This window comes from Triticum aestivum, chromosome 1A (assembly GCF_018294505.1).
Source record: "Triticum aestivum cultivar Chinese Spring chromosome 1A, IWGSC CS RefSeq v2.1, whole genome shotgun sequence".
Taxonomy (NCBI): Eukaryota; Viridiplantae; Streptophyta; class Magnoliopsida; order Poales; family Poaceae; genus Triticum; species Triticum aestivum.
This window is the reverse complement of record NC_057794.1, coordinates 156,727,250-156,799,338: the sequence shown is the minus strand read 5'-3', so window position 1 is coordinate 156,799,338 and position 72,089 is coordinate 156,727,250. Positions and strand designations below refer to the sequence as shown.

Sequence of the window (72,089 nt, the reverse complement as noted above, 5' to 3'; positions counted from 1 at the left end):
CTTCATCAAGAGCGAGAAGTAAAATGAAAGATTATGCATTATAGAAGTGGGAGTCGACCCTGAACCTTTGTGTTCATGCCCACGAACACAGTGTGGAACTTATCATGAAAGCTTCTTGCAAGGATATTTAATCATTTGAATATTCTTCCGGTATCGTAAATTGGATCCCTTGCCGTTATGGTCCTGACCATATTTCCAACTTGATCCCATTTATTGGGTAAGTTAAATTACTTATCCTCTATAGCTCATTTCCCCCGTCCAACCTCTACTCGGATTTACCTTCTGGCATTGCACCTAGTACTTGATACTGGGAAGCTTTATGCCCCATCACATCATTCCTAGCCTGATCGGCTATATTTTTATCTTGTCAACTTTTTAACTGTGCTACCTGGTCCTTATGCCCGGAGCAACTTCCGACGATGAGCTAAGCTTACGTCGATCTTCCTCATCTTATCATTTCACCTCGAACAACAAGCTTGTCTTTGAGCTTGTGTCGAATCTGTGGTTCTCATAGCCTTTTACTTCATCCTTCCTTTTCTACTCGATGGCATCTTCATAGAGTCTCTCAACAAAATTTGTCTTGATCACCGTCAACACTTTGGCTTCTTCAGAGATGTCAATTGAATTCATGGCTAGCAATACCATCCTTGCCTCTCGATGATTTGTGTCAGCATCAACAACATTCTTGTCTTCCCCCCAGCAGAAACTTGATCATATTAATTTTGGAATTACATCCTTTTTGGCATGTCGATGGAGTGCTGCTGAGACCGTCGGCCACACCCTCATCTTTTCCCTGCTAAAATTGTATGACTTATTTTTCTAATTTGTTTCCGATGGATACTTGGTGTATCCAAAGTTTGACCTTTGCTTGAAACCATGTCAGTGCTATCTCAAAGCCTGTCTGTGGTAATCCGATCTCCAATAAGAACATTTGAAGCACGATACTAAATTTTCTTTCTCAATTATCCAAACACCATTGTATGGGTAATGTCATGAAATTGCATTCCCCTTTACCTAATTGGTTATCTACTTACTATCCTGTCATGGATATCATCCTCTGCTTGTCCTTGGGAAGGATATACTCCTGATAATTGTGTTTAAACACATTTTCCTTCCCATTGTTCTGATTAATATAGTGATCATATTTTTTCCTTTCCATTCTTTTGTTTAACTTTCCGGTAAACTAACTTATCTCAATAGAGATAATTTCCTGCTTAGGTAAGCACCTCAATGTACAACTCTGTCAGTAAAGACCCTGTTACTAGTGTTGATGACATCCCAATAGCCACCGATGGATGAGAACTTAGCCTAATGGCCCACCTCGTCCAATGAGCAGGAAAATGGTTCTCTTCGTCCCTCACCCTTGGTATCGATGTTGTTGCGGACATAACTAACAGGCTACCCTCTGACATGGCTTGCTATCATGACCGTGCAAGATGTCATCGCTCCTTCTATTTTAACCCACATGATGGGCCCATAACCCACAGTTCCACAGGATCGGAACCTGACCCTCCTGTATATCATTTACTCTGAAGTATCATTTGCTCTTATCTTTGTGTGTTCTCATGAGCCACCGCCCGAGAGATGATCTAATCCTGGTGCTCTGAACCCCTTCTCACATTCTGTTCAGTTGCCGACTGTTTGCCCATTCTCTTGAAACTTCTTATTGTACCTTCATATTTTGCTCTCGAAGTTTTCTTAAGTTTCAACTCGAGAGATACTTCTGCCACATTCCCTACATTGTTTACTAGACAATTAACCCTATAAGGGTCAGTTCACCCAAAGTTACTCTTTTCTTCCCCTCTTAAATCTCGGGATGAGATTTCTTGTAGTGGAGGAGATTTGTAACATCCCCAGCATCACACTACAGTAATCTCCCCCTAATGAAGGTCATGTCATCATGATCATCATCCCAAAATGCCACTTGTCCAAAATAGGCTTCAAATTCAAATTTCATGTCAAATATTTTCTTCTTCTTTCATGCAAATAAAATAGTTCATCCTATGGACAATAATCCCTAGATATTTTTCATGTTGAAACCAACATTTTTGGAATTCCCAAATTGCCCCTGGGAATTTATTATCTGGTCCAGCAGTAATTAAGATGTCATTTTCAATTTATAAAATTGATTAGACAACTCCTTTTGACCCCAAACTTTCTGCTCCATCTCAAGGTATTGTGTTAGTTTTATGTGCCAAGTTTTGTTCAAAACAAAACTCATTTGGTACTAAAAGAAAAATGCAAACACGGCAAATAACAGAAAAGAAAAAGAAAAAGGGGAAAAGGAAAAGAGAGGCCCCCTACCCACTGGGCTTTAGCCCACCCCAGCAAGTCGGCCCACCTCCCCCCGGTCGCCTCCCGCCTCTCTGTTCCCCCGACCGAGCCACTACAGGGGCTCGTCCCCGCCGGATCACTTCGCCGGCGACGCCCCGAGGGGATAAGGATACCCCGCCGCCTCGGTCCTCCCCCCCCCCCCGCGCGCTCTCCACTGTCGCCCGCTCCGCCTCTCCCTCTCCCACTCGCCCCTCCCAGATCCACTCTCCCCTCTCCCTCGCTCGCGCTCGCCCTTTCTCCCCACTGCCCGAGCGCGCCCGCCGCCGTCCTTCGTCGCCGCAGCGGCCACCGTCGTCCCCGAGCTTAGCCTGCACGTCCACGAGCTCCGCCATCCTCCACTCCTTCGACCTCGACCTCGAGCGGGAGCTGAGGGGCTCTGTAGAGGCCGCTCTCCTCTGCCCCTTTCTTCCTGCCGCCGGCGATCTTCTCCGTCTTCGGCGACATCTGCTGCTCCTAAATTGTCGCCGGCATTTTGTTGCCGCTCGGTGAGCCTCCGTGTTGCTACCTTCTCTCTCTTTCACGCTCTAGCGCGCTCGTCCACCATCCACGCGAAACTTAGCTCGTCGCCGCCGCGACTACCGCTGCCGCAGCCCGCGCCCGACATCACCATCGTGCTCCTGGTGCTCCCAGGAGCACAACGCACACACGCACACCTCCCTCATGTACCCCTAGTGCCGCCCCGATAAGTCCCGATGCCGGCCGCCACTCGCGAGCTCGCCGTCGTCGCCATAGTGCCCCTCAGTGGTCGTCACCACCACCAGTCGTCGCTGCTCGGCTTGCGTGTCCGAACACACCATCACACGCATTCTCGGGCGCCTCGTAGCGCAACCCCGACGAGGTCCCGAACGTCGCCTCCGCCCATGCTCGCCACCGTAATCAATTCCGTCCTCCCCTTCTCGCGCAACGACCGCCACCCGACGCGCGCTGTCGCGGGCGTTCGAACGCACCTGGCCGGATGTCAAACGGAGCCGTGCTCGTTTTCCGGCCGTCTCCGACGAAGAGCCACCGCGGGAGGGACTCGCCGGAGCCCTCTCCGGTGCCACACCGACATGGCCAGTCTGACCCCCCCCCCATGGGTCGTTGACGGGTGGCCCCCGCTGGCCCTTTGACAAGTTGACCGAGGTCAACTCTGATTGGGTAGCCCCAGTCACTAACAGGTGGGCCCCTTCCTAATTCTAATTTAATTAGTAAATTTAGTTAGTTTAGTTAATCTAATCTAACTGGTCACTAACAGGTGGGCCTAGAGTTAATTAACTAGGTTTAGATTAGTTTTAACTCTGTTTATACCAACTGTCTATGACAGGTGGGTCCCCCATGTCAGTTTGACCTGGTCAGCCGTCCTGTTGACTGCTGACATCACAGTGATGTCATGTTGATGTAGTAATTCCTTTCTGTTAATAATAAATCCATAAAATGCTTTAATCTTTGAAATTCATAGAAAATAAAGCATAACACCGATGAAAATGTTTTCTATATGGAAGTTGCTCAGAAAAATCCAATGAATCCGAATGCGCTGCCCTTTCACCTATCACATGCTCCTAGCATGCTGAACATGGAATCGTCCCCTCTCTTTCTTTTGTCCGGAAAATGCCAGACGCCGGGAAAACCCCTCCGGATGTTTTCCCTTTCCGTCTGCAATGTGTAGTACTGCGTTAGAGCACTCCTAGCGTAGCTTACTGTCATGTAGTGCTTTCTGTTGCATTTGTATGCTTGCTATTTATTGTTTCTTCCCCCTCTTCTATCTGGTAGACCCCGAGAACGATGCTGATGCCCTTGTGATCGACTACGTCGATGACGACACTTCCTCCTTTTCAACAGAGCTTCCAGGCAAGCAAACCCCCCTTGAGCATTCCGATATCGCCCATTTCTTTCCCTCTCATGCTTGCATTAGAACTGCTACTGCTTTATGTATGATTCTACTTTGATGCATAGCCTGTTTTTGTTACCTGCTTTCATACATTACCTGCTTATCCTAAACTGCTTAGTATAGGTTGGTTAGAGATCCATCAGTGACCCCCACCTTGTCCCAGTTGCCTCGCTTTATGTTCGATGACTCGATCAACGTGATCGACGTCCAGGCCCCGACACCGCACATCACCCCCCTAGTTGTATGACTCTGCAGAGTTAGCATCGAGTGCCGAGGGTGGAACCTCTTACATCTCTCCTGATGAGATCTCTGTAGTGTAGCTATACGGTCGAGGTCATCGAGGGTGATTTCCTCCTTAACCACTTCCGTTACGGCTCTGTCGTGCAAGCCATCAAACGTGAACCTCGAGGGTGGATCCTCTTACGTTCACCTTGATGACAACATCGAGTGGAATTCACCGGGGGTGATTCCTCGGGTTTTCCCCTTGGTGTTAGACAGACAGTTACTATGGTTACTATGACTTTGCACTGTGCCATGTTACTAAAGACGGGTCGGCCCTGAGGGGTACCCGCGCGAGCTTAATAGCGAGTGATGTGGAGTCGGGTTGACCTAGAAGGTGCCCGCGAGATACTTACGAGGCGTAGCCGGGCATTCTTAGCCCTTGCCGCAAGTACTCGAGACGGGGCGACGGGGTCACATCGATCGTGAGTCTCTGCTCATTACCGCGTGCTCCTAATCCACTACGATTTGGATATTTGATCCGAGGGGCCTCTGTCCTGATATCACTAACCATCACGTGGGCATAGTATGGGCGTTCTACGTCGTATACATCAGCCGAAGCTTAATAGACGTCAGCGACTGAGCGGCGCGCGCCGGGTTGGACTGCGTAAGCACCTGTCTTTTTGAAGGAGGTAGCTAGGTCTGCTCACCGGCCGCCCACGCAACGTGCAGGAGTTCCCGGGGCAATGGCCCATGACCCCTGGGGGCATAGGTTTAGTCCGGCGTGCTGGCCTCTCTATTAAGCCTAGGTCGGGTTGCAGCGTATTGTTTTGCCGAGGCCGGGTGTAACACCTCGGATATGATTTACCTAATATGTAATCGAACTCTTACCGTTTCCGGTGTTAGGTTATTTTATTTTCTCGGGTTCGGGTTTTTGTCTCCGTGTGTTGTTGTCGTTGTCATGCATCTCATATCATGTCATCATGTGCATTGCATTTGCATACGTGTTCGTCTCATGCATCCGAGCATTTTCCCCATTGTCCGTTTTGCATTCTGGCGCTCCGTTCTCCTCTGGTGGTCATTTCTACCTTTCTTTCATGTGTGGGGATTAAACATTTCCGGATTGGACCGAGACTTGCCAAGCAGCCTTGGTTTACTACCGGTAGACCGCCTGTCAAGTTTCGTACCATTTAGACTTCGTTTGATGCTCCAACGGTTAACCGAGGGACCGAGAAGGCCTCGTGTGTGTTGCAGCCCAAAACCCTTCCAATTTGGCCCAAAACCCACCAAAACCCTCTCCATCATCTAGAGCATTCGATCACGATCGCGTGGCCAAAAATCGCACCTCATTTGGACACTCCTAGCTCCCTCTCTGCCTATAAATAGGTCCCCTCCAAAATTCTTGTTTTCCTCTCCCCGAAACCCTAAATCCCTCTCTCCGCGCCGGACATGTCCGTCCGCCACCGGATATGCCGCCTGCGTCCATTGACAGAGCGCCACGTGGCACCCCGCACAGTCCGCGCCGCCGCGGCCCGGAGTGCCTGGATCGGCCTCCCCTGGCCCGTAGCTCCCCGCGCGCCCCGTGCCTTCTTCCCCGCGGCCGAGCCCACTCTCGGCGGCCGGTGCCGCCGCGCCACCGCGGCCGCCTTCGACGCTGACCCGACGCCGGCGCCTCGCTCCGGCGCCGCCCCGCCGCGCCTCTCCCGCCGGCCACGCCGCGGCGCTCCGTCTGGCGCCCGTCCGCCGACCCGACCGGCTCCCTTCCCATGGCAAAGTACGAACTCCCGGCATCTCCTACAACTCCAGCGAGCTCGGAGCTCCAAGTCCAGTGAACCTCGTTTTCGTGCAGCCGGATCTGAATCTGAGATTGAAATCTCGGGGTTGACTTTCGTCCGTAACCCAATTATTATTGCCATGTTTCACGGCCGTAAGCTTTGCATCCGTTGATCCGTTTGGCATATGGCAATCAAAATGTTCGCGCTCAGAGAGCACATCATTTCATCTCATGGCATAATTTTCATTTGAGCTCATCTTGGATGCCCGAATATGCTGTTTGGAAGAAGTGCTATTTGAGATAATTGTCAGATCTGCTGCTCCAAATAGCTATTTTGTCTATTTTTTCCATGATTATTGTGTGCCATGACCTATGCCCCTGTGCTCTACATATGTTTTGTTATATGCTTTGTCATCTTTCCAGAGGTGCCATCCATGTATTTTTGTGATGTGTGTGGTGACTAGCACAAGCTTGCAAAGTGGTGCATTCGTTAATGCTGATTTCAGGGACTTAGCAATTCCACTAAGTCCTTGGACTGTTTTTATCAATATGCCATATGTTCATGTTGTTTCCTAGTGATCCGTGCCTCTTTTGAGGATGATCAGTAAGGATGATTTGTTAATCTTGTAGTGCTCTATCCATCCATGTCTTTGTTTGCAATTATGGAGCACCCTAGCTTGAGTCAATCGAGCTCTACTTTTGCTATTTCGTGAATCTGGGCAGATTGTCTACTTGTTAGCGATTTTGCCGAGGATGTTGTAGTTGATCGTGCATGCTATGTTATTGTTCTTGCCATGTCTAGCTTGTATAATGTGTATTCTTGATGGGTGTATGCTTAGATTGTCATGCCTTGCTCTGTAGTGAGTGCATCGAGCTGGTAAACATGCCTACTTGATATCTGATTTGCATGCTCCAGTTTTTCACTAAGTCTGTGATCTGTTTATGTTTTTGCCATGTTCACATGCTTGCAATTGTATTTTCTGATCCCTTTTGGCTCAAGGTCACTAAGGGACTTTTGTTAAGCTCTTTGAGTAGCTCCATGCCATGCTTTACTTTGCCATGTTAGTTCCTGTAGCATATAGTTTTCTTGCTCCAAAGTGTGCTATCTGATCTGAAATTCCAGACAAGTGTTAATTTCACTAAGTCTGAAATCTGTTTACCAATTGCACTTTTGCCATGCTTGTTTGAACCTGTTAATGGATGAATTGGCCGTAGCTTAGTGTTCATCTTTTGTTAAGATTCATGAATGGATCCCTGCCATGTATTTTGTTGCCATGTTTGGGTGCTGTAGCATGTTTAGCTTGTTGCATTTAGATGGCTACTTGCTGTATATCGCAGACCGGTGCCATATTTGAATTGCTTGCCATTTCCAAACCGTGTCTCCGATTCCGGTGTTCTTTATATCGTTTCAAGCGAAATCACCTCACCTTTCCAGTGGCACACTTGGATTTCCAAGTTGAGGCCAGGTTCATTCATTCCTTGTCAAATCTTGCATATGCATCACATATCGCATCCCGCATAGCATACCATGTTTGCATCATGTTGTTTGAGCTTTGCACGTGGTTGATTGTGTCCTTTTTGCTTGTTTGTCTTGTTTGGGTAGAGCCGGGAGACGAGTTCGCTAACGAGGAGCCCGTTGAGTTTGCTTTCGAGGATCCAGTCAACTCTGACAACTTTGCAGGCAAGATGATCATACCCTCGAAATCACTTCTATCTTTGCTTTGCTAGATGCTCGCTCTTTTGCTATGCCTATGCTACGATGCCTACCACTTGCTTATCATGCCTCCCAAATTGCCATGTCAAACCTCTAACCCACCATGTCCTAGCAAACCGTTGATTGGCTATGTTACCGCTTTGCTCAGCCCCTCTTATAGCGTTGCTAGTTGCAGGTGAAGATCGGAGACCGTTCCTTGTTGGAACATTATTTTCTTGTTGGGATATCATTATATTATCTTGTTATCTTAATGCATCTATATACTTGGTAAAGGGTGGAAGGCTCGGCCTCTCGCCTAGTGTTTTGTTCCACTCTTGCCGCCCTAGTTTCCGTCATATCGGTGTTATGTTCCCGGATTTTGCGTTCCTTACGCGGTTGGGTGATAATGGGAACCCCTTGACAGTTCGCCTTGAATAAAGCTCCTCCAGCAATGCCCAACCTTGGTTTTACCATTTGCCACCTAGCCTCTTTTTCCCTTGGGTTTCCGGAGCCCGAGGGTCATCTTATTTAAACCCCCCGGGCCAGTGCTCCTCTGAGTGTTGGTCCAACCTAGAGCCCCTTGCAGCGCCACCTCGGGGAAACTCGAGGGCTGGTTTTAGTTGTACGGATTGCTTATCCGATTGTGCCCTGAGAACGAGATATGTGCAGCTCCTATCGGGATTTGTCGGCACATTCGGGCGGTGTTGCTGGATTTGTTTTAACTTGTCGAAGTGTCTTGTAGAACCGGGATACCGAGTCTGATCGGAATGTCTCGGGAGAAGGTATATCCTTCGTTGACCGTGAGAGCTTGTCATGGGCTAAGTTGGGACTCCCCTGCAGGGATTTGAACTTTCGAAAGCCGTGCCCGCGGTTATGGGCAGATGGGAATTTGTTAATGTCCGGTTGTAGATAACTTGAACCTTAACTTAATTAAAATGAATCAACTGTGTGTGTTACCGTGATGGTCTCTTCTCGGCGGAGCCCGGGAAGTGAACACGGTGTTGGAGTAATGCTTGTCGCAGGTTGTTCTCTAGTTCTTCGTTCGCGCTTTGCCTTCTCTTCTCGCTCTCTTTTGCGAACAGGTTAGCCACCATATATGCTAGTCACTTGCTGCAACTCCACATATTTACCTTGCCTTACCTATAAGCTTAAATAGTCTTGATCGCGAGGGTGCGACATTGCTGAGTCCCTGTGTCTCACAGATTACTTCCAAACCAGATGCAGGGCCTGATGACTCCGTTCCAGATGACGCGCTTGAGCTTAAGTGGGAGTTCGACGAGGACTCACGCCGTTACTATGTGTCTTTCCCTGATGATCAGTAGTGGTGCCCGGTTGGGGCGATCGGGACTGTGTCGCATGTTGGGTTGATCTTTTATTTTGGCACCATAGTCGGGCCCTGAGTGATTGAATGATGTAATGCTATTTATGTACTTTGTTTGACGTGGCGAGTGTAAGCCAACTATGTTCCTTCCCCTTTTATTATTTATATTACATGGGATGTTGTGAAGATTGCCTAACTTGCGACATTGCTTTCAATGCGGTTATGCCTCTAAGTCGTGCTTCGACACGTAGGAGATATAGCCGCATCGAGGGCGTTACAAGTTGGTAATCAGAGCCTTCCCCGACCTTAGGAGCCCCCACTGCTTGATCGTTTTTAGCAGCCGTGTTGAGTCTAGAAAAATGTTTTGAGTCATTTAGGAATTATATATCGGAGAGTTTAGGAATTCTTTTTACTCCCCAGTCCCTTCATCGCTCTGGTAAGGCATCCTGACGTAGAGTTTTGACTCTTCTCTTCTCAAATTTCACTAAAAAAATTTAGGATCACGCGGGTATCTTGGAATCGTTCCGATGGATTTGTGACGAGAACATTGTTCTTGGTGCCTCCTGTCATTTAGGGGTTGTGGCAGTGTCCCGGGGAGTTGAGCTCCGAGGTGTTGTCGTCACAATTTTATCGTTGCAGTTCTGGAATACCTGAGTTTAGTACGCCGACATCGAAAATCTCTTTTATGCAGTTGTTGGTGAGATAACCTCGACGCCACCCAGTACTGGGGCGGGAGTTCGGGAGTATTGCCATAACTTGTATAACGGATGCTTTTCGAAGGTTGAGGTAGATGGTTTCCGAAGTTTTTCTCGGTTATGTGTTGAAGGATGGATACAGCTGGATGTAGGATTTGCTAGATTTGGGTGAGATATTATGCTTCCCCTGTATCCCCAACACCTGATTGCATAACCGGAAAGGTTCGGGAGTTTCATAGGTGGGAATTCTTGTAGCTCTAGTTCTTCTTCCACGGATATTTGGTTTGAGATTGGGATTTCTTACCGAGTATTTGTTCTTGATTCGTACCTTGTTGATTTATTCCTCTACCTAAATTCTAAGTGGCTTCTCAATTTATGGATATGTGACCATTTCAAGTGGAATGCATTCGTTCATTATGTTCGGATGTGAAGACTATATGTTGCAATTTCAACCCGCTTGATTCAGCTTCATTTTATCTGTCAATGTGCTAACGGATGTCACCCTCTTCAGGATGGCTCCCGCTAAGAGCAGCAATCAGAATCAGAATCAGGATCCGCCACCACCTCCCCCTCCTCCGGAGGCATGGCAAGCTGTGATGGCTGCTACCAATGCAAACACACAGTTTATCATGCAAATTCTTCAAGAGCGCAATCAAGCGAACCAAGGCAACCAAGGCAACAATCAGAATCACTTTGCTACACTCAACCAGTTCCTTGCTAACAGGCCAAAGACCTTCAGCAATTGTGTTGAGGCAACTGATGCTGACGATTGGCTCGTGGACTTATGCAAGCATTTCGAGTGCAGTAACGTCAGGCCTGAGGACTTTGTCAAGTTCGCTTCCTTCCAACTCAAAGACCAAGCTGCAGAATGGTTCCAGCAGTACAAGGATTCCAGAGGTGGCCGTGTGATTACCTGGGATGAATTCCGTCAAGACTTCAAAGCTCATCATATTCCTCAGAGCGTGGTTGAAAGCAAGCGTGAGGAATTCCGCAACCTGAAGCAAGGCTCTTTGTCTGTCTATGACTACAACAAGTTGTTTCAGAAGCTCGCCCGCTTTGCTAAGCAGGACGTCCCTGACGAGAAGAGCATGATATACCAGTTCAGGGGTGGTCTCAGAGAAGAAATCCAGCTAGCTCTTGTTCTCTTTGAGCCCTTGAGGTACGATGAGTTCTACAACATGGCATTGAAGCAAGAGGCTGCTCAACTGAGGTGTGATGCTTCCAAGAAGCGAGTCAGAGATGCTACTCCTTCTTCCTCTACTCAAGTGGCCAAGCAGCAGAAGTATTGGCTTCCTCCTCCTCCGTTCCGTCAGCCGTATCAGAAGAGCAAAGGTGGCAGTGGATCTTCCCACCCACCCAACCCTGGCTTTCAGAACAAGACTTCGTCTCAAGCTCCAAGATCGAGTGCTCCGTATCACCGTCCGCTTTCAGAGGTCACGTGCAACAAGTGCCAACAGAAGGGTCACTATGCCAACAAGTGCTTCAACCAGAGGCGTCTCCCTCCTCCTCCTCCTGTGAGATTGGCAAGTACAGTTGTGGTCAAGCATAACCCCAAGTACGCCAAGGTCAACATGGTGAATGCAGCTCAGGCAGAGGACTCGTCAGATGTCATCATGGGTAACCTTCCTGTTAACGATATTCCTGCAAGAGTTCTTTTTGACACTGGTGCATCGCATTGTTTCATCTCGAGACCTTTTGCATCTAAGCATGATTTTGTTACTCAAGTGTTGCCGAAACCGTTGGCTATTGTCTCTTCGGCCCGTCAAATGAAATCTCGAGTATGCGTTCCGGATGTTACAATCACTTTGGGTGACTATAAGTTCTTGTCTTCTCCAAATGTTCTTGGTGACTCGGATATTGATCTTATTCTCGGAATGGATTGGCTTTCTAAGCACAAGGCTCAGCTTGATTGTGCAGCCAGGCAGATTTAATTGACTCATTCGTCTGAGGATGTAATTGTCTTTGCCGCTCGTGATGATACCATCCGTCTATTTTCTCTCAATGAGAAGGGTGATCTGGATGCCATCTCGCAAATTCCAGTCGTTTGCGAATATCAAGACGTCTTTCCAGAAGAGCTTCCAAGAATGCCTCCGCACCGGCCAGTTGAATTCGTCATCGATCTTGAGCCTGGCACGGAACCAGTGTGCAAGCGTCCTTACAAGCTCGGAACTGAAGAGTTGAAGGAGCTAAAGAAGCAACTCGATATTCAAGAACGAATGGGTCTCATCCGACCTAGTTCTTCTCTGTGGGGTTGTGGAGTTCTTTTTGTGAAGAAGAAGGATGGAACGGACCAACTTTGTGTTGACTACCGTCCATTGAACAAGAAGACTATCAAGAACAAATACCCACTTCCCAACATCAACGAGCTGTTCGAACAACTCAAAGGTGCCCAAGTATTCTCCAAGCTTGATCTCCGTATGGGTTATCACCAGATTCGAATCCGTGAGCAAGATATTCCCAAGACGGCTTTCAGGACAAGCTATGGTTCATATGAATACACTGTCATGTCTTTTGGCCTCGTCAACGCTCCTCCGACTTTCTCTCGCATGATGAACTTCATCTTCAACGCCTACACCAATGACTTCGTTTTGGTCTATCTCGACGACATTCTGGTCTTTTCGAAGAACAAGGAAGATCATGCCAAGCACTTGCATTTGGTACTCGATAAGCTCAGGGAACACCAGTTCTATGCCAAGTTCTCAAAGTGCGAATTTTGGCTCGATGAGGTTCTTTATCTTGGGCATATCATCTCTGCCAAGGGCATTGCGGTGAATCCTGAGAAGGTGTCTGCAATTGTGAATTGGGAACCACCTCAGAACATGAAGCAACTCCGTAGCTTCCTCGGTCTCGCAAGCTACTGTCGAAGGTTTGTTGAGAACTTTTCAAAGATCGCGAAGCCTCTCTCAAATCTTCTCCAGAAGCACGTCAAGTACGTTTGGTCTCCGGAGTGTGACTTTGCTTTCAACACTTTGAAAGAGAAATTGGTCACCGCTCCAGTTCTGACTACTCCCGATGAATCCAAACCATTCGAGGTCTTCTGCGATGCCTCTCTCCAAGGTCTTGGTGCAGTGTTGATGCAAGAGAAGAAAGTTGTGGCCTATACCTCTCGCCAGTTGAAGCCTGACGAGAAGAACTACCCCACTCATGACCTCGAGTTGGCGGCAGTTGTGCATGCTCTTTTGACTTGGAGACATCTCTTATTGGGAAGAAAAGTGGACATCTTCACTGACCACAAGAGTCTCAAGTACATCTTCACTCAGCCTAATCTCAACCTCAGGCAGACTCGATGGGTCGAAATGATTCAAGAGTATAATCCGAGTATCGAGTATACTCCAGGCAAGGCCAATGTGATTGCTGACGCATTGAGCAGGAAGGCTTATTGCAACAGTCTGATTCTCAAGCCTTATCAACCCGAGCTTTGTGAAGCTTTCCGCAAACTCAATCTGCAAGTTGTTCCTCAAGGTTTCCTCGCCAACCTTCAAGTCTCTCCTACCTTGGAAGACCAGATTCGCCAAGCTCAACTTCTTGATGCTATGGTGAAGAAGGTGAAGATTGGGATTGCCAAGAGTCAACCCAAGTACAAGTGCTACCGCCTTGATGACAAGGATACTCTCTTCTTCGAGGATCGTATTGTTGTGCCCAAAGGTGACCTTCGTAAAGTGATCATGAACGAGGCTCACAATTCACTCCTCTCCATCCACCCTGGGAGCACGAAGATGTATCAGGACCTCAAGCAGGCTTATTGGTGGACTCGAATGAAGCGCGAAATTGCTCAGTTCGTGAATGAGTGTGATGCCTGCAGAAGAGTGAAGGCAGAACACCAAAGGCCAGCTGGTCTCCTCCAACCTCTTGCCATTCCAGAATGGAAGTTTGACCACATTGAGATGGACTTCGTGACTGGGTTTCCAAAGTCCAAGCGTGGCAATGATGCTATATTCGTTGTCATCGACAAACTCACTAAAGTGGCTCACTTTCTGCCTATCAAAGAGTCTATCACTGCAGCTCAATTGGCGGAGCTGTATACCTCTCGAATTGTCTCGCTGCACGGAATTCCTCAGGTGATCTCTTCAGACTGTGGCAGCATCTTTACCTCCAAGTTTTGGGAGTCTTTTCAGAAGGCCATGGGCACCAACATCCGCTTCAGCACAGCTTTCCATCCTCAAACTAGCGGTCAAGTCGAGCGTGTCAACCAGATTCTTGAAGATATGCTCAGGGCTTGTGTGATCTCCTTCGGCATGAAGTGGGAGGATTGTCTTCCATATGCTGAATTCTCCTACAACAACAGTTTTCAAGCAAGTTCGGGCAAGGCCCCATTCGAAATTCTGTATGGCAGGAAGTGTCGTACCCCTCTCAACTGGTCTGAAACCGGTGAACGTCAACTTCTGGGAAATGACTTAATCACAGAGGCAGAGGAAATGTGCAAAGTCATTCGAGATAACCTCAAAGCAGCGCAATCGCGCCAGAAGAGCTACTATGATAGTAAGCACCATGATTTGGCTTTCGAGATCGGAGATCATGTTTACCTCCGCGTCTCTCCAATGAAAGGTACTCGTCGCTTCGGTATCAAAGGGAAGCTTGCCCCTAGATACGTGGGACCTTTCAAGATCGTCAGCAAGAGAGGCAATCTCGCCTATCAACTCGAGCTTCCTTCAAACTTTGCAAATGTGCATGACGTGTTCCATGTCTCTCAGCTCCGCAAGTGCTTCAAGACTCCTGACCGCACCGTCAACTTCGAAGACATTGATCTCCAAGAAGATCTCTCTTATCGTGAGCACCCCGTTGCTATTCTTGAAGAGATCGAACGCAAGACTCGCAATAAGTCAATCAAATTCCTCAAAGTCAAGTGGTCACACCATTCCGACCGTGAAGCCACCTGGGAATGCAAGGATCACCTCCGTTCTGAGTACCCGGCATTCTTCCAGTCCTAGATCTCGGGATGAGATCCTTTCATAGTGGTGGAGTGTTGTAACACCCCGGATATGATTTACCTAATATGTAATCCAACTCTTGCCGTTTCCGGTGTTAAGTTATTTTATTTTCTCGAGTTCAGGTTTTTGTCTCCGTGTGTTGTTGTCGTTGTCATGCATCTCATATCATGTCATCATGTGCATTGCATTTGCATACGTGTTCGTCTCATGCATCCGAGCATTTTCCTCGTTGTCTGTTTTGCATTCTAGTGCTCCGTTCTCCTCCGGTGGTCATTTCTACCTTTCTTTCGTGTGTGGGGATTAAACATTTCCGGATTGCACCGAGACTTGCCAAGCAGCCTTGGTTTACTACCGGTAGACCGCCTGTCAAGTTTCGTACCATTTGGACTTCGTTTGATGCTCCAACGGTTAACCGAGGGACCGAGAAGGCCTCGTGTGTGTTGCAGCCCAACACCCTTCCAATTTGGCCCAAAACCTACCAAAACCCTCTCCATCATCTAGAGCGCTCGATCACGATCGCGTGGCTGACAACCGCACCTCATTTGGACACTCCTAGCTCCCTCTATGCCTATAAATAGGTCCCCTCCGAAATTCTCGTTTTCCTCTCCCCGAAACCCTAAATCCCCTTTCTCCGCGCCGGACATGTCCGTCTGCCGCCGGACACGTCGTGCCGCCGCCCGCGTCCATTGACAGAGCACCACGTGGCACCCCGCACAGTCTGCGCCGCCGCGGCCCGGACAGCCCGGATCGGGCCCTCCCCGGCCCGTAGCTCCCCGCGTGCCCCGCGCCTTCTTCCCCACGGCTGAGCCCGCTCTCGCCGGCCGGCGCCGCCACGCCGCCGTGGCCGCCTTCGACGCCAACGTCGGCGCCTCGCTCCGGCGCCGCCCCACCGCGCCGCTCCCGCCGGCCGACGCCGCGGCGCTCCGTCTGCGCCCGTCCGCGACCCCACCGGCTCCCTTCCCCACGGCAAGTACAACTCTGGCGTCTCCTACAACTCCGGCGAGCTCGAGCTCCAAGTCCGGCGAACCTCGTTTTCCGCGCAGCCCAGATCTAGATCTGAGATCCGAAATCTCGGGGTTGACTTTTCGTCCCTAACCCTAATTATATTGCCATGTTCATCGTGTCGTAACTTTGCATCCGTAGATCCGTTTTGGGCATATAGCATATCAAAATGTTCGTCTCATAGATCACATCATTTCATCTCATTGCATAATTTTCATTTGAGCTCATCTTGATGCCTGAAATGCTGTTGGAAGAGTGCTATTTGAGATAATTGTCAGATCTGCTGCTCCAAATAGCTATTTGTCATTTTTTTCCATGATTATTGTGTGCATGATATGCCCCTGAGCTCTACATATGTTTTGTTATATGCTTTGTCATATTTCCAGAGGTGCCATCCATGTATTTTTGTGATGTGTGCGGTGACTAGCACAAGCTTGCAAAGTGGTGCATTCGTTAATGCTGATTTCAGGGACTTAGCAATTCCACTAAGTCCTTGGACTGTTTTTATCAATATGCCATATGTTCTTGTTGTTTCCTAGTGATCCGTGCCTCTTTTGAGGATGATCAGTAAGGATGTTTTGTTAATCTTGTAGTGCTCTATCCATCCATGTCTTTGTTTGCAATTATGGAGCACCCTAGCTTGAGTCAATCGAGCTCTACTTTTGCTATTTCGTGAATCTGGGCAGATTGTCTACTTGTTGGCGATTTTGCCGAGGATGTTGTAGTTGATCCGTGCATGCTATGTTATTGTTCTTGCCATGTCTAGCTTGCCTAATGTGTATTCTTAATGGGTGTATGCTTAGATTGTCATGCCTTGCTCTGTAGTGAGTGCATCGAGCTCGTAAACATGCCTACTTGATATCTGATTTGCATGCTCCAGTTTTTCTCTAAGTCTGTGATCTGTTTATGTTTTTGCCATGTTCACATGCTTGCAAATGTATTTTCTGATCCCTTTTGGCTCAAGGTCACTATGGGACTTTTGTTAAGCTCTTTGAGTAGCTCCATTACATGCTTTACTTTGCCATGTTAAGTTCCTGTAGCATATAGTTTTCTTGCTCCAAAATGTGCTACCTGATCTGAAATTCCAGACAAGTGTTAATTTCACGAAGTCTAAAATCTGTTTACCAATTGCATTTTTTCCATGCTTGTTTGAACCTGTTAATGGATGAATTGGCCGTAGCTCGGTGTTCATCTTTTGTTAAGCATTATGAGTGGATCCATGCCATGTATTTTGTTGCCATATTTGGGTGTTGTAGCATGTTTGTCTTGTTGCATTTAGATGGTTACTTGCTGTATATCGCAGCCGGTGCCATATTTGAATTCCTTGCCATTTCCAAACCGTGTCTCCGATTCCGGTGTTCTTTATATCGATTTCAACCGAAATCACCTCACCTTTCCAGTGGCACACTTGGATTTCCAAGTTGAGGCCAGGTTCATTCATCTCTTGTCAAATCTTGCATATGCATCACATATCGCATCCCGCATAGCATCCCATGTTTGCATCATGTTGTTTGAGCTTTGCACATGGTTGATTGTGTCCTTTTTGCTTGTTTGTCTTGTTTGGGTAGAGCCGGGAGACGAGTTCTCTAATGAGGAGCCCGTTGAGTTTGCTTTCGAGGATCCAGTCAACTATGACAACTTTGTAGGCAAGATGATCATATCCTCGAAATCACTTCTATCTTTGCTTTGCTAGATGCTCGCTCTTTTGCTATGCCTATTCTACAATGCCTACCACTTGCTTATCATGCCTCCCAAATTGCCATGTCAAACCTCTAACCCACCATGTCCTAGCAAACCGTTGATTGGCTATGTTACCGCTTTGCTCAGCCCCTCTTATAGCGTTGCTAGTTGCAGGTGAAGATCGGAGACCGTTCCTTGTTGGAACATTATTTTCTTGTTGGGATATCATTATATTATCTTGTTATCTTAATGTATCTATATACTTGGTAAAGGGTGGAAGGCTCGGCCTCTCGCCTAGTGTTTTGTTCCACTCTTGCCACCCTAGTTTCCGTCATATCGGTGTTATGTTCCCGGATTTTGCGTTCCTTACGCGGTTGGGTGATAATGGGAACCCCTTGACAGTTCGCCTTGAATAAAGCTCTTCCAGCAATGCCCAACCTTGGTTTTACCATTTGCCACCTAGCCTCTTTTTCCCTTGGGTTTCCGGAGCCCAAGGGTCATCTTATTTAACCCCCCCCCCCCCCGGGCCAGTGCTCCTCTGAGTGTTGGTCCAACCTAGAGCCCCTTGTAGCGCCACCTTGGGGAAACTCGAGGGCTGGTTTTAGTTGTACGGATTGCTTATCCGATTGTGACCTGAGAACGAGATATGTGCAGCTCCTATCGGGATTTGTCAGCACATTCGGGCGGTGTTGCTGCATTTGTTTTAACCTGTCGAAATGTCTTGTAACCAGGATTCCGAGTCTGATCGGGTCTTCCCGCTAGAAGGTATATCCTTCGTTGACCGTGAGAGCTTGTCGTGGGCTAAGTTGGGACTCCCCTGCAGGGATTTGAACTTTCGAAAGCCATGCCCATGGTTATGGGCAAATGGGAATTTGTTAATATCTGGTTGTAGATAACTTGAACCTTAACTTAATTAAAATGAATCAACCGTGTGTGTTACCGTGATGGTCTCTTCTCAGCTGAGTCTGGCAAGTGAACACGGTGTTGGAGTAATGCTTGTCGCAGGATGTTTTCTAGTTCTTCGTTCGCGCTTTGCCTTCTCTTCTCGCTCTCTTTTGCGAACAGGTTAGCCACCATATATGCTAGTCGCTTGCTGCAGCTCCACATATTTACCTTGCCTTACCTATAAGCTTAAATAGTCTTGATCGCGAGGGTGCGAGATTGCTGAGTCCCTGTGGCTCACAGATTACTTCCAAACCAGATGCAGGGCCTGATGACTTTGTTCCAGATGACGCGCTTGACCTCAAGTGGGAGTTCGACGAGGACTCACGCCGTTACTATGTGTCTTTCCCTGATGATCAGTAGTGGTGCCTAGTTGGGGCGATCGGGACCGTGTCGCATGTTGGGTTGATCTTTTATTTTGGCACCATAGTCGAGCCCTGAGTGATTGAATGATGTCATGCTATTTATGTACTTTGTTTGACGTGGCGAGTGTAAGCCAACTATGTTCCTTCCCCTTTTATTATTTATATTACATGGGATGTTGTGAAGATTGCCTAACTTGCGACATTGCTTTCAATGCGGTTATGCCTCTAAGTCGTGCTTCGACACGTAGGAGATATAGCCACATCGAGGGCGTTACACCGGGCATGACCCAGGAAAGTGTGTCCGGCCGGAGTTAATCGAGCGTGGTGGGTAAGTTGGTGCACCCTTGCAGGGAAGAAAACATCTATCGATAGCCTATCCTACGGTTACGGACACTTGGAGTTGTATCCCAATCGATACAACTAGAACTGGATACTTGAGATGAGAAATGGATATGAAAAATGGATATGAAAAAAATGGATAGTATGGCTCTGGGATTGCTTTCTCACAGGGAGTCGAGAAAGGATCTCTGGCCGAGGTTGATAACACTAACTACTTTACATTATGTTGACATCTACTCTTCTATATCCTGCAAGATGCTTGAAGATGCTAGTCTTCGATAGGCTAGGCTTTCCCCTTCTCTTCTGGCATTCTGTAGTTTAGTCCACAGATACAGCCCATTTCCTTTGATACAGATGCATACTTAGTTTAGATCTGATGTAAGTCTTGCGGGTACTTTGGATGAGTACTCACGGCTGCTTTGCTACCTCTTTTCCCCCATACCCGATTGTTGCGACCAGATGGTGGAGCCCAGGATCCAGACGACACCACCGACGACTCCTACTACCCCGAGGGTGCCTACTACTATGTGGAGACCGCCGATGACCAGGAGTAGTTAGGAGGCTCCCAGGCAGGAGGCCTTGCCTTTTCGATCATTGTTGCTTTTGTGCTAGCCTTCTTAAGGCAAACTTGTTTAACTCATGTCTGTACTCAGATATTGTTGCTTCCGCTGACTCTTGTGTTTCGAGCTTATGTATTCGAGCCCTCGAGGCCCCTGGCTTGTAATATAAAGCTTGTTTTATTTTAATTTGTGTCTATAGTTGTGTTGTGATATCTTCCCGTGAGTCCTTGATCTTGATCGTACACATTTGCGTGTATGATTAGTGTACGGTCAAATCGGGGGCGTCACAGTAGTGTCGCGTTAGCAACATCCTGCAGTAGTGAATATATAAGTAGCTTCACCGAGGTCTTTCGTTGAAAAACTCCTTTGAAACACTCCTTTATGCTTTCCAGAAGATTCTACCTCATTTCCGATCAACAATATGTCATTCACATATACTTACCAGAAAGGCTCTAGCGCTCCTCACTCACTTTCTTGTAAATACAGGCTTCTCCAAAAGTCTGTATAAAACCATATGCTTTGATCACACTATCAAAGCGTATATTCCAACTCCGAGAGGCTTGCACTAGTCCATAAATGGATCGCTGGAGCTTGCACACTTTGTTAGCACCTTTAGGATCGACAAAACCTTCTGGTTGCATCATATACAACTCTTCTTTAAGATATCCATTAAGGAATGCAATTTTGACATCAATTTGCCAAATTTCATAATCATAAAATGCGGCAATTGCTAACATGATTCGGATAGACTTAAGCATCTCTATATGTGAGAAGGTCTCATTGTAGTCAACACCTTGAACTTGTCGAAAACCTTTCGCAGCATGTCGAGCTTTGTAGACAGTAACATCACTGTCATCGTCAGTCTTCTTCTTGAAGATGCATTTATTCTCTATTGCTTGCCGATCATCGGGCAAGTCAACCAAAGTCCACACTTTGTTCTCATACGTGGATCCCATCCCAGATTTCATGGCCGCAAGCCTTTTTGCGGAATCTTGGCTCATCATCGCTTCCTCATAATTCGTAGGCTCATCATGGTCAAGTAACATGACTTCCAGAACAGGATTTCCGTACCACTCTAGTGTGGATCTGTCACACCCTGATTTTCATGGCACAACACTTAAGATGTTAAGTCATGATAAAATGAGGTTTGAAAAAAAAACTTTTGCATTATTTGACTTTTTATTTGAGTTGGTTTTCTCTCTGTGTTTTCAAGTGCTCTTTAAAGTCAACACAACTCCACCTTCTGTACTTCATCTCCTTTGACCCAAACTTCTGCCCAATGATCATGCCATGTGTATAGTGCAATATAGTATTTTCTTACAAAAATAATTTGGCCAAAAAGTATTTTCAAAAATTAGTTTTCCAAAAAACCCTGAGTTGAGGTTTGCACTGCAAGTACTTGATTTGGGGTATGAAAAATATTTCAAAGAGTATATTTGAAACCTATTAGATATAGGACTTCCATAAACCACAAAAATATAATTTTAAAAGTTATTTTCCTATTTTATTTAAAAGCTTTTTCTTAAGTCCAGAAATGGTCTTTAATAGGGAAAAATTATTTTATTGTTTTAAAAATATTTTACAAAAATCAGGGAAACTTAGTGGGCATATATTTCCCATATATAAGAGTTTTAACACATGGTCATGTTCAAAATATTGGTCAAATCCCTCAAAAACCCTTTCTGGATATTTCAAGCTTTTGAAATATTTACAAAGGAAATATTCTCCAAAAATTCCAAGAAAATTCTAGCATGTCACATATGACATGTTTGATGATCTTGGCAAGTATCATGTGATGGAGAATAGTATAACCCCATGAAATCCCCTCAAAACCATTTCTGTCCATTTTGAAGTTTGAGCAACTTTACATTGCCAAACATGTCCAAATGTTCTCAAACCTTGTGAACATTCTCAAATGGTCTAATAGTTCATCTATACCAAATGGCACAAGTTGGAGAAAATGTTATATTGATCAAAGTGCCCCAAAACCCTCTCTGACCAGAATCAAATTTGAACAACTTTGTACTACCAACTTTCTCTCCTTGACCCCAACATTTGTGAGAATGTTCACATGACCGAATGAGGCCACTACACCAAGTGGTTCATCAATGGGAAGTGGTTTTCTCAACTAGATCTACACAAGTTCATTTCTTCTAATTTCTATGGTTTACAAAAGTTGCATTGGCAACTTTGCCCAAATGGACTCAACCTTGGTGGAACATATTATTATCTCATGCTATTTGACCCTGTCAAGCCTCATGACAATAGGAGTTCATCTTCTTGCCCAAACCAGCAACAAACACCTTCTGCCATTTTACTAAAACCCTTGTTTTGACCACTTCCACTCTTCTCCATGGCCTCAAATTTTTACCACAGCCCCTCCTAGTCCCCTTGCACCTCCAGTAGCAATGGCAAATCCATAGCTCAATTATTGGAGGGGTAAAACCCCACTTTCTCTCTATGGACAGCCCCTTTCCCTCTCTCCCTCAACCTCTCTCCTCTCCTACTGGCTGTCCAGGGCATCCAAGGCCCTCTCCCCTTTGTTTACTCCTCCCTAAACAACTTAGACACAAGTGGCCGCGCCCTACAAGCCAAAGGCATGCCCTGGCATGCAATTGGCGTTCTCCAGAGCGCGCTACAGTGCACACCCGCACTGTAGCCATCCCCAATCCACAGCGTCTGGCCACCTCGGGCCTGGCCCTTGCGCCAGTCGAGGTGCCTCGACGTCCTCATCACGCCACGCCTTTGTCCCCCTCCTCCTTCTCCCTCCTGCTGCCCTTGCTCGCACGCGCGCCGGCCGCCCGAGAGCTCCAATGAGCGGCCTCACACACACGGTGCCCCTGGCCCTCCTCCTGCTCTCTTCCTACACCCGCTCACTCTGGACCAACCCCACGAGCGCCCCAAACACACTCAAACAGGCCCCTGTGACCCGTGGCGACGGCAACGAGCTCACCGGTGCACAAGTCCATGGTGGACCATCGCGCGGCTATATAAGCCCGCCCCGGGCCGCTCCGGTGGCATTCGCCTCCTCCTCACACCCCCAAGAACACGCCCGCACCACCCAAACGTCCTCAAGGGGCTTCTTTGCTCGGGATCGACCGGAGATCCGCCGCCTCGGGTCGCCGTCGATCCAGAGGTACAGGCCCTCTCCGCCCCCACTCTCACTCGATCTGGAGCCGCAGGAGCCCACTGATCATTTCCCCTTCCTCTTCCGCATCGGTTGCAGGCCGAACGGAGCAGTCCGTCAACCTCCCGAAGCTCCTCCACCGTGCCTCCTCGTCGCCGGCGAGCCAGGCCACCCCGGCGACCAACTCAGGCACCACCCGAACGGCAACACGACAAGGAGTCCAACGGTGCCATCAGCTCACCCCGTCGTGCCCGGAAACGTCGCCGGTCAGCACGCCGACCCTCTGGTCGCGAGGTCAGAGATGACAGGCGGGCCCCGCCTATCATCCTCATCTCTCTCTCACCCCCTCTCTATCCCACTGGTAGCTGGGCCCCGCCCATCAGGTTCAAACCTGGCGCGCACGCGCATCGGCTCGGCTGGGCCGCGTCGCTGGCTGGGCCGCTGCCCTGCGGCAGTTCTGGCCCAGCAGGCACAGTGCCCCTTCCCCTTTTCCTTTTTCTGTCACTTTTACAATAATTCCACAGGATAAAATATATGTCCAAATAAATTAATTCCAACTCCTAAGTTCCTAAAGTATTGTAGCCTATTTAATGGTGCAACTTTCATTCAAATCCAACAACCTTTTCTTCATTGTAAATATGTAAATGTGATTTTAAGCATTTAAATATACCTTTGTAAATCCATTTCTCCTATTCTGCTACTCCAAATCCAAAACTAGGAATTTTCCCCTTCTTAGTTTTCACCCTAGTATTTAACAAAAATGAGTTGACATTTTTCTGAGAACTTTGGTTTTTTCTGTTTTACTATTGCCTTACTTTCTCGTTATTTTCTTGCGGCGAATAGATCTCGTATTTGACGAAGTAGTTGGATAAGAAGAAGGAGAAGGATTTGAAGACTTTGAAGACCAAGGCAAGCAGCCCTTTGACCATGTCTATGAAACCCTTTTTATGCATGTCATATAGCACTTTATTAGTGTTGCATCGGAATCATGATGAGATGGTAACCACTTTGATGGATTGCCTCTATTACTTCCTCGTTGATACTTGCATTGTGCATGACCCTACCTCCTTATGAGGGTTATGCCGGTGGGAGTAGATAGGATGCTAAAGTAGTTGCTACGCAAAAAGGGACGGGAATAAGCATGGTGATGGAGACAAAGTATTTTCCAAAAGACTTTTCGAAAAACCCCATCGGGTGCCACTTATGCCCGGGGGAGATGATGGGTTGGGTAACCACTTGATGACGAAGTGGTGTAACGAGGCAAGTGTGTTTGTTTTTTTTTAAAATGGATTGGTTTAAGTTGCGACCGTTATTCCAACCTTACATGCGCAACCACTCTACCCTTGTATGGGAAAGGGCATTATTGATTACCTAGGCCGGTACTAGCTTGGAGCCCGCATTACTAGTGACAGGAGAGTTGTTGGTGCCTTCTCTCAGGACGGGGTCGTGCCAGGTAGGGCGGCCATGACTGTTTTCACAGGGCACCGGATACACCGTTGTGTCCCCTCTCGGATGTTACGATCTCGAGTGAGTCTCGTATGATGTACATCGTGAGGATACGGAACAACGAGTGGACTCCTTGTTAGTGTCGTCTAGGGAAAGATAGTGATCGGGTGCTTACCCCGGGTATTTGAGGTACCGCGGGTCGTGGATGACACGGAAGTTTCCCGGATCTTGTGGGTAAAGTGTGCAACCTCTGCAGAGTGTAAAACTATTCGAATAGCCGTGTCCACGGTCAAGGACAGTTGGGTAACCGCTCTTGGGCTACGTCCACATGTTACAAACCAGTGTGTGTGTTTGGATAAGTGGGAAGATCTACGTGGGTCAAGTCAAAGGACTTGACATGATTGAGTTGGGTTGATGCCCACTCTATTTATGTTGATATCTGTAACCTGTCCTCATGGTTACTTGAATTCTCCTGATGCATGTATTACAAGTTGTTGAGCATGTCATTGCACTCAAAACTAGCTTTCTGCAAAAATTTACCTATATCATGCATTGTTCAATCTTGAACCAAAACATGGGTTGCTTGCGAGTACATTCAAAGTACTCATTGGCTTGCCACTGGTTATTTTATTGGCCAGGCATGAAAGAACATGATATAATGAAGAGTACCTTGGTGATGAACATGCGAGCTAGGACGCTTCCCAGTCAGAATGCCTGTAGGGTTAAGGCAGATGGCATGGGTCCAAGTCATCGACGAAGATTTCCGCTGCGATGTTACACTCAAGACTCAACCATAATGGTCCTACTTGTGTAATACGGTACGTATGGATGTAAGACTCTTGTTATTCAGCTTCTGTGCGTTTAGTGAGCATTGATCTCTGGGATCACTGTACACGTGCATTCGATGATCACGACTTATGAGTCGGGGTCCCCACAGAGCTGGTATCAGAGCCATCCTGACTGTAGGAAGCCTTAGTTAGCATTGTCGTTAGTTAGGGTAAAACTATTTCCAAAACTACTACTAATCTTCAAAACTATCTATACTTCTCTTCCCTTCTCAGTTTTTCGAAAACTAAGGTATACTTTCCTTATTGATCTCTTCCCCTTCAAAACCTTTGGTCGCTAGAACCCTTATTCCCCTGACCACTGGATTCCTTGTAATCCTCGTGGATAATCTAGAAGGAAGATGCCTTGGAAGACATTCACCCACATCTCCTGAACACAAGATTGGCGACATCACAACAAGACGATACCAACAGAAGATACATCCTCGAGGGATGAGGACCTGAAGACCCAGGAGATGGTGACACCCTTGACATTGCCCCAAGATGATGCAACCTTAGCCTACGACGATCAGGGCATAGGATATGCAAGATCATGATATACATCGCTAATAGGGTAACCCTGTCACTACTGTTGTTGTATCGGTGACCACCGGTGGATGAGAACCTAGCCATTTGGTCCTCCTCACTATAGTGAGCAGGAAAACGGTTCTCTTCATCCCCCGCTCACGGTGACGATATTGTCAACAATGTGTCTGATGGATTGGACCTCTATTATGCCTTGTTAATGTCATTGCATAAAGGATGACCACCTGGAACCGCCGACACCTTAAAAAGGCAAAAGCGATCATCATGATTAAGAGGACAAGAGAAGACCAAGTCAATGCCAGCTACGAGGAGCCACCTTCACCCCATCATCTCATCGGGCGAGAAGTGTTGAAGATTCTTCAGGCCAACCCGGATCATTTCATCAAACAACTACAAAAGACGTAGCGACACCTGAGGAAAAATCCAGAAGACTGCACGAGGCACGAAGTAAAGCACGACTACTTAGTCCAAGAACCCCTAGGGTAGGATGAGTCGTGTACCCCCTATGCGCAGTCGAGTCTATATGATGGTTTGAATAGAACCATGACTGTGTGTTGCTTGTTTTTATTTGTTTGTGTTTTGATATCAGTCGCCCTTTTTGACCTAGGCAACAAGTACGTGATTATATCACCTTACTTATCTTAATGCCTGTGTTTGGCCCTTTCGGCACTTGTTGTTTGCACTTGCACTATAGAACCCCCTTTAGGCATCACCCTCCTCTATGCTACTCTTCCCTCTCATCTCTCTCTCCTTAACTGAAGATCGGCAAGACAAGGTACACCAAGGATTCTACTTCGACAACCAACTAGCAATAAAGACTTCTGCTACAATCTCCACGACCAAGTGCAACCCTGTAAAATTATGTTTAACCCTCAAGATTAGAGACCCATTCCTAGACCATTCAAGACTTCATAAGATACCCCAGCTCGAATCCTTAACCATGTGCTTAACCCACAGAATTGCAAGAGAACCTGTTAAGCCTCCGTAACCTTGCTTATCACTGGGTTCATTATGGAACTAGTGGACATAGTGAACGAGCACATTATCATCCTAAGATAGCACCAAAACTGACGATGCCATAGGGAAGACCAATTTGAGGATATAGGAAGAGAGGACAAATGACTTGATGAGTTTATATCAATGACTTTGAGGAATCATCTGAGACTATTTGGTGGATTATGAGGCTTTCATGTTGGTGGATGAACGTGGCTAGATCATGATTATAGAGTAGCATAGCTTTCTTTACCCCTGGATAAATTGGATTTAGTGGGACAATTAAGACTGCAAGCTGGATTCTTGGAAGTATAAGGATTTGACTTAGCCAGGGGATATTGATAGAAGATAGTTGGCATTACGATAATGACTTGGGGAGACATATAGAAATTCTCGTTGGGCATGAGATTTCGATTTAAGTAGGTGATCCTAGTTGAGTATAGATGATGAGTGAGTCTACATGGTTCGGAGTAAATTGGATTTAAACTGATGATCTCGATCATGATACCATGTTTCTTGGAGGACAATAAACTAGGAGATTGGGTTAATTGTTGGAGTTGATTTAGGGATCTATATAAGCTCGACCTTGGAGTTACTTGACCCCGATAATGGGAAATTGGTGGACTGACTATAGTAAAGATAACCCTTTTCAAGTATATGAGGATTATAGGACATTAGAAGATCATGTGGAACAACATAAACATTGGATTTGTAGAATTAATGGATTATGTAGTGATGGAAGTTAATGGGCTCTTGGAGTTGATTCATAGGAAGGAAACAAGATCTTGGAGTGGCTTACGACGTGTTTCCTTAGGATAGAGGTGCTTTATCTTAGACCTTGGAAGAAAAGGCTGAGCACTTGGATTCTCATGTTTAACTCCATCTTGGAAGCTTGTATACCCATGGATTTTTAGGGATAGCCATACATATGAGTTTGGGGATCGTAGACATATATGATTTTGTTAGACCTCCTCTCGGGAGCCATGAGGATATGAATCACATGAGTGATGATTGGAGTTGACCTATATGTAATGATGCTATCAGTGATATGATGTGATTTGTTTAAAGGACTAGATAGAACAATTGGCATCTCAGAAACTTTGCCCAAGGATAAGATGATAAACGTTCACTCGCGCACTAGATCCTTGAAACCCTTAAGCCCTACTAAGCTACAACATGGTCGGATCATAACTTTGGGTCTTGACTCTAGATCGAAAACACCTTGGCCCACACTCAACCGTTACCACCACCAATGCCCCAGCCTACCTTATGTACCCCATGAACAGAACCTTCATGGAGTACTTGGTCACGTTGGTTGTCACTTTTACTTGGCGACCTACTCGTCTAACTGAAGATGGAAGAAGAATCGTTCAGCTGGTTAAGGAACATCTGAAGATCGCCATGTCAAGGAGGAAGAACTATACCAACCACTACCGTCAAGAAGTGAATTTCCTCGTCGAAGACCGTGCGTATCTACAAACCACTCCCCTCTAAGGAACCAAGCATTTCCATGACAAGGAGACCCACACCAAGATTCATCAGCCCCCTCCGAGATCACCTCAAGATGAAGAGTAGATGGCTACTAGCTAGAGTTACCACCTGAGTTACCCATTGTGCACAATGCTTTCCATGCATCACAACCCCGAAAGTGTTTCCAACTTCCTAACTTGCCCGATCTCTACGAGGGCATTAACCATCGAGCCATCAACCCCTAGCCCAATCTAATCTACCGCAAGCTACCCATTAGCAACCTAGATCAAGAGGAGCATCATACACGAAGCCACACCATCAAGTACTTCAAGCTCAAAGGAGCACTACACGGAAGCAGAAGCAACATGAGGACTTGAAGACTACCCCGAATCCAAGTTTCCATACTCCTTTCCGCGCCTAGTTTGGGAATCTCGGGGACGAGATTCTTGTAAGGGGGGTAGGTCTGTCACACCCTGATTTTCATGGCACAACACTTAAGATGATAAGTCATGATAAAATGAGGTTTGAAAAAAAAAACTTTTGCATTATTTGACTTTTTATTTGAGTTGGTTTTCTCTCTATGTTTTCAAGTTCTCTTTAAAGTCAACACAACTCCACCTTCTGTACTTCATCTCCTTGACCCAAACTTCTGCCCAATGATCATGCCATGTGTATAGTGCAATATAGTATTTTCTTACAAAAATAATTTGGCCAAAAAGTATTTTCAAAAATTAGTTTTCCAAAAACCCCTGAGTTGAGGTTTGCACTGCAAGTACTTGATTTGGGGTATGAAAAATATTTCAAAGAGTATATTTGAAACCTATTAGATATAGGACTTCCATAAACCACAAAAATATAATTTTAGAAGATATTTTCCTATTTTATTTAAAAGCTTTTTCTTAAGTCCAGAAATGGTCTTTAATAGGGAAAAATTATTTTATTGTTTTAAAAATATTTTACAAAAATCAGGGAAACTTAGTGGGCATATATTTCCCATATATAAGAGTTTCAACACATGGTCATGTTCAAAATATTGGTCAAATCCCTCAAAACCCTTTCTGGATATTTCAAGCTTTTGAAATATTTACAAACGAAATATTCTCCAAAAATTCCAAGAAAATTCTAGCATGTCACATATGACATGTTTGATGATCTTGGAAAGTATCATGTGATGGAGAATAGTATAACCCCATGAAATCCCCTCAAAACCATTTCTGTCCATTTTGAAGTTTGAGCAACTTTACATTGCCAAACATGTCCAAATGTTCTCAAACCTTGTGAACATGCTCAAATGGTCTAATGGTTCATCTTTACCAAATGGCACAAGTTGGAGAAAATGTTATATTGATCAAAGTGCCCCAAAACCCTCTCTGACCAGAATCAAATTTGAACAACTTTGTACTACCAACTTTCTCTCCTTGACCCCAACATTTGTGAGCATGTTCACATGACCAAATGAGGCCACTACACCAAGTGGTTCATCAAGGGGAAGTGATTTTCTCAACTAGATCTACACAAGTTCATTTCTTCTAATTTCTATGGTTTACAAAAGTTGCATTGGCAACTTTGCCCAAATGGACTCAACCTTGGTGGAACATATTATTATCTCATGCTATTTGACCCTGTCAAGCCTCATGACAATAGGAGTTCATCTTCTTGCCCAAACCAGCAACAAACACCTTCTGCCATTTTACTAAAACCCTTGTTTTGACCACTTCCACTCTTCTCCATGGCCTCAACTTTTTACCACAGCCCCTCCTAGTTCCCTTGCACCTCCAGTAGCAATGGCAAATCCATAGCTCAATTATTGGAGGGGTAAAACCCCACTTTCTCTCTCTGGACAGCCCCTTTCCCTCTCTCCCTCAACCTCTCTCCTCTCCTACTGGCTGTCCAGGGCATCCAAGGCCCTCTCCCCTTTGTTTACTCCTCCCTAAACAACCTAGACACAAGTGGCCGCGCCCTACAAGCCAAAGGCATGCCCTGGCATGCAATTGGCGTGCTCCAGAGCGTGCTACAGTGCACACCCGCACTGTAGCCATCCCCAATCCACAGCGTCTGGCCACCTCGGGCCTGGCCCTTGTGCCAGTCGAGGTGCCTCGACGTCCTCATCACGCCACGCCTTTGTCCCCCTCCTCCTTCTCCCTCCTGCTGCCCTTGCTCGCATGCGCGCCGGCCGCCCGAGAGCTCCAATGAGCGGCCTCACACGCGCGGTGCCCCTGGCCCTCCTCCTGCTCTCTTCCTTCACCCGCTCACTCTGGACCAACCCCACGAGCGCCCCAAACACACTCAAAAGGCCCCCGTGACCCATGGCGATGGCAACGAGCTCGCCGGTGCACAAGTCCATGGTGGACCATCGCGCGGCTATATAAGCCCACCCCGGGCCACTCCGGTGGCATTCGCCTCCTCCTCACACCCCCAAGAACACGCCCGCACCACCCAAACGTCCTCAAGGGGCTTCTTTGCTTGGGATCGAACGGAGCTCCGCCGCCTCGGGTCGCCGTCGATCCAGAGGTATGGGCCCTCTCCGCCCCCATCTCGCTCGATCTGGAGCCGCAGGAGCCCATTGATCATTTCCCCTCCCTCTTCCGCATCGGTTGCAGGCCGAACGGAGCAGTCTGTCCACCTCCCGAAGCTCCTCTGCCATGCCTCCTCGTCGCCGGCGAGCCAGGCCACCCCGGCGACCAACTCCGGCACCACCCGAGCGGCAACACGACAAGGAGTCCAACGGTGCCATCAGCTCACCCCGTCGTGCCCGGAAACATCGCCGGTGAGCACGCCGACCCTCTGGTCGCGAGGTCAGAGATGACAGGCGGGCCCCGCCTGTCATCCTCATCTCTCTCTCGCTCCCTCTCTATCCCACTGGCAGCTGGGCCCCGCCCGTCAGGTTCAAACCTGGCGCGCGCGCGTCGGCTCGGCTGGGCCGCGTCGCTGGCTGGGCCGCTGCCCTGCGGCAGTTCTGGCCCAGCAGGCACAGTGCCCCTTCCCCTTTTCCTTTTTCTGTCACTTTTCCAATAATTCCACAGGATAAAATATATGTCCAAATAAATTAATTCCAACTCCTAAGTTCCTAAAGTATTGCAGTGTCAGGACCCCGACTCAATGCCACATCGATCTAGAATGTAACACCTCATATCACTTTGCGGCCTCACGCACGGTATTCCCACGGGTGTCGTCTTACCTTTGCCTGGGACCGTTTGCGCCTTTTGGCACACGTATATGACAGTGTCGCTAGCATCCATATGATAAGGAGCCCGGGCTGACATGGCTAGTCGTAAACCCAAAGCGGCACAGACTTACAGGGACAGGCATCCATGACCCAGCTTCGAACGTGTCGGTCATCAGCAAGTGGGTCCGGGCTGTAGCACTGGGCTAGCAGGACTCCGGTAAACCGGGCTGTAGCGGGCTAACAGGACTCCGGTACTCAAAGCGTGACATTTCCCCGAAGGGACAGACACAGGAACGAGAAGGACACATGCCGGCCAGCCTAAGTGTTCCGGAGCAGTAGCAAGCTACCATGGCTCAGTGGAAACACTAGGAGACATTTCCCGGTAAGAGAGGCTACTAAAGATAAACAACTAGGTGGTCAGATCCCACACATACCAAGCATTTCAATAACATACACACAATATGCTCGATATGTGCAATACAACATGGCATCACAAAATGACTCTACGACTCAAGTAATTTATTCAATAGGCTCCGAGGAGCGAGACATTACAAACATGGGTCTCACGACCCAACAATCAGAGCATACAAGTCAAAGCACAAGCGGAAGCTATCATGTCTGAGTACAGACATCTATAAATGAAAAAGGCTGAGAAGCCTGACTATCTATCAGATCCTGCCGAGGGCACAAGATCGTAGCTGAGGTATCAAGCTAAACGTCGAAGTCCACGTGGAACTACTAGTGAGACTGAAGTCTCTCTGCAAAAATGTAAAATAGGCAAACGTGAGTACAAATGTACCCAGCAAGACTTACATCAGATCTATCTACATATGCATCATTATCAACAAAGGGGATGGTGGAGTTTGACTGCAGCAAGCCAGCTTTGACTCGGTGGCTAACCTGAACTACGACTGCGATACAACTTTTTGAGGTGGCGCACACGAGTCCACATATTCACCATATCAATACACCACTATGGATCCGCTCCCGTCTCCCTACGAGAACGCCATCCATAGCACTCACGCTTATCTTGCGTATTTTAGGGTATCCACTTTCACTTGTCTATGAACTGATATAAGCAACCCAGAAGTCCTTTTCCGCGGACACGGCTATTCGAATAGATCATATTAACCCTGCAGGGGTGTACTTCTTCACACACGCTCTCACCACTTACCGTCGTTTACACGACATGTACTCGGCAACCTTCAAGCGGAAGCCCAACGTGGGTGTCGGCCACGACCTGCCTAAACACTCAAGTCTCTAGTCCAGGTTTATCGCCTATTCGGGTTCCATCCATGAGGAGATCCGGCCGGAGTTTCGCTCACAGCCCCAAACGATGTGTACAGGGTTCCGTGACACCAAACGGGTGCCCGGTTTACCCGGCCACGTGCCTACCGCATCACAGCCCACCCCTACGGTCAGCGCTGTCCACGGCCTCCAGCATACTACAAACACCAGAAACTACTTGCAACTCCTGGACAGAGGACAAGGGTGATTAAGAAGCCGAGAGGGTCCATTGGTTTCGGGCCCAATGCGTGGTAGTAGCTGAATCATGGATCACAAACACAGAACTCAGTTCCTGAGGACGGCTGCAATGAGACAACCCACCATGTACTCCTACATGGCCTCTCACCGCTACCTTTACCAAATCGTGTTCACACACTTAGCTCACACACAGTAGGACATGTTCACACACCTCTGATTCATCCCCGATGAATCAGACCTGACTCAACTCTAAGCAGTAGCAGGCATGACAAACAAACATGAATGAGTAGGCACAACAGGGCTCAAACAACTCCTACTCATGCTAGTGGGTTTCATCTATTTACTGTGGAATGACAGGTCATGCAAAGGATAAAGGGGTTCAGCTACCGCAGCAAGTAACAGATGAGTCGGTGTTGTCCTAATGCAGTAAAAGAGAGCAGGAGCGAGAGAGTAGGATTGTATCGGAATGAACAAGGGGGTTTTGCTTGCCTGGCACTTCTGAAGATAACATTGAGTCTTCATCAGTGTCAACGATCACATCATCGGTACACGTCTATCGAGAGGGGACAAATACCGGCAACACAGAAAGGAACACGATCAATGCAATGCACAATATGATGCATGCTATGACATGGCAAAATGAATGTGTTTTGGGCTAATGCATCTAAAACCAGATTAAATGAAGTTGGTTTGAATACAAGATTCAAATTCAAACTCCATATGTGATTATTTAAATGCCATTCACTTCATTTGCTCTAAACAGTAGTGATAAGTTGTTCTAACATGCATGAAAATGGTACAGATGGATTCCTTGAATTTTTCTGATAATTTTTCATATATAATTTATTTAATTTGGAGTTACGGTTAATTTTCTATGATTTTTAGAAGTTTATATAATTTTCTGGAATTTATAAATCATTTAAGAATTATCTAAATTCCAGAAAGGAATTATTGCGTCAGCACTAGGTCATGCTGACCTCAGCATAGTCAACAGGGGCTGGTCCGGGTCAAACCTGACCAGTGGGGTCCACTGGTCAGTGACCCAGTGCAGCCTAGGGTCAATGACAGGTGGGTCCGGTCAACAGACACGTCAGCATGGTCAATGCTGACGCGTGGGTCCACTGGAATTAGACTAATTCTAACTAATTTCTTTAGCCGGTTAATTAAACAGGTGGGGCCCGATTGTCTGTGGGTCAGGGGTGGTTAACCAGGTGGTTAGGCAGCTAATGACGGGTTAGCCGGCGATTAATCGCCGACGCTAAGCAGTGCACGGCGGCGATCGCCGGCCGGCTGTTTCCGGCCACGGCTGCTTGCGCGGCTGGGCGCGTTGGGGAGCTGCTGCTACGGGGCTTCGGATGGTGGAAGTGGCATGTGCTGGGGCGGCCGGAGACGACCGCGGCGTCGACCACGACGGCGGCCGGAGCTCGGTCGGGTGCGGGCGCGGGGCTGCAGGGGGGTAGGGAAGAAGCTGGTGGCCTAGATGGCACCCACGGGCCACCAGAAGCGCTCTGGTGCCACGGGTTCGGGCGGAGGGGCTCGGGGCAAGAGAGCTGGGCGGCCATGGCAGACGGCGGTGCTCGGGCACGCGGGCGGGGGGGGGTGCTGTGGCACGGGAACAAGCAAAGAAAAGGAGGGGAAACGGGAAGGAGCTCACAGTGAACTCGATGGCGTAGTCGATGAGGTCGGGGACGCACTGGAGCCCGCGAATCCACGGCGAGGTTGCCGGCGGCCGGAGGTTGAAGATGAGGACGGGGACGATGCTGCAGGGCTTTTCCGCTCGCGTGGCTTGGCGGAGACAGCGTAGAGGACGACGACGGGACTTCTTGGTGCGTCGGGGAGGCGTGCGGAGGCCAGTGGCTGAGCGATTGGTGGACGGCGGCGACGGCAGCTGTCGGGCGCGAGAGAGAGAGATCCAGGGGAGAGGGTGAGGACGGGGGAGAGAGTGGCGGGGCGGTCGGAGCGATCCAGACGGCTCTCGCGGGTCTGTCCGCGGCGCCACGCAAGCTAGCAGGCAGGAGGTGGCACGGGCGCGTGTGTGCACACGGCGAGCACACGCTCGGTGCCTTCTGGCGCGGTGGAGACGACGACTGGCAGCGCCAGTCAGCTGGGCCAGTGCAGATGGGCCGCCAGGTAAGTGGCCCAGGTGACCCTCTCTCTCTCTGTTTACTAATTTGTTTTCTGTTTTCTAATTTTCCTGCAACTGTTGGGCTTTATTAAAAATACCAAAACGTTTTCAAAAATCCTGAAAATAATTGTGGGCTCTTTTGGGATTGTTCCTAACAACCCAAAACTAGTTTCAGAATTATTAGAGCATTTAAAAATGTTTATAGGATTTAAATGCCCCAATTCAAATACAATATGAGTTAATTCAATAATCCAAATGTCATGGAAAAATGTGCAATATCTCTGGTTACTGTTTCCAGCATTTCCCAAAAATGGTGAACATTTTTTAAGGCCATTTGGATTCATTGAAAAATATTTTCTTAGTTGAACCTATTTGAATTGCTTTAGTGCTAGGGCTTGGTCATCCCCACTTCAAATTTCCTTTGAAATCAAACATGATGCATGGATGCAGATGCCACTATCTACAAACAACTCTGGGGCTGTGACAACTCACCCCCACTAAACAAAAATCTCGTCCCGAGATTCAAGCGTAGGGTAGGATGAAGGGGAAACGCAAACTAGTACAATCTTCACGATCCAGGGTGCACTTCAGTTGAACGTTGATTCATTCACCATCATTGTCTTGATGTCTTGTTTTGAGAAATCCTGCCAACATGACATGGAGGGAAGAAGGAGACTCTAGAAGGGTCGATCTTCTTGAAGATCGAACAACTCACGGAATGAGACATAGGACCATCTCTCGGGTTGAGACACGAGATACACATCAAGAGGGGTGGAAAGAAACGGATGACGAAGGTTCACTAGGTGGACAACAATTCCACACTTAAGAAGGTGGTAATCGGTTGTCAACGTAGCGAGGAGTTGAGTTGCCATGATACCACAACGAGACACCTTCGGAACCGTGACTCGTAGATATCTTCCCTTAAGTGGCAAAAGAATTACCTTTGATTCAGAGATCATTGAAACTCTTTATACCAGCCTAAGGTAATCACAAGCGATCATTTGGAGGGGGTCGGTAGAATGGCATACTCGGACTTGGATGATGTGGATTACCTTGTTGAAGACAACGTAATGGATGAATTTGCTTATCACCGGAGATGGAAGAGACCCATGGTAGAATGGCACATTGGCGGTGCAAGCTGGGAACAAAATGCAAATGCTGGGAATGATTCTGGTAACTGGGGAAGAACCCAACAATAAAGAGTGAATTCACTGTTGGAGTGGTTATAGCATAACCGAAGAATCTGGGGCAATCCCAGCTAGTGCCGATGATAACACGTAGCGCTTGTGCGTGCTCTCAAGAACTTGAGCATTTCCATATTTATCAAGGTTTTACCAACATCCGTGTCAAGGATCCTGGCAACACAACTTGCTACCATGATGAATGGTGATGGAGGATGCAGATGCAAAGGAAGATAACACTTTCTCAGATTTCACCTTAGCGAGGCCAAGGAAACAAAATCTGGATGATCGACCGAGAGACATTTAGCACTCCGCTTCTAATGTTCTCCTTGATGTGCTAGTGTAACCCATTCATAGATATGGTTTGATATCTAGAACATCAAGTAAAAGGTCGGACTTCGGGATCTCAAAATCCATAGGGGCAACTAGGGAGTAAATCCTACGAAATCCCTATGGGGAGGTGGCCAACTTCTTCAAACAAGATACTACAATAATAGGTCTTCCGGTTGGGTGTGTTGGCCACGACATCCACTTTACCGGTTATCGAGGGACCAATATTATAGTTCTTGGGAAATGTTCCAAACCATCATATCTGCCTGAGATTCAGATCTGGTTGGTGTCAGGATATTCCAGACTCATCGAGTCTAGGAAGAAAATGAAAGTTTGCAACACAAATCGACGAGATGACGTTGCGGGATTCTCGGGAGATGAACTACGATAGTAAGCTCCAAAACATGAGCTGGTTCTGCTACAAACATGTGAACACGTTGTCCCAGACAAGCATGCCCACATGGTAGTCTTACAATAAAACACTACCGAGTTCTGGTTGGGAACCATCAGCGAGGATATCGAAGTTCTTTCATAAGTCCGGATTAGCTCTTATGAAGGAACTCCTTCTCCTTGAACAAATCAATCAGTAGCTTGGTGTGCTAGGGATACATATAGATTGAAGGTTGCAAGTCTTCAAACCACAGCATTCTTCGCACGTGTGCATGACTGATTTGGAATGATTCCAAAGAAAGCAACATTGACTTTCTCGAATCCACGGCGGCAACTTGCATCAAATGCACATGGACTGGAGGAAGTCACTTCTTACATCCGAACATTTGCTCCATGATCTAGCATGAAGAAATGCTTTCAAAAGTTTCCAACACTAGCTTAATGTTCAGCAAAATTATGGAGAAGACAAGGATGTTGTCAATGGGCACAACAACAATTCATCTGGGTTTCCTTTTAAAAGGAATTCCATAGTTAAGTGAACAAGTGATAGCATTGGTCAGACCTAAAAGATATAATGGTGTATGCTCGAGGGATCAACCACGAATAAGACAACATTACGAGCATCGTTGGTACTGATTTGATTTGACGATAGCCCACACTCAAATCAAAGGATTGATAAGACAATAGGTCCAGCAACTGATCACAGGGACCAATCGATGAAGATATCATCTTTCTTCAACACACACTACACAAGAATATCCCTTTGGAACGAACTAAGTCAGACAAGCTTTTATCTTCCAACTCTCCAAGTTGTTGTCTAGCTTAACCAACTAGCTCAGGGATATCTAACACCGATTCTTGGAGAGAAGGTGGTTCACAAGAAACCAACTTGATCACGAACTCAACATAGCGGTCAGGTGACAACCCGGTAACACCTCCAAGAAGATATTTGGAAAGTCACGAACCACCGGTATGTTACTAAGCTCGAGAACAATCTTGCTTTTCAGGGCAAGACGATATGATCAAATGAGTGAGGACTTGACAAGATCCTAACTCATCAATCGAAGGGTGCACCGAAATAAGGACTAGGTAGCACGATCAGTCTTAGAAGGATGATTCGAAAACCAACAAACTAAGAATGAAATTATTAGCCTTTAACTACCAAGCAACAGAGTTGCTAGCAGTATTGATTTCACACATCACAACTCATTTGTCGGTATTCCGGTTGCATCAACACGAGGGCCGAGGAATGACTAATGATGGTGAGAAGTATCACTGTACCAAGAGTTCATAGGATGGTGTGCAATTCCTATAACAATCTCGATATAGAATAAGGTAATACTCCAAGGTAGAACAGAACCAAAAGCTGGATTAGCAATTAGATCTGCGGAGCACAACTTCTTTGACCCAATCCTGGATATGGAAGAGGTACTGGAGTTTGTTTCTCCAAGTCATTCAGGACAGAATGGCTTGACGGACCACAAGAGTAATAGGCATCGATAAACGAACGCACGCATACTCTTGACTATCAATTGATAGACGAGGGTCAGAATGCAACTACGGAGAACAACTCAAAGGAACATATAATTTTCTGAGTTGTGGATGCATAGATTAGTATGTCGAACCAAGTTCAACATATTTCTTCCAGATAACCCATGCAGAAAGGTAGAACCGGCAGAGTCACGATTTATGAATGGAGAACTCCTCAAGAGTACTCTAATTGTGATCTTTTGATCCAATAAACATCTGCCATAAGCGGTTCATAGTATTTGGAAGAAGGAAATACCACGGACCTCGAGGACTATCGCAAAGTTACTAATATCCTGAAGGAACTAGCAAACACTATCAACATGAAGTAAGTAGAGTGAATCTCGGGTTCAAAGCCCAAGGAATAGAATACCTACTACTAAGTGGCATCACGGGATGCTTTCGAGAATAAAAGCCAGAATCATCACACTGGGGATCACAAAACATTGCTAGATTACTAGGTGACTCCCTAAACACCTAGGGCCATAATAGTATCTCCAACATATATGTCAAGGTAACGGAGTACCTCAACTCACTGATTAGTGTGGTTAATCTGGCCCATGGGAACATTGAAACAGGAAGAAAGGATTTGCAATTGCATCAGACTACTTAGAAACCTGGGATGACTCGGACAGCATAACGGCTGTAAATGCTCAGAAAAGATTTGAGACATTCACAAAAATGGTGGCATAACCACTCAGAAGCACAATATCAAGGTTTCGAGATCAACAATTAACATATGGAGGTAGTAGGAACTGAACTCAAGCTTAAATCCAACAATCTTATAAGTCTACGGATTAGTAACACGTGATCCTAATAGAAAGAAGAGATAGCCTAGTTCTTAATCCCCGCAGGAAAGATAAGATGACTCAGATCAGAAGGCATGAGGTATAAGGAGTAAAAGAGCCTTACGTTCCATCCCACAATCAATTCCCTTATATAACTAAAGAATTTCTAAACTCAACTTCGACCAGTTTGGCTTGGTAATCCTACAGGCAGTCAAGCTCTGATACCAACGCTGTCAGGACCCCGACTCAATGCCACATCGATCTAGCATGTAACACCTCATATCACTTTGCGGCCTCACGCACGGTATTCCCACGGGTGTCGTCTTACCTTTGCCTGGGACCGTTTGCGCCTTTTGGCACATGTATATGACAGTGTCGCTAGCATCCATATGATAAGGAGCCCGGGCTGACATGGCTAGTCGTAAACCCAAAGCGGCACAGACTTACAGGGACAGGCATCCATGACCCAGCTTCGAACGTGTCGGTCATCAGCAAGTGGGTCCGGGCTGTAGCACTGGGCTAGCAGGACTCCGGTAAACCGGGCTGTAGCGGGCTAGCAGGACTCCGGTACTCAAAGTGTGACATTTCCCCGAAGGGACAGACACAGGAACGAGAAGGACACATGCCGGCCAGCCTAAGTGTTCCGGAGCAGTAGCAAGCTACCATGGCTCAGTGGAAACACTAGGAGACATTTCCCGGTAAGAGAGGCTACTAAAGATAAACAACTAGATGGTCAGATCCCACACATACCAAGCATTTCAATAACATACACACAATATGCTCGATATGTGCAATACAACATGGCATCACAAAATGACTCTACGACTCAAGTAATTTATTCAATAGGCTCCGAGGAGCGAGACATTACAAACATGGGTCTCTCGACCCAACAATCAGAGCATACAAGTCAAAGCACAAGCGGAAGCTATCATGTCTGAGTACAGACATCTATAAATGAAAAAGGCTGAGAAGCCTGACTATCTATCAGATCCTGCCGAGGGCACAAGATCGTAGCTGAGGTATCAAGCTAAACGTCGAAGTCCACGTGGAACTACTAGTGAGACTGAAGTCTCTCTGCAAAAATGTAAAATAGGCAAACGTGAGTACAAATGTACCCAGCAAGACTTACATCAGATCTATCTACATATGCATCATTATCAACAAAGGGGATGGTGGAGTTTGACTGCAGCAAGCCAGCTTTGACTCGGTGGCTAACCTGAACTACGACTGCGATACAACTTTTTGAGGTGGCGCACACGAGTCCACATATTCACCATATCAATACACCACTATGGATCCGCTCCCGTCTCCCTACGAGAACGCCATCCATAGCACTCACGCTTATCTTGCGTATTTTAGGGTATCCACTTTCACTTGTCTATGAACTGATATAAGCAACCCAGAAGTCCTTTTCCGCGGACACGGCTATTCGAATAGATCATATTAACCCTGCAGGGGTGTACTTCTTCACACACGCTCTCACCACTTACCGTCGTTTACACGACATGTACTCGGCAACCTTCAAGCGGAAGCCCAACGTGGGTGTCGGCCACGGCCTGCCTAAACACTCAAGTCTCTAGTCCAGGTTTATCGCCTATTCGGGTTCCATCCATGAGGAGATCCGGCCGGAGTTTCGCTCACAGCCCCAAACGATGTGTACAGGGTTCCGTGACACCAAACGGGTGCCCGGTTTACCCGGCCACGTGCCTACCGCATCACAGCCCACCCCTACGGTCAGCGCTGTCCACGGCCTCCAGCATACTACAAACACCAGAAACTACTTGCAACTCCTGGACAGAGGACAAGGGTGATTAAGAAGCCGAGAGGGTCCATTGGTTTCGGGCCCAATGCGTGGTAGTAGCTGAATCATGGATCACAAACACAGAACTCAGTTCCTGAGGACGGCTGCAATGAGACAACCCACCATGTACTCCTACATGGCCTCTCACCGCTACCTTTACCAAATCGTGTTCACACACTTAGCTCACACACAGTAGGACATGTTCACACACCTCTGATTCATCCCCGATGAATCAGACTTGACTCAACTCTAAGCAGTAGCAGGCATGACAAACAAGCATGAATGAGTAGGCACAACAGGGCTCAAACAACTCCTACTCATGCTAGTGGGTTTCATCTATTTACTGTGGAATGACAGGTCATGCAGAGGATAAAGGGGTTCAGCTACCGCAACAAGTAACAGATGAGTCGGTGTTGTCCTAATGCAGTAAAGAGAGCAGGAGCGAGAGAGTAGGATTGTATCGGAATGAACAAGGGGGTTTTGCTTGCCTGGCACTTCTGAAGATAACATTGAGTCTTCATCAGTGTCAACAATCACATCATCGGTACACGTCTATCGAGAGGGGACAAATACCGGCAATACAGAAAAAACACGATCAATGCAATGCACAATATGATGCATGCTATGACATGGCAAAATGAATGTGTTTTGGGCTAATGCATCTAAAACCAGATTAAATGAAGTTGGTTTGAATACAAGATTCAAATTCAAACTCCATATATGATTATTTAAATGCCATTCACTTCATTTGCTCTAAACAGTAGTGATAAGTTGTTCTAACATGCATGAAAATGGTACAGATGGATTCCTTGAATTTTTCTGATAATTTTTCATATATAATTTATTTAATTTGGAGTTACGGTTAATTTTCTATGATTTTTAGAAGTTTATATAATTTTCTGGAATTTATAAATCATTTAAGAATTATCTAAATTCCAGAAAGGAATTATTGCGTCAGCACTAGGTCATGCTGACCTCAGCATAGTCAACAGGGGCTGGTCCGGGTCAAACCTGACCAGTGGGGTCCACTGGTCAGTGACCCAGTGCAGCCTAGGGTCAATGACAGGTGGGTCCGGTCAACAGACACGTCAGCATGGTCAATGCTGACGCGTGGGTCCACTGGAATTAGACTAATTCTAACTAATTTCTTTAGCCGGTTAATTAAATAGGTGGGGCCCGATTGTCTGTGGGTGAGGGGTGGTTAACCAGGTGGTTAGGCAGCTAATGACGGGTTAGCCGGCGATTAATCGCCGACGCTAAGCAGTGCACGGCGGCGATCGCCGGCCGGCTGTTTCCGGCCACGGCTGCTTGCGCGGCTGGGCGCGTTGGGGAGCTGCTGCTACGGGGCTTCGGATGGTGGAAGTGGCATGTGCTGGGGCGGCCGGAGACGACCGCGGCGTCGACCACGACGGCGGCCGGAGCTCGGTCGGGTGCGGGCGCGGGGCTGCAGGGGGTAGGGAAGAAGCTGGTGGCCTAGATGGCACCCATGGGCCACCAGAAGCGCTCTGGTGCCACGGGTTCGGGCGGAGGGGCTCGGGGCAAGAGAGCTGGGCGGCCATGGCAGACGGCGGTGCTCGGGCACGCGGGCGGGGGGGTGCTGTGGCACGGGAACAAGCAAAGAAAAGGAGGGGAAACGGGAAGGAGCTCACAGTGAACTCGATGGCGTAGTCGATGAGGTCGGGGACGCACTGGAGCCCGCGAATCCACGGCGAGGTTGCCGGCGGCCGGAGGTTGAAGATGAGGACGGGGACGATGCTGCAGGGCTTTTCCGCTCGCGTGGCTTGGCGGAGACAGCGTAGAGGACGACGACGGGACTTCTTGGTGCGTCGGGGAGGCGTGCGGAGGCCAGTGGCTGAGCGATTGGTGGACGGCGGCGACGGCAGCTGTCGGGCGCGAGAGAGAGAGATCCAGGGGAGAGGGTGAGGACGGGGGAGAGAGTGGCGGGGCGGTCGGAGCGATCCAGACGGCTCTCGCGGGTCTGTCCGCGGCGCCACGCAAGCTAGCAGGCAGGAGGTGGCACGGGCGCGTGTGTGCACACGGCGAGCACACGCTCGGTGCCTTCTGGCGCGGTGGAGACGACGACTGGCAGCGCCAGTCAGCTGGGCCAGTGCAGATGGGCCGCCAGGTAAGTGGCCCAGGTGACCCTCTCTCTCTCTGTTTACTAATTTGTTTTCTGTTTTCTAATTTTCCTGCAACTGTTGGGCTTTATTAAAAATACCAAAACGTTTTCAAAAATCCTGAAAATAATTGTGGGCTCTTTTGGGATTGTTCCTAACAACCCAAAACTAGTTTCAGAATTATTAGAGCATTTAAAAATGTTTATAGGATTTAAATGCCCCAATTCAAATACAATATGAGTTAATTCAATAATCCAAATGTCATGGAAAAATGTGCAATATCTCTGGTTACTGTTTCCAGCATTTCCCAAAAATGGTGAACATTTTTGAAGGCCATTTGGATTCATTGAAAAATATTTTCTTAGTTGAACCTATTTGAATTGCTTTAGTGCTAGGGCTTGGTCATCCCCACTTCAAATTTCCTTTGAAATCAAACATGATGCATGGATGCAGATGCCACTATCTACAAACAACTCTGGGGCTGTGACATGCAGCCTATTTAATGGTGCAACTTTCATTCAAATCCAACAACATTTTCTTCACTGTAAATATTTAAGTGTGATTTTAAGCATTTAAATATACCTTTGTAAATCCATTTCTCCTATTCCGCTACTCCAAATCCAAAACTAGGAATTTTCCCCTTCTTAGTTTTCACCTTAGTATTTAACAAAAATGAGTTGACATTTTTCTGAGAACTTTGGTTTTTTCTGTTTTACTATTGCCTTATTTTCTCGTTATTTTCTTGTGGCGAAATAGATCTCGTATTTGATGAAGTAGTTGGATAAGAAGAAGGAGAAGGACTTGAAGACTTTGAAGACCAAGGCAAGCATCCCTTTGACCATGTCTATGAAACCCTTTTTATGCATGTCATATAGCACTTTATTAGTGTTGCATCGGAATCATGATGAGATGGTAACCACTTTGATGGATTGCCTCTATTACTTCCTCGTTGATACTTGCATTGTGCATGACCCTACCTCCTTATGAGGGTTATGCCGGTGGGAGTAGATAGGATGCTAAAGTAGTTGCTACGCAAAAAGGGACGGGAATAAGCATGGTGCTGGAGACAAAGTATTTTCCAAAAGACTTTTCGAAAAACCCCATCGGGTGCCACTTATGCCCGGGGGAGATGATGGGTTGGGTAACCACTTGATGATGAAGTGGTGTACCGAGGCAAGTGTGTTTTTTTTCAAAATGGATTGGTTTAAGTTGCGACCGTTATTCCAACCTTACATGCGCAATCACTCTACCCTTGTATGGGAAAGGGCATTATTGATTACCTAGGCTGGTACTAGCTTGGAGCCTGCATTACTAGTGACGGGAGAGTTGTTGGTGCGCTCTCTTAGGACGGGGTCGTGCCAGGTAGGGCGGCCATGACTGTTTTCACAGGGCACCGAATACACCGTTGTGTCCCCTCTCGGATGTTACGATCTCGAGTGAGTCTCATATGATGTACATCGTGAGGATACGGAACAACGAGTGGACTCCTTGTTAGTGTCGTCTAGGGAAAGATAGTGATCGGGTGCTTACCCCGGGTATTTGAGGTACCGCGGGTCGTGGATGACACGGAAGTTCCCCGGATCTTGTGGGTAAAGTGTGCAACCTCTGCAGAGTGTAAAACTATTTGAATAGCCGTGTCCACGGTCAAGGACTGTCGGGTAACCGCTCTTGGGCTACGTCCACATATTACAAACTAGTGTGTGTGTGTGTTTGGATAAGTTGGAAGATCTACGTGGGTCAAGTCAAAGGACTTGACATGATTGAGTTGGGTTGATGCCCACTCTATTTATGTTGATATCTGTAACATGTCCTCATGGTTACTTGAATTCTCGTGATGCATGTATTACAAGTTGTTGAGCATGTCATTGCACTCAAAACTAGCTTCCTGCAAAAATTTACCTATATCATGCATTGTTGAATCTTGAACCAAAACATGGGTTGCTTGCGAGTACATTCAAAGTACTCATTGGCTTGCCACTGGTTATTTTATTGGCCAGGCATGAAAGAATAGGATATAATGAAGAGTACCTTGGTGACGAACATGCGAGCTAGGACGCTTCCCAGTCAGAATGCCTGTAGGGTTAAGGCAGATGGCATGGGTCCAAGTCATCGACAAAGATTTCCGCTGCGATGTTACACTCAAGACTCAACCATAATGGTCCTACTTGTGTAATACAGTACGTATGGATGTAAGACTCTTGTTATTCAGCTTCTGTGTGTTCAGTGAGCATTGATCTCTGGGATCACTGTACACGTGCATTAGGTGATCATGACTTATGAGTCGGGATCCCCACAGGATCGTACTCTGGTTGACCTACGAGGTTCGGTAGTAACTTGATCTGAAGTTTCATGATCATCATCATTAGCTTCCTCACTGATTGGTGTAGGAATCACTGGAACTGATTTCTGTGATGAAATACTTTCCAATTTGGGAGAAGGTACAATTACCTCATCAAGGTCTACTTTCCTCCCACTCACTTCTTTCGAGAGAAACTCCTTCTCTAGAAAGGATCCATTCTTAGCAACAAATATCTTGCCTTTGGATCTGTAATAGAAGGTGTACCCAACAGTCTCCTTTGGGTATCCTATGAAGACACATTTCTCCGATTTGGGTTCGAGCTTATCAGGTTGAAGCTTTTTCACATAAGCACCGCAGCCCCAAACTTTAAGAAACGATAGTGTAGGTTTCTTACCAAACCACAGTTCATATGGCATCATCTCAATGGATTTAGATGGTGCCCTATTTAACGTGAATGTAACCGTCTCTAAAGCATAACCCCAAAAAGATAGCGGTAAATTAGTAAGAGACATCATAGGTCGCACCATATCTAATAAAGTACGGTTACGACGTTCAGACACACCATTACGCTATGGTGTTCCGGGTGGCGTGAGTTGCGAAACTATTCCACATTGTTTCAAATGAAGACCAAAATCATAACTCAAATGTTCACCTCCACGATCAGATCGTAGAAACTTTATTTTCTTGTTACAATGATTTTCCACTTCACTCTGAATATTCTTTGAACTTTTCAAATGTTTCAGACTTATGTTTCATCAAGTAGATATACCCATATCTGCTCAAATCATCTGTGAAGGTCAGAAAATAACAATACCTGTCGCGGGCCTCAACACTCATCGGACCACATACATTAGTATGTATTATTTCCAATAAGTCAGTTGCTCGCTGCATTGTTCCGGAGAACGGATTCTTAGTCATCTTGCCCATGAGGCATGGTTCGCAAGCATCAAGTGATTCCAAAAGCCCATCAGCATGGAGTTTCTTCATGCGCTTTACACCAATAGAACTAAATGGTAGTGCCACAAATAAGTTGCACTATCATTATTAACCTTGCATCTTTTGGCTTCAATATTATGAATATGTGTATCACTACACTCGTGATTCAAAAAAATAGACCACTAATCAAGGGTGCATGACCATAAAAGATATTACTCATATAAATAGAACAACCATTATTCTCTGATTTAAATGAATAACCGTCTCGCATCAAACAGGATCCAGATATAATGTTCATGCTCATCGCTAGCACCAAATAACAATTATTTAGGTCTAAAACTAATCCCGATGGCAGATGTAGAGGTAGCGTGCCGACGGCGATCACATCGACTTTGGAACCATTTCCCACGCGTATCGTCACCTCGTCCTTAGCCAATCTTCATTTAATCCGTAGACCCTATTTCGAGTTGCAAATATGAGCAACATAACCAGTATCAAATACATAGGCGCTACTACAAGCATTGGTAAGGTACACATCAATAACATGTATATCAAATATACCTTTCACTTTGACATCCTTCTTATCTGCCAAATACTTGGGGCAGTTCTGCTTCCAGTGACCAGTCCCTTTGCAGTAGAAGCACTCAGTTTCAGGCTTAGGTGCAGACTTGGGCTTCTTCCCTTGAGCAGCAACTTGCTTGTCGTTCTTCTTGAAGTTCCCCTTCTTCCCTTTGCCCTATTTCTTGAAACTAGTGGTCTTGTTAACCATCAACACTTGATGCTCCTTCTTGATTTCTACCTCCGCAACCTTTAGCATCGTGAAGAGATCGGGAATTGTCTTGTTCATCCCTTGCATATTATAGTTCATCACGAAGCCTTTATAGCTTGGTGGCAGTGTTGAAGAGCTCTGTCAATGACACTATCATCAGGAAGATTAACTCCCAGCTGAGTCAAGTGGTTCTGGTACCCAGACATTCTGAGTATGTGTTCACTAACAGAACTGTTCTCCTCCATTTTGCAGCTGTAGAACTTGTTGGAGACTTCATATATCTCAACTCAGGCATTTGCTTGAAATATTAACTTCAACTCCTGGAACATCTCATATGCTCCATGACGTTCAAAACGTCTTTGAGGTCCCGATTTTAAGTCGTAAAGCATGGCACACTGAACTATCGAGTAGTCATCAGCATTGCTCTGTCAGACGTTCATAACGTTCGGAGTTGCTCCTGCAGCGGGTCTTGCACCTAGCGGTGCTTCCAGGACGTAATTCTTCTGTGCAGCAATGAGGATAATCCTCAAGTTACGGACCCAGTCCGTGTAGTTGCTACCATCATCTTTCAACTTATCTTTCTCTAGGAACGCATTAAAATTCCAGGGAACGGTAGCACGGGCCATTGATCTACAACAACATAGATATGCAAAAAACTATCAGGTACTAAGTTCATGATAAATTAAAGTTCAATTAATCATATTACTTAAGAACTCCCACTTAGATAGACATCCCTCTAGTCATCTAAATGATCACGTGATCCATATCAACTAAACCATGTCCGATCATCACATGAGATGGAGTAGTTTGCAATGGTGAACATCACTATGTTGATCATATCTACTATATGATTCACGTTTGACCTTTTGGTCTCGGTGTTCCGAGGCCATATGTGCATATGCTAGGCTCGTCAAGTTTAACCCGCGTATTCTGCACGTGCAAAACTGGCTTGCACACGTTGTATGTGAATGTAGAGCTTATCACACCCGATCATCACGTGGTGTCTCGGCACGACGAACTATAGCAACGGTGCATACTCAGGGAGAACACTTGTACCTTGAAATTTAGTGAGGGATCATCTTATAATGCTACCGCCGTACTAAGCAAAATAAGATGCATAAAGGATAAACATCACATGCAATCAAAATATGTGACATGATATGGACATCATCATCTTGTGCCTTTGATCTCCATCTCCAAAGCACCATCATGATCTCCATCGTCACCGGCTTGACACCTTGATCTCCATCGTAGCATCGTTGTCGTCTCGCCAACTATTGCTTCTACAACTATCGCTACCGCTTAGTGATAAAGTAAAGCAATTACATGGTAAATTTCATACAATAAAGTGACAACCATAAGGCTCCTGCTAGTTGCTGATGACTTTTACAAAACATGATCATCTCATACAACAATTTATATCTCATCACGTCTTGATCATATCACATCACAACATGCCCTGCAAAAACAAGTTAGACGTCCTCTACTTTGTTGTTGCAAGTTTTACGTGGCTGCTACGGGCTTCTAGCAAGAACCGTTCTTACCTACGCATCAAAACCACAACGATTTTTTTCAAGTGTGTTGTTTTAACCTTCAACAAGGACTGGTCATAGTCAAACTCGATTCAATGAAAGTTGGAGAAACAGACACCCGCTAGCCACCTGTGTGCGAAGCACGCCGGTAGAACCAGTCTCATGAACGCGGTCATGTAATGTCGGTCCGGGCCACTTCATCCAACAATACCGCTGAATCAAAGTAATACATTGGTGGTAAGCAGTATGACTATCATCGCCCACAACTCAATGTGTTCTACTCGTGCATATATCATCTACGCATAGACTTGGCTTAGATGCCACTGTTGGGTAACGTAGTGCTTCAAAAAAATTCCTATGATCACACAAGATCTATCTAGGAGATGCATAGCAATGCGAGGGGAGAGTGTGTCCACGTACCCTCGTATACCGAAAGCGGAAGCGTTTAGTAACACGGTTGATGTAGTCAAACGTCTTCACGATCCAACCGATCCAAGTACCGAACGTACGATACCTCCGTGTTCAGCACACATTCAGCATGATGACGTCCCTCGAGCTCTTGATCCATTAGAGGGTCGAGGGATATTTTCGTCAGCACGACGGTGTGGTGACGGTGTTGATCATGTGATCCGCACAGGGCTTCACCTAAGCACTACTACAATATGACCGAGGTGGTAAACTGTGGAGGGGGGCACCACACACTACTAAGACCATTGATGTTGTGCCTTTGGTGTGCCTTCCCCCCCCCCCCCCGCCCCCGTATATAAAAGGGGGGAGGAGGTGGTGGTGGACGGCCGAGGGGGGCACGCCAGGGGGGTCCTGCTAGGACTCTGTTCCTAGTAGGATTCTGCCCCCTCCTTCCATCTAACGGAGAGGGGAAAGGGGAAAGGAGGGAGAGGGGGAAGGAAAGGGAGGCCGCGCCCCCACCCCTTGTCCAATTAGGATTGGGCTTGGGGGCGCCACCTCATGTGGCAGCCTACCTCTCTCCACTATGGCCCAATAGGCCCATTAACTTTCCCGGGGGTTCCGGTAACCTCCCGGTACTCCGAAAAATCCCCGATCTTCTTCGGAACCATTCCGGTGTCCGTATATAGCCTTCCAATATATGAATCTTTACCTCTCAACCATTTTGAGACTCCTCGTCATGTCCGTGATCTCATCCAGGAATCCGAACAAACTTCAGTCATCAAAACACATAACTCATAATATAAATCGTCATCGAACGTTAAGCGTGCGAACCATACAGGTTCGAGAACTATGTAGACATGACCGAGACACATCTATAGTTAATAACTAATAACGGAACCTGGATGCTCATATTGGCTCCTACATATTCTACGAAGATCTTTATCGGTCAAACCGTATAACAACATACGTCATTCCCTTTGTCATCGGTATGTTACTTGCCCGAGATTTGATCGTCGGTATCATCATACCTAGTTCAATATCGTTACCGGCAAGTCTATTTACTCGTTCTTTAATGCATCATCCATAACTAACTCATTAGTCACATTGCTTGCAAGGCTTATAGTGATGTGCATTACCGAGAGGGCCCAGAGATACCTCTCTGATACACAGAGTGACAAATCCTAATCTCGATCTATGCCAACTCAACAAACACCTTCGGAGACACCTGTAGAGAATCTTTATAATCACCCAGTTACGTTGTGACGTTTGATAGCACACAAAGTGTTCCTCCGGTATTCGGGAGTTGCATAATCTCATAGTTAGAGGAATATGTGTAAGTCATGAAGAAAGCAATAGCAATAAAACTAAACGATCATTACGTTAAGCTAACGGATGGGTCTTGTCCATCACATCATTCTCTAATGTTGTGACCCGTTGATCAAATGACAACACATGTCTATGGTCAGGAAACTTAACCATCTTTGATTAACGAGCTAATCAAGTAGAGGCATACTAGGGACACTCTATTTGTCTATGTGTTCACACATGTACTAAGTTTCCGGTTAATACAATTCTAGCATGAATAATAAACATTTATCATGATATAAGGAAATATAAATAACAACTTTATTATTGCCTCTAGGGCATATTTCCTTCAATATCAAGTGCATATCAGGATGTTCAGTTCCATCTCCTGCATAAGTATTAGCTAGCAGTTGTTCTATCATACCTGAAGGAATTTCATAACCAATATTTTCAGTAGGTGCAGTAGGTTGAGGGGCAACAAATTGTGGTTCCGGTCGAGGTGAAGATACCCCGAACAAACCCATCAAAGGATGGTTCTCCATAGTAACAAGTGATAATAAATTTCAGCACGTAGTAATAATTTTTCCTTACCAATTTCCAGTTAGCAAGAGCGCTTCACTCCCCGACAACGGTGCCAGGAAAGAGCCTTGATGACCCACAAGTATAGGGGATCAATCGTAGTCCTTTCGATAAGTAGGAGTGTCGAACCCAACGAGGAGCAGAAGGAAATAACAAGTGGTTTTCAGCAAGGTAATCTCTGCAAGCAATGAAATTATCGGTAACGAGTAGTTTGATAGCAAGGTAATTTGTAACGAGCAAGTTACTTTCATCATAATAAGAGAAGCGTTCTTGAGGGTCTTTTATAATAAGGTAGTAACGTAGCCCAATCCTTTTGTGGCAAAGGACGGACCAAAACAATCTTTTATAATAAGTGAAACGTTCTTGAGGGTACACGAAAATTTCATCTAGTCACTTTCATCATGTTGGTTCGATTTTGTTCGCTACTTTGATAATTTGATATGTGGGTGGACCGGTGCTTAGGTGCTATTCTTACTTGAACAACATCCTACTTATGATTAACCCCCTCGCAAGCATCCGCAACTACGAGAAAAGTATTAAGATAAATTCTAATCATAGCATTAAACTTTTGGATCCAAATCAGTCCCTTACGAAATAGCACATAAACTAGGGTACAAGCTTTTGTCACTCTAGCAACCCATCATCTAATAACTACTCCACAATGCATTCTCTTAGGCCCAAATATGGTGAAGTGCCATGTAGTCGATGTTCACACAACACAACTAAGGGAATCACAACATACATATCATCAAAATGTCGAACACATATCAAGTTCACATGATTACTTGCAACAAGATTTCTCTCGTGACCTCAAGAACAAAAGTAACTACTCACAAATGATAATCATGCTCAAGATCAAAGGGGTATTAAATAGCACAATGGATTTGAACATATAATCTTGCACCAAATAAACCATATAGTAATCAACTACAAGATGTAATCAACACTACTAGTCACCCACAGGTACCAATCTGAGGTTCCGGTACAAAGATTGAACACAAGAGATGAACTAGGGTTTGAGAGGAGATGGTGCTGTTGAATATGTTGATGAAGATTAGCCTCCCAAAGATGTGAGGGTTGTTGGTGATGATGATGACGATGATTTCCCCTCCGGGAGGGAAGTTCCCCCGGCAGAATCGTTCTGCCGGAGGGCAAAAGTGCTCCTGCCCAAGTTCTGCCTCGAGATGGCGGCGCTCCATCCCGAAAGTCCCCCCCCCTATTTTTTCTAGGTCAAAATGACTTATATACCAGAAGAGGGGCACCGGAGGTGGGCCGAGGAGGGCACAACCCACCAGGGCCCGCCTGGGCTGCCTGGCGCGCCCAGGTGGGTTGTGCCCGCCTGGTGGGCCCCCTTTGGTAGTTATTTGCTCCAATATTCCTCATATATTCCAAAACAATTCTCCGTAAATTTTCATCTCATTTGGAGATGTGCAGAATAGGTGACTCTGACGTAGCTTTTTCAGGTCCAGAATTCCAGATGTCGGCATTCTTCCTCTTTGTGTAAACCTTGCATATTAAGAGAGAAAAGGCATTAGAATGACTCCATAAAGCATTATTATGCATAAAAACATTATAAATAACAGTAAGAAAATATGATGCAAAATGGATGTATCAGCATGCATCTAGTGTATCAAATTAACAAGAACGGAGTAACGCATTAAGCAAACATGATGTAGAGGGATAAATCCAAACAATATGGTAAAAACCCCATCTTTTTATCGTTAATCCTTACGCTTTAGGGCCGAACTAAAACCTTTTACTTGTGCTCTCCATTCATACTACCTTGATTCTCCATCCTTGTACACCCAAGTATTATATTTAATCCTCTTGCAAAAGCTTAAATAGTAAATATCTTTTGCACCGAAAGACAAGTTTACAATCCGCTTGGACCATTACATTTGTCCTGATGAGATCTATGAAATAAGATTAATATTGAGTGCATATTTTGATAAGTACTTTTCACTTTAAAATATGGTGAAACCAAAGTAAACTTCATTGGAACCATGACCGAGACAATTTATTGTGTAGATATGTTTAAAGAAACAAGAAATATTATGTTTTAAAAGTGCACACCAATGTTTCCTTGTGTTTCAATGTGCTTCAACCAATTTTGTTGGGTTTCACTGTGTTTTAGAGTAACATTTCATTGCGTTTTATAATATTTTACCCGGTTCCGCTGCGTGCCACAATTTTTCATTGTGTTTTCGTTCGCTTCAAACATGTATTAGGCATAGTTGATTTTCTTTTATAAAACAAGAATAAATTGTATGCATTTTCTTTAGGTATCGTCGTGTTTTAGAGTCGATGTAAATGTTTCACTTTGTGTCACTATGCTACCTTGTTTGTACATTATTATGACGTGCACCATAACGTTTATAGCATTCCAACGAATTTTGTTGGGTTTTATCATATTTTAGATTGAATTATAATGATCCATTTGCCTGTGTGTCACCTTAACTTTTACCCTATCCTGATGTGCACCTCAAACGTTTTCGTTGCTTTTTGCGGGCGTCAGACCAATTTTGTTGGGTCTTGTCGTGTTTTGGAGCGCATATTTCATACAAGTCTAATTATGTTTTAGTACGTATCAAAATTCAAATTTGCCAAAACACATTGTATATCGTCCGAGGTAGAAATCAAAAGTGGACGTGAGATGCATGGACGCTATTTGCTCATTTCGGCCAAGCAGAGCAGAGGTCGTATGATTCTTTTAGGAAACGGAGGTTTCCAGTGAGATCCTTGCAAATTCCAAAGAGACCTTCTTTGCTTATTCTATGCCGGTGACTATCGTCGACAGCTCCTCTCCGTTTTACTACCGCGCAAGCAAACTTTTGTACTCCAGTACGATCGTATCGTATCCTATCCCACCAAGTGCCCGATCGTTGGCGCCATCATTTGATTTCCACGCAAATAATATATCGCGTAGCCACTCCATCAAGCTTCTGGTGCTACTGCGGCAGTGACGCCGGCCTCCACGTCCTTGCTGCTGCTGCCGGAGCGGCTGTCGTCGTCCTTGCCACTCTCCTGCAGCTCCATGATAGGCTTCATCTTGCGGTCCGTGATGGCGATGGCGATGTCGTTGGGGAAAAGGTCGTGGAACACCAAGGCGTGCACCATGGTGGTGGCCAAGAGGCCCGTCACGGCGAGCGTGGCCAGCAGCGACAGCCCCACGCACAGCGCCTTGGTGAAGGCGTTGTCCACCACGGTGGCGTACCGGATGGACGCGATGGCCGCGCCGGTCATCGGGAACGTGTAAGCCCACCACGACAACGAGAACCTGAACCCTCTGAAGAAGTTGATCCGGACGGCCAGCGACGCGTAGAGGAACATGGCGATGAAGTAGGCGAGCTTGGCCCCCACGCCGAACTCGTCCACGATCTTGGCCCACGCCATGGACGCCACGCTCGGCGCCGCCACGAAGAGGAAGAAGACCGGGTGCAGGTCCTTGGGCAGCGTCGCGTTGGTGGGCAGCCGCTGGTACAGCGTCACGAACAGCACGGTGTAGTGCGCCACCCCGACGCCGAAGAAGAAGATGGGACCTTCCTTGAGCCCCATGGACGCGCCCATCAGCGCGCCCACGAAGTTGCCCACCACGGACAGGTGGTTGGACGGGTTGGCCACCTTGGACAGCCGCCTCTGCCCGCCGGACATCCACTGCCCGTAGATCTTGAGCTCCAGGCACAGAAACGGAGACATGAGCGCGTACCAGAGCCAGGTAGGCAGCTGGGTGGCCACGGAGGGGGGCACGCCCATGGCCAGGAACAGACACGCGATCCACGGCGCGAAGAAGAAGTTGACACGGATGGGGTGGTAGTACTCGCGACGGACGGCCTCGAAGAAGAAGACGATCTTGAATGCGTACGCGGCCGTGATGATGGACATGAGCCCCACGGAGATGAACCAAAGAACCAGGTTCACCTTGGGGTTCACGTGCAGGAACTCGGTCGGAGCCGCCGTCGCGATCGTCTTGTACAGGATCGCCTGGCTGCTGACCCCGAGGCACATACCGAATGCCGAGATGGGGAACCGGAGCAGGAACGGCCACTTCTTGTCCGCCGGCAGCGCCAGCTCCTCCGACGACTGAAGCAATCGATCGCACAAGTTTCAGAATCTTGAGACTCGAATGGGAGGGCAATGTGCATGATAATGTGATCGACCGATCGAAGAAGAAGAAGAAGAAGTAGTGGTACCTTGAGTTTGTCCAGCTCGGGTCCCTCCAGTGCGGCGAAGAAGCGATCAACGTTGTCGCCACTCACGGCTTCTCCCTGTCCCTGGGCGAACTCCTCCTCTTCGGGGGTGCTAACCGGCAGGCCGCCGCCGGCCAGATGGGTGATCTGCCGCTCCAGCTTCCCGGAAAACGTCTTGAACGAGTCGTAGCGCTTGTCCCGGTTCATCGTCCTGCCGCCCCGGCTACCCATCCGTCTCACGCCGTGGGTGGGCACCCCGCCGGGGTTCGGCTGCGACCGGAACATCACCCTGTGCGGCTGCGCGAACCTCACGTTCTGCGCCGGCTCCTGCGCCGCGTTGGACATGGCCTGCTTCCGCTCGTGCAAGTCGCCGCCGGGCGCCACGAGGGGCTCGCCAAAGCCGGTCGGCGACGATGGCAGGCTGATCGACACGAGGTGCCCCGAGCGCTGCCCCGGCGGGTTGAACGGCGAGTCGAAAGCTGGGATCACCGCCTCGCTGCGCGGGGCCACGCGCTCCGGCGGGCGCATCTGCATCAAATTGAAATACATAGGCGATCGATCATGTCCAAGCTCCATTTCTTCTCAGGCGTGCCGTGATCCGTACGAGGGAGCGGAGCGGAAGACTGACTCACCCGGGCGGGGCGGCCCGTGTCGGGGTGAAGCACCGGTCTGGGGCTCTGCATCGGGGTGGTGGTGTCGAAGCCGTCGAGATGGGAAACCTCGACGTTGGCGAGGAGGGACGGCACCTCGCCGGTCTTGCTGCTTGTGTTGGCTTCCATGGCTCGCTCAGACGGCACCTGCACAGAGCGAGTGTGAGAACTAAGTGGAGTACAACTATACATCATCCAAGTCACCATCCTAACTTTCAAGTGCAAATCGATGTCTTTCTGCAAACTTAGTAGTGCCAAAGCCAAACTGTCCATGTCGCGCTGGACCAGCAGGCGATCAGCAGATTTGGCTTTATATTTCACCTTTGTGTATCTTAATAACGAAATGAAATCGGTAGAGCTTCTCTGCCTTGCCTAAAAATCCCAAAGAAAGAGTTGCATCCAAGTTGTTGAGTAACTCTGGGCGTTGTTAGGCTAGGCGGGCGGACAGGCATGGAAGTACGTACTCAGAGCATCAGCGTCAGAAGCACAAAACCCTTTTGATGAAGAGGGAGGAAAAACCTAGGAAGGCAGGCAGGGAACACAATGCAAGGTGGTGGACAAAGCATGTGCAAGTGCAAGCGGCGATTTGTGTTTGGCTTTTAAATAGGCAGATGCGCCGTTCGTATATGGTGATTAGTCGATGACTGGCTGGTTCGTTGGCTTGGCACTGGCCCCATCAGTGCGTGACACATCGCGTGGACACATCCTAGCTAGGACTAGGAGCTGTATGTTGTAAAAGCTATGAGATGGCTGAATATTATGTTGTATTAATCTGACCCGTGTAGGGGTATATATAGAGGTACAATGGAGGGAGAGAGACTTGGAGTAAAGGACAAGTTAAATCTATCCTATTTCTATCTCTTATCTCTATCTTAAACGTAAATATACTTCTAACATATGTGTCATCCTCGGAAAAAAAAGAGGAGCTGGATGTATGCGTCCTTCTGGCTGGGCACTACGCGTCACCACCTGACAGTTGTGGATGCTACTGAAACAAACAGGTTGTGAGAGCAAGCTGTATACTACTAGCAGTGAATACTACTCCACGACGCTACACGAGAGCTTCACACAAGTCTGTTTGTTTTTTCTACTGACAGATCTTGGCAGCTCTCCGAAACGAGGCACCCAAAGTGTGGTGAGCAGTGCTGCACTTGCACATTTACAGGAGTTTCAGTAACGTTCTGACGCGGATGACAAGAGTAACGTGCGTTTGGGGGTGGCGGCCTAATTCAAGGAAGTTGGTTATTTTTTTTTCTCGAATATGCACGAGTGTGCATATTATATATTATAGAAGAAAGGCAAAGAGTGCCTCCACCATAGTTCCAAGGTTCATATTACAACACTCCTAATCCTCACTACTAGCCCACCGTTCAAGCCGAAGGAAGAAAGGGTCCATGTCTCTCTTAAACTTGCCGGCAATAGACCACATTCTTCCTTCCGACCTTACTCTACCTAGTAAAACACCTAACGAAGGTGATGCCCCATCAAACACAATAGCATCGCGATGCTTCCACAACTCCCACAAAGTCAGCAAGAAAACCGTATGAAGATCCTTCTTGTGCCATCCGTTAGTCCCATGCTTCTCCGCAAGCCAGATGGCTAAGGAATCGTGTGCAGTCGGAGTCCAGTCCAGCATGCCCAGCGCCTCACATACTGCAGCCCACGCTGACCTGGCAAAGACGCACGTCAGTAGCACATGATCAATCGTTTCGTTCTCCTGGTCGCATAAGGGGCATGCATCCTGGTGTGGGAGGCCTCTCCTCGCCAGTCTGTCAGAGGTCCAACACCTGTTTCTTAAGGCAAGCCAAGCAAAAAACTTGCAGGTAGCTGGGGCGTGAGACTTCCAGGTCAGCTCTGCCATAGGCTCAACCGCCCGTCCCCAAAATTTTGCCGCGTAGGCCGAGCGCACCGAGAAACGGCCGTTGGTCTCCCATGACCAACCGACCAAGTCCGGCCCATCCGCCTGCTGCTCCCACGTGCTTACTTTGATCCAAAGCTGTAAGTACTCCTGCAATGCTCCCTCACCAATATTCGGGCCAACCTCCGATGCCCAAGACCCATTTTTCACAGCCTGGGCGACTGATCTCGTCAATCTGGTCCGCCTTGGGATCATACCATATATTGTTGGAGCAATCTCTTGTATCCGCATACCATCTAGCCAACGATCCTCCCAAAAAAGTGTATGGAGACCACAGTTTGCTTCACTCCTCATAGCCGCCTGGACAAGTAACTTAGCTTCTTTGGGGATCTTGATCTTGAACTCGCTCCAAGGTCTACTCGTGTCCACTCTTGTGAGCCATGCCCACCTGGCTTGCATGGCCACATTCAGCCATCTAAGGTTAGGTATCCCTAAGCCACCAGCCCACTTCGGCGCACACACCGAATCCCAAGCAACCGCACAGTTCCCTCCGTTAGCTTCCGCTCTTCTGCACCATAGGAAGCCTCTACACACTTTGTTCATTGCCGCAATCGTCTTCTTTGGTAAGTCGAGCGCCATCATGGCGTGGATGGGCATGGCACAGAGCACAGACTTCACTAATGTAAGCCGCCCACTCTTCGGCATTAGAGCCGCTTTCCACTTAGGCAGACAATTTGCCATCTGATCAACTAGAAACTGCATTTGTGCCGCGGACTGCTTCCTCAAGGTCAGCGGCAGCCCAAGGTACTTAATTGGAAAAGCCCCTCTCGGGCATCCCAGCCGATGACACACCATACCTGCCTCCTGATTATTGCATCTTATCGGTAGGGCCACCGATTTGCCCATGTTTATCCTCAAGCCCAAAGCCTCTCCAAACATTTCCAGAATGTTCTTGCATATGTCTAGCTCCGTGGACTTGGGCTTGATGAACACCACCACATCATCAGCAAATATAGACAAGCGCTGCCTCATACTTGTATGTGCCAAGGGCTCCAACACACCACTAGTCGTGGCCCTCTGAAACAACCTCTGCAACAGTTCCATAGTAAGAATGAATAGCATCGGCGATATCGGATCCCCTTGTCGCAGCCCCTTGCAGTTATAGATGGTGTCGCCGGGGTCTCCATTTACCATGACTTTGGTGGTGGATGTTGAAAGGATTCCACAGATCCAGGATCTCCACCGAGGGCCAAACCCCATTTGTTGCATCACCTCAAGCAAGAACGGCCACTGCACCGAATCGAAGGCCTTCGAAATATCTAACTTTAGAAGCACCGAGGGCATCCTCAGGGCATTCAGCCTTCGGGCCATACTTTGAACCAACATGAAGTTGTCATGCAGCGATCGACCTTTCACAAAAGCGCTCTGGTGGTTTCCAACCAACTGCGGAAGGTGCACCACCAAGCGACAAGCAAGCACCTTCTCAAAAAATTTGATAGCCCCATGCACGAGGTTGATCGGCCTGAAGTCACCCACGTCCAAAGCACCATCCATCTTAGGCAATAATGTCACCAAAGATTTGTTGATAGCCGCCAATCCCCTCATGTCTCCATTGTAGAAGCAATCCATGGCCTTCATGAAATCTACCTTAATAATGTTCCAACACTTTGCATAGAACCTGCCCGTGAACCCATCCGGCCCTGGCGCCCTATCCGGGGGCATATCCTTAATCACGTTTTCCACTTCCTCCATAGTGAAAGCCACCTCCAACTGTGATAGGTCCAGATGCGGCAGGTCTAGCCCCTGTAGGTTTAGTGTGTAACTCCGCGGCTCCACGGTGCCGAAAGCCGTGCCGTAGTACGCATCCACCGCGGACGCCACCTCTTCCTGCCCTGAGTGAATAGCCCCATTGTATTTCACCGATTTGAGTACATTCTTCCGCTGCCTGTGACTAGCTTGTTGATGGAAAAGCCTCGTGCTCCCATCCCCTTCTCGGAGCTGCAGTAGCCTGGAGTGTTGTCTTGCGATAGTTCTCTCCAGTGAGCATAGCCCTAACAGCTTCCTCTTTAAGCGTCGCCTCAAATCCCTCTCTGCGTCTGCTAGCTGTCTTGATTCCATGGCAACGTCTAGCTGCTTTATCACCTCCAATGCAATGGATATCTGTAACTTTACATTACCAATCCAACGGTTGCTCCACTTCTGAAGACTAACCGACGTGGCCTGCAGCTTGTTCTGGAGCGTAAGATAGTCGTTCGAGGCCACAGGGGTGGAGTCCCAAGCCGCCTGTACTGTTTCCATGAATCCCTCCGCCTTGACCCAGAACACCTCAAACTTGAACCTTTTCCTCGTCATAATCTCCAAGTTCATATCGAGAAGCAGTGGGCAGTGATCCGATACTGCCGTACCCAGCGCAGAAAGGAAACATGATGGGAATGCTTCATCCCATTCATTGGAGACAAAGACATGATCGATTTTCTCTAGTGTTGCGTTCTGCCTCTCGTTGGACCAAGTGTATCGTCGCCCATTCAGGTATAACTCCTTCAGTTCTAGCATGTTCAGCTTAGATCTGAACCGCCTTAACATCCTCCGATTAATCAAATCATTGTTCTTGTCCTCCTGCCCAGCTATGAGATTAAAGTCTCCAGCAACTAGCCAAGGCCCCGCGTGCAGGTCCCGTATATCCACCAGGTCTTGTAGGAACTCAAGTTTGTCGGCCTCCTCCTGGGGGCCGTAGACACATGTCAACCACCAGGCTTGTTCATCCTCCGGACACTTGACAAGTCCCGTCAACGTATGATTTGTGTAGTGTGGGTTGGACAAGTGAGTAATAGATTCATCCCACGCCACCAAGATCCCACCACGTGTTCCCAATGCCGGTAAGTAGAAGAACTTCTCATATTTATTACCAAGGCATTGGCGCACAATGCTTGCAGATACATCATGCAATTTCGTCTCTTGTAGACATACAATGGTCGGATTGGCGGATGTCACCACCTGAAATAGAGCGTTCCTCCTCGCCGGAGCATTAAGCCCACGGACATTCCACACCAACATCTTAAGGGGTTGTGCATTCATTTGCGATGCCCACAACGACCCCGCGTAGCAGAACGGGTCACTAGGCCACAGCCGGCCCGTCGATCCACGGTTCCTGGGGTGATTCCCATCGAAACAAGGCCAGCACAGCCGCAATGTGCGCGTCCGAGAGCGGGCGTGAGAAAAGGTCAACGTACATCCGAAGGGCATCCTCCGAAATAGCCTCTCCCTCATGTGCCAAGCACAACTTCCTGATGAGCACTTGTTGCGGCTTAGATGCCGCATGTTTGGCAATCCTAGCACTCCTCCTGGGCGTGACTTCGATCCTCTGCTTCTTCCTTGCCTGACGGCAGGTGTGGGCAACATTCCTTCTATTCGGCCTGGGCAAGATCAGAGACAAGGGTTGGCGAACACCAGCACAAAATGCCCCCACGTCTACGTGAAACTCGTCCCCCACCCCTGCCTGCATGGGAGCGGCGCTGCATGGCCTCGAATCCAACGCATGGCCAAGCTCCTCCTCAGGTGGGTCCTTATCCACCCCATTGGCCGGACAGTGTGGCCTGCATGCCAGTTGGTTGGCCATATGGCCCACCTCGTCCTCTGGCTGGCCCGCGTCAGGCGCCTGCCCAACCATACCCGGCCTCGGGTCCTGCAGCGGGCTTGTATCCCCCGAGGAGAGGCTGACCTGGAAAGTGTCCCAGGGCTCCACCTGCATGGCGCAATCCTCCACATCCTGTTGCAACGACAGGAGTTCCTGATTTTCCCCAGTCCCGAAGCTTGCCAAATCTTCGTCCGTCATATCCTGCAGGAGGAAGGGGATTTGAACCAATCCGATCTGCACAGATCCATGCATATTCCGGCCTCCAATGGGCACCCGGACCGAGGCGGCGGCCCCACTCCCCTGCGTCCCAGCAGCTTCGTCCACCTTCTTCTGTCGCCACCTGATTAGCTGCACCGATGGTGGTGAGCATGCAGTCTTCGTGGACCCCATCGCTGTCGGGGCCGGGCAGGACGCCTCGCGTGACAGGGAACAGCTGGCCCCCAACGCGCCGGGCCCCAAGATTGGCTGAACGACGGGCCCGTGGGGATACGCATGGCGTCAGCCACGCGGCTGTTGCTGACCAACCCGTCATCCATCCGCATCGTTTGACCGCGGTTGCGCGCACCCCTCGTCGGCAACGCCGCCGCCGCCGTAGACGATCCAGCCGTGCTCGCCGAATCACCACCATGGCCGCCCGTACGCCAAGCGCGACCACCCTGTCCACCTTGACCACCATGGTCACCAGGCGCTGGATCGTCATTCCCAGTGGGTGGCGATGGAGGCGGAGGCGGCGCCGGCCGCCCCTCCATAGCCTCGTCGTCCACCAACGGGTCCGCCAATACCTCGATGTCGATAGGATACGAGAGTGCCGTAGTGCACCGTCCCACAGTCAGTCGCCGTCCTTCCTCCATGGCCCAAAGTGTTCGCCGGGGTTCGTCGATGAAGAGCAAACGCCACCTCGGAATCCGCTGCGGACGGTCTGTGCGCAGCTAGACCCGGAAGTCCGCCATGTCCGCACGACTGGCGGTGTCTTCGTCCACCCCCACAACGTAGCCTAAGCCACGCAAGACCACGCTCGCCGTCCTCTGGCTCCAGGCATGTGCCGGCACCCCTCGCAGAGAGATCGGGACGAGGAAGGGCAGGGATGCCGCCGTGGCCTGCGACTGGCGAATCCAGGGCCGCAAGGAGAGCTCGAACCATGAGGAACTCGCCCGGCCTTCACGCACCATCCGATCCCGGAGATCACCGTCCTGGCAGAGCACCAAGAAATCCTCTGGATAGTAACGTCGAATGGACATTTCCGCCGGGCCGACGCCGAATGCCGCATGCAGAGCACGCGCCGCCGAGTCCACGTCCACCGAAGGCCTGGTGCCGGTCACAGTGACAAGCACAGCTCGCGCCAGCTCCGCCTCCAGCCGCCGCGTGTCTTCCGCCGCCTCCAAGAAGCAGACCCCCATCTGCTCCGGCTCCGGACGAGGCGGCGTGACCTCCAGGGAGCCGAAAGGTGCCGTGAATTCCGGCGAAGCCCGTCTCGCCGACGATGCCACAGGAGGCCCTTGCACCACATGGCTCCAGAAGCGCACCGCGCCCGGCGGAGCTGGCCCCGGCGGCGGAGGAGGTAAGACCGAGGGCGAGCGATGCGGCGAGGCCGGCGGCGAGGGCGCATCCACAGCAGCCCGAAGACGGAGCGCCGGAGGCAGGCGCGGCTGCTGCTCCATCGGAGATGGACTGCGCGGCCGAGTGCACCCGCGCGAGGTATGGTCGGCACCGCGGCAACGGACGCAGAACGTGGGGTTGGTGCACTCCCTGGAGATATGGCCCTCGCTGCCACAGTTATAGCAGCAGCCATACAGCTCCGCCGGCAGCTTGAAGGTAGGCAGCGGGCGGGCAGCAGTGAGCACGCGCCGCTCACCAGCCGGGCGGCGACGCCTCGGACGCGAGACGCGGACAGGCGGGGCACACGGGCGGCGGCCCACCTTGGTCTGCCAGGCCCCAACCCCGGACAAAGGAGCCGGAGCGCGTGAGGAGCCAGCCCCGCCCTGGACCACCGGGCCGAAGGGAGTGCCCAAGATCTCCGGGACGACGACCATGGACCTGAGCCGCGGCCGCAGCTGCGCCGGAGGAGGGGAGATCCGCGCGGAAGGCACGCGGGGTGGGGAGGGCATAGGAGCCCGGGGCGGAGAGGGGGAAGCCGCCGACCCGGACGAGAACGACCCCGAGAGAGAGACCTTAGAGGCCATGGCGCTGCGGGAGGGTGGGCGCCGCCTCCAGGGTGGAGCGCGACGCTTGTGGTGGCCGCCGGCGCCGGAGTGACGGCCGGCGCGGAGCGCAGGGAGGAGCGCAGCGCAGGGACTGTTGATCGTTTTTGTCTCGAAGTTGGTTATTTCATTTTCCTCATTCTGGCTCCTCCTTGTAAGGAGACTCTTTCCATGATGAATGAAACTTTTAACTATGGCATTACTGCTGGAGCGTCACTTTCAGGAGTAGCAAGATGGATAAAATTTCGTTCAAGCTATTAGGTGGATAAAATTTTCGTTTGGGTTCCAGTGACCTCTAATCGTACCCGATTCCTCTTGTTTGGAGAAACAAACACGCTCCTGGTTGGCAAGGATTCTGCTGAACAACCCCCCTCCCGCCCTCCCCCACGTCAGGCCAGCAGACGTTGTTGAATCATCAGTAGTCGCAAGTTTCACAGTCTAAAATAGTCCAGGTGGCAGGAGCAATTCCAGGCCGGGCAAAAATGCACGGTGTGAGATAGAAACAGCTGTGCATGCACACTTCAAATCAGAGTCCAGGACGTGAGTAATAAAATGATTAAAATCAGGGGCGTCTCCATCGTCATCGTCTTGACAAGGGACTAGCCGTAGGTAGAGGAGCCGATCAGGATGGATGGATCGGGCATGGAAAGGCTTGACATCCTGGAGACAGACAGGACAAGATCAGCCGTCGCCCATCGACCGCGCCGCATGTGTGGTACAGTATATGTTTTCATTTGATTTCACAGCTGGGACTGGGAGGAGATACTGGAGGGAACGCATCGGTCATTAGCCGTACGTCGACGTCCGCGGCGGTGGCGTCCGTCTGGTCGGGCCATAGACGAGACGCCGCATGTGTCCCAGGATGACTTGTGCAAGACAAGGAGGTTTTTAAATCATAAAATTCAAGTAAAAAACTCGTCTTGTCCTGGCGAGATTGGTGCAAAGCTGGTTCCGTATGCATGAGGCAAACTTACTTAGCTACTAGATCGCTTGGTTTACGCCCTAATCCCTGGCCAGCTAATACTAATATTCCTACGGCGACGGCGCAGTACACGCGCATGCATGCATGCATACAATTCTTGTGAGCGCATGCATAAACAATTCCTCTTATCCCAGGCGCAAACAAAACAAGCGGGATTGGATGTTACCTGAGAGAGAGAGAGGGAGAGAGACAGCTAGGTACGACGACGGAGGAGGCCGGGGCAGCAAGGGACAAGGCCGGCCGGCGATGTTGGCGGCCGCGGCAGCCGGTCCGGCAGCGGAGGATCGCCGGAACCAGCACCCAGCCTGGAGAGGAGAGCCAAAACGGGCGCGGCCGTTGGGTGGCCTAGCTTTCCTATTACCACGCGGCGGCGTGGGTTGTTGGCGGGGGGCAGGCTGGACCGGAGCTCCTAAACATGGCAAGACAGACGGCAGAGGGAAAGGTACAGCTCGATCTTGATCAGCGCAGCAGCAGAATAAAAATAAAATAGGTCGATCTGTATGCGCATAGACCCACGGCATGCACGGTGGTCGTCCTTGGCCGACTTATCCAAGGATGCCCCGAGCCACATCAATCAAAGGAAAGGAATCGTGCCCGGCCACGTGATTGGGGCAGGAGGGACGCATGAAACCGGTGATCGCGCCAGGGAGATTTTGTTCCATCGCCATGTTGCCCAAGTACCGCTTGTCTTGTCTTTGAGGGGTTCGGTTCCTCTACGATTATGCTATCACTATAATCCAAGGGCAGCTCCAATCTACGTCCATTGTAATCTAAGGGCAGCTGACCTGCAAAGTTGCTCCGGTATCCGTCTGCAGACAGGGAAAGGCAGCTGACCTGCAAATTTGTTCCTACATCCGTCTGCAGACAGAAAAAGGCAGCTGACCTGCAAATTTGCTCCGGCATTCGTCCACAGACTGGTTCTGTGGACATTGACGCGGGAGCCGGACATCCAAAACTACATGCATACATTTTAAACACGTTTTCAACAAACCGGGTGAAATTCATGCAAACACAACGGATTCTTCATACAAATCAGACAAAAACATTTACATTTTGGACATATTTTAACTAAAAAGGATAAAACTATGTCCACGTCTGACCGCGTCGAACTCCATTCCTACGACACGGATACACTACACTAGTCTACGACATCGGACTGCCGGGAGCCTCGAAGGTATATTCTTCCCCCGTATCTTCCCTATGTCCGGTTGTGCCGCTCATCAGAGTGGCCAAGGGGTGTGCTTCAGCCAAAGGGGAAGGGGGCTCCTCCGCTCCCATGAAGCGGAGGCAGGGGTCGACGATGGTCTGTGTTGAACCTGGCAAGTCACTGACTGCGCACGTCGGCGACGCGTCGGCGGTGGCCTTCCTAGGACCCAAGCGGCGACGGCCTCTCATGTTTTACTTTTACTCAATGTTGGCGATGGACGCAGGCGCGCTGGCCACCAACTCGTCGATCACCACATAGCAGGTTTCTTTCTCCACCGATCGTGCGCGGTTCCGCCAATGTTGACGGCGGATGACCTCGTCCATGGTAGCCACGATGCCCGTTCCGTCGTGCTCCCCCGCGTGCCTGCCTGGAGGATGTCGCCACTGCTGATCCACCCGCCGGCTTGGAGCGACAACTTGCTCCGTTGGGTTAGGCGAGGGAGGTGGAGCAAAGAGTTGCCTGGCTCGTATCTAGCGGGTTTCGCAGGCCACCCAGCAGGCTTTTATGCCAGAGAATTGCTCTTCCTCGCTGGATGCCATGGATAGTGTAGAGAAAATGGTGCAACCAGGAGATGGGGAGTGGAGTTGTGGTGCGACTCTTGCCCAGCATCTGACATTGTTTGAATAGTAGACTAACGGGACGAGCTTGCCCGGCGTTGTGTTTAACGCCGACCCGCCCATGAACGGACATGTGCCGAAGTAGGTTTCTCGACACAAGCATGGGTTTATGGAGGCGTTCGAATGCAGCGAGGAGGCGTGTTCAGCTAGGTGTTCAGTGGGCGGCGCCCTCGGCCGGCGCGCCGCTTCAATACCGGAGCCAGTGAGAGGTCGCGTCCGCTCTATGCCGGCTTCAATGTTGAGCGGCTGCTCTACAACGGCATGAATGCAGGTAGCTGGCGAGCGGCGAGAACTCGCGCAAGAAAGGGAGGAGCGTTTTGGGTGGGATAGGGTGGTCAGAAGCAGGCGTAGCTGCTGTGAGGACTCTCGCAAAACCCCCTTAGCTTGTCTCTAGTTTGTGGGAGAAAGTGTGCCTGGACCGTTGAGCATACCGATACAGGCCCGTGTTGAATGGCACAACACGTCTGGACCGCGTGGTCCATACAGTTGCGGGCGGTTTGAGGATCGGCGTTGGAGTTGCTCTAAGGGTGGCTCCAACAGCAGCCCCAAAACAGACAAACTATTTGTCCACGGACGAGTCCGGACTTCTCTACAGACAATGATATAAGAGCCAATCATCAAACATTTGCCCTAAAAATTTGCCCGCAATAAAAATAAATCAGAACATAATCCATGCAAACATGAAAGAATACATGCAAGCAAACATACGTTTGGACATAAATTACATAAATTAGATGATATTTTGTCCGTTCAACTAATAAAGCCTTAAAAAACTAAACTAATTTGTAGTGCACGGTGACCACGTATTCCTGGCTGGGCTGGCCGGCGCCACTTTTGTTTCCATCCGAGGCGTCCTCGTTGGAGTGGTCCTTCCAGCGGTGAAAGGGCGGGAGGCGGGACAGCTCTACGCGGCCCGCCTAGTGCTCACGAAGGAGATGCTTCCTTCTGGGTCGTGCAGAGGGCCTCCCCAGCTAACACCGACCTTGGCTAGGGAGCCTTGTCCTTGCCCCTATCGGCGGCAAGGGAGGTGTCGTTGAGCGACCACTCCTCCTTGATCTTGGCGAACTCCCTGCCGAGGCGGCGCAATCGCCTCATTGGACTTCGCAAACGCCACCCAACACGTTGCCTCGTGCTCATCTCCACGATGGTCATCGACAGATTGTGGGCCTAGGCCTCCATGGGGTTGGGGTCCGCGAGGACCCAGGCCGTCGGTGCCTCGTCAGACTTCTCGAACGCCACCCGACACGTCATATTGCACCACTCCCTTTGTGCCGCCATCTCCTTCACCAACACGTTGCTCCGGGACAAGGAGCCGCCGCCGCCGCGGCCACCGAGGTTGAAAGGATCGATATAATTGACTAGAGGGGGTGAATAGGAAACTAACAATTTTTAGCTTTTCTTTATCAAATTAAACTTTGCATCAAAGTAGGTTGTCTAGATATGCAACTAGGTGAACAACCTATATGATGCAACAACAACAAGCACACAAACAAGCAAGGGATACAACACAATATAAGCTTGCACAAGTAAAGGTAAGAGATAACCAAGAGTGGAGCCGGTGGAGACGAGGATGTGTTACCGAAGTTCCTTCCCTTTGAGAGGAAGTACGTCTTCGTTGGAGCGGTGTGGAGGCACAATGCTCCCCAAGAAGCCACTAGGGCCATCGTATTCTCCTCATGCCCTCACACAATGCGAGATGTCGTGATTCCATTATTGGTGCCCTTGGAGGCGGCGACCGAACATGTACAAACAAGGTTGGGGCAATCTCCACAACTTAATCGGAGGCTCCGAATGACACCATGAAGCTTCACCACAATGGAATATGGCTCCGAGGTGACCTTAACCGTCTAGGGTGCTCAAACACCCAAGAGTAACAAGATTCGCAAGGGATTAATGGGGGCAATCAAATTTCTCTTGATGGAAGTGTAGATCGGGGCCTTCTCAACCAATCCCTAGAAATCAACAAGTTTGATTGGCTAGGGAGAGAGATCGAGCGAAAATGGAGCTTTGAGCAACAATGGAGCTTGGGGAGGGAAGAGGTAGTCTTCTTGGGGAAGAAGATCCCCTTTATATAGTGGGGGACAAGATCCAACCGTTACCCACCTACTCGGCCCGCAAGTCACGGCACTACCGCACACGCCCGCGATACTACAGCATGGCGCTACAGTACTACCGCACATTGCCGCGGTACTACCGCTTGTGTGGTAGAAGCCAGGTGAGGTCCTGTTGCACAAGGCAACGAGCGGTAGAACCACCAGAGCGGTACTACCGCGCGCCCCTGCAGTACTACCGCAGGGCAGGGCTCAACTAGGCTAGGAAGAGGCACGGACTAAATAAATTTCGTCCGTGACTACTTCCACTGAGTTTGGGACGTGCAAAAATCTGGCACGGTACTACCGCTCGCAGGGAGTGGTACTACCACGTAGGGGCGGAAGTAAAAAATTACTTCCACGCCTACTTCCGCGCGCGCCAGCGTTCTGGGGTAGAGGCAGCGGTACTACCGCTCGCGAGGAGTGGTACTACCGCGTGGCGCGGTACTACCTCTAGTCAGGGTGGTACTACCATGGGCCCCTACGGTACTACTGCTCCCGTGAGTAGTACTACCGCACGCCACAGAACCTATACCACTTGGAGGCCTTCATCTCGCAGCGACAAGGATAAACAGACGGTGCTCCAATGCAGCGAAGGAAAGGTGGTGCTAAGGAACAGATGTGTACGTGTTGATTCCACCCTAACCTTTCCGAAGCGGACCCCCTCTTAATAGTACGACTTTCCTATGACTCAAAATCCACCAAAAAGAAACGTAAAAAAACCGTCGTCTTCGATATGCTCCGAGGGGCACCGAATTGTCTTGTGCCTATACATGAGATATCTGAAATGCTCAATGCACACGATTAGTCCGCAAATGCACTGTCATCAATCACCAAAACCACATAGGGAGAAATATGCCCTTACAGATGTAGTATAGGAGGTGCTTGTTAATAACCCACAAGTATAAGGGATCAGTTGTACCCTCTTTCGATAAGTAAGAGTGTTGAACCCAACGAGGAGCTAAAGGTAGAACAAATATTCCCTCAAGTTCTATCGACCACTGATACAACTCTATGCATGCTTAACATTTGCTTTACCTAGAACAAGTATGAACTAGAAGTACTTTGTAGGTGTTGTAGGATAGGTTTGCAAGATAATAAAGAGCATGTAAATAGAAACTAGGGGCTGTTTAGATAAATAACAATTAAGTTAGTATAGCAAGTGTGGAAAAGTAGTGGTAGGAGTTGTAGAATTGTCCCTAAGTAATTGACTACGTTACTAGAACGATAGCAAGTTTATGTGGGAGAGACCATTGCTAGCATGTCATCCCTTACTTGGAATTCTATGCACTTATGATTGGAACTATTAGCAAGCATCCACAACTACTAATGTTCATTAAGGTAAAGCCCAACCATAGCATTAATATATATTGGTCCCCCTTCAATCCTGTATGCATCAATTTCTATGCTAGGCTGAAGCTGCTATCACCCTTGCCCTCCAATACATAGTCCTATCAACATACAAATAACCCTATGGTGTGATCCACACGCACCCATATGATGGCCACCATACGACCTCAACATAACCACAAGCAAATTAAACCAATCATAGCAATTCACCAATCACCGATAGGACAACAAAAATCTACTCAAGCATCATAGGGTGGCAACACATTATTGGATAATAATATGAAGCATAAAGCACCATGTTCATGTAGAGGGTACAGCGGGTTGCGGGAGAGTGGACCGCTGAATATAGATGGGGGAAGGTGATGGAGGTGTTGGTGAAGATGACGGAGTTGTTGGAGTAGATCGCCGTCACACGATGATTTGCCCTAACGTCATTTTGGCACCACCTGGAGAGAGGGGGAGAGAGCCCCTCCTTCTTATTCTTCCTTGACGTCCCCCCTAGATGGCAGAAGGGTTTCCCCTCTAGTCCTTGGCCTCCATGGCGGCGGAGGGGCGACAGCCCCTCCGAGATTGGATCTCTCTCTCTCTCTCTCTCTCCCTCTCTCTCTGTTTCTGCGTTTTGTTTTTTGGACTTTCACCGTTTCTTAAATTTCTGAAGATCCGTAACTCCGATTGGGCTAAAATTTTAACACGATTTTTATCCAGATATTATCTTTCTTGCAGCGAAAGAAGGGCACCAACCGCCTCACGGGGTGGCCACAAGCCTCCAGACATGCCCAGGGGAGGGGGCGCGCCCCTAGGGCTTGTGGGCCCCTTGGGCATCATCTCGGGTTGATTCCAATTCCCAAAAATAACATATATTCCAAAAAAAATCTCCGTAAGTTTTTATCGCATTTGGACATCGTTTGATATGGATATTATGCGAAACAAAAAACATGCAACAAACAGGAACTGGCACTGGGCACTGGATCAATATGTTAGTCCCAAAAATAGTATAAAAAGTTGCCAAAAGTATATGAAAGTTATAAAATATTGGCATGAAACAATAAAAAATTATAGATACGACGAAGACGTAACAGCATCCACAAGCTTAATTCCTGCTCGTCCTCGTGTAGGTAAATGATAAAAAAGATTATTTTTGACGTGGAATGCTACCTAGCATAATCTTGATCATATGATCTAATCATGGCATGAATATTAAGACACGAGTGATTCAAAGCAATAGTCTACCATTTGACATTAATACAATAATACTTAAAGCATACTAATAAAGCAATCATGTCCTTTCAAAATAACATGGCCAAAGAAAGTTATCCCTGCGAAATCATATAGTCTGGATATGCTCCATCTTCATCACATAAAGTATTTCATCATGCACAACCTCGATGACAAACCAAGAAATTTTTTCATACTTCTAATGTTCTCATGCTTTTTCAATTTTCACGCAATACATGAGCGTGAGCCATAGATATAGCACTATAGGTGGAATAGGATATGATGGTGGAGGTTGTGCAGAGAAGACAAAAAGGAGAAAGTATCACATCGACGTGGCTAATCAATTGGTAATGGAGATTCCCATCAATTGATGTCAATGCGAGGAGTAGGGATTGCCATGCGATGGATGCATTAAGAGTTATAACTGTATGAAAGCTCAAACTGAAAACTAAGTGGGTGTGCATCCAACTTTGTTGCTAATGAAGACCTCGGGCATTTGAGGATACCCATCATCGGAATATACAAGCCAAGTTCTATAATAAAAATTCCCACTAGTATATGAAAGTGATGACTCAAGAGATTCTCTATATGAAGAACATGGTGCTACTCTGAAGCATAAGTGTGGTAAAAGGATAGTAGCATTGCCCCTTCTCTCTTTTTCTATCATTTTTTGTTTTCTTTTTTCTATTTTTTTTGGGGGGGGGGCTCTCTCCTTTTTTTGGCCTCTTTTTTTCGTCTGGTGTCTCATCCCGACTTGTGGGGGAATCATAGTCTCCATCATCCTTTCCTCACTGGGACAATGCTCTAATAATGATGATCATCACACTTTTATTTACTTACAACTGAATAATACAACTCGATATCTAGAACAAAGTATGACTCTATATGAATGCCTCTGGCAGTGTACCAGGATGTGCAATGATCTAGCATAGCAAAGATATAAAAAAATAGACAAGCCATGAAAATATCATGTTAGCTATCTTACGATCATGACAATGAATGCTCAAGTCATGTATATGATGACGATGGAAGTTGCATGACAATATATCTCGGAATGGCTATGAAAATGCCATGATAGGTAGGTATGGTGGTTGTTTTGAGGAAGATATAATGAGGTTTATGTGTGATGGAGCGTATCGTATCACGGGGTTTGGATGCACCGGCGAAGTTTGCACCAACTCTTGAGGTGAGAAAGGGCAATGCACAGTACTGAAGAGGCTAGCAATGATGGAAGGGTG

The 72,089-nt window shown here is 48.1% G+C and overlaps 1 protein-coding gene across 2 annotated transcripts; it reads right to left on the bottom strand.

Annotated features, from left to right (window-relative positions):
- Window positions 1-53,512: 53,512 nt before the first annotated feature.
- LOC123109972 (S-type anion channel SLAH2) lies at window positions 53,513-64,877 on the bottom strand. Of its 2 annotated transcripts, XM_044530494.1 has the most exons (4): window positions 64,539-64,877; window positions 55,683-55,847; window positions 55,054-55,578; window positions 53,513-54,943 (listed from the first exon to the last, which is right to left on the bottom strand). In XM_044530494.1, exons 2-4 carry the CDS (start codon window positions 55,827-55,829, stop codon window positions 53,798-53,800), a joined length of 1,818 nt encoding a protein of 605 aa, XP_044386429.1. In that variant the 5' UTR covers window positions 55,830-55,847; window positions 64,539-64,877; the 3' UTR covers window positions 53,513-53,797. The 2 variants fall into 2 exon arrangements, with proteins under 2 accessions (XP_044386429.1, XP_044386362.1); XM_044530427.1 differs by lacking the exon at window positions 64,539-64,877 and having other exon boundaries at window positions 55,683-56,433.
- Between the last annotated feature and the right edge of the window lie 7,212 nt (window positions 64,878-72,089).

What these genes read in the sequence shown, in the direction of transcription:
- LOC123109972 (XM_044530427.1), bottom strand. Translation starts at nt 55,973, where the DNA reads ATGGACAGTTTGGCTTTGGCACTACTAAGTTTGCAGAAAGACATCGAT. An exon ending in ACACGGGCCGCCCCGCCCGG is followed by an intron (nt 55,579 to 55,682) that starts GTGAGTCAGTCT and finishes AATTTGATGCAG; the next exon opens with ATGCGCCCGCCGGAGCGCGT. An exon ending in CCGAGCTGGACAAACTCAAG is followed by an intron (nt 54,944 to 55,053) that starts GTACCACTACTT and finishes CGATTGCTTCAG; the next exon opens with TCGTCGGAGGAGCTGGCGCT.